The 52,684-nt window shown below is 45.1% G+C and overlaps 3 protein-coding genes and 1 long non-coding RNA gene across 9 annotated transcripts; 3 read left to right on the top strand and 1 right to left on the bottom strand.

Moving 5' to 3' along the window:
• Positions 1 to 10,180: 10,180 nt before the first annotated feature.
• On the top strand, positions 10,181 to 20,953 carry MED4 (mediator complex subunit 4). Of its 2 annotated transcripts, XM_006261778.4 has the most exons (7): positions 10,181 to 10,328; positions 13,728 to 13,794; positions 14,814 to 14,984; positions 15,717 to 15,774; positions 17,031 to 17,117; positions 17,960 to 18,091; positions 20,180 to 20,953. In XM_006261778.4, exons 1-7 carry the CDS (start codon positions 10,246 to 10,248, stop codon positions 20,350 to 20,352), a joined length of 771 nt encoding a protein of 256 aa, XP_006261840.1. In that variant the 5' UTR covers positions 10,181 to 10,245; the 3' UTR covers positions 20,353 to 20,953. The 2 variants fall into 2 exon arrangements, with proteins under 2 accessions (XP_006261840.1, XP_019356061.1); XM_019500516.2 differs by lacking the exons at positions 10,181 to 10,328; positions 13,728 to 13,794 and adding an exon at positions 14,350 to 14,593.
• A 2,747-nt stretch (positions 20,954 to 23,700) lies between these two features.
• On the bottom strand, positions 23,701 to 25,447 carry NUDT15 (nudix hydrolase 15). Of its 2 annotated transcripts, none has more exons than XM_006261776.4 (3): positions 25,203 to 25,405; positions 24,893 to 25,083; positions 23,701 to 24,421 (listed from the first exon to the last, which is right to left on the bottom strand). In XM_006261776.4, exons 1-3 carry the CDS (start codon positions 25,367 to 25,369, stop codon positions 24,273 to 24,275), a joined length of 507 nt encoding a protein of 168 aa, XP_006261838.1. In that variant the 5' UTR covers positions 25,370 to 25,405; the 3' UTR covers positions 23,701 to 24,272. The 2 variants fall into 2 exon arrangements, with proteins under 2 accessions (XP_006261838.1, XP_019356062.1); XM_019500517.2 differs by having other exon boundaries at positions 24,328 to 24,555; positions 25,203 to 25,447.
• On the top strand, positions 25,088 to 32,922 carry LOC132250913 (uncharacterized). Its single transcript, XR_009462620.1, has 2 exons — positions 25,088 to 25,231; positions 32,398 to 32,922. It is a non-coding gene; the product is annotated as an uncharacterized LOC132250913 (long non-coding RNA).
• Positions 32,923 to 34,659: 1,737 nt separating this feature from the next.
• LOC132250831 (syncytin-A-like) lies at positions 34,660 to 50,175 on the top strand. Of its 4 annotated transcripts, none has more exons than XM_059728576.1 (3): positions 34,660 to 34,847; positions 38,719 to 38,860; positions 44,603 to 50,175. In XM_059728576.1, the coding sequence occupies exon 3, from the start codon at positions 45,211 to 45,213 to the stop codon at positions 46,693 to 46,695; it is 1,485 nt and encodes a 494-aa protein (XP_059584559.1). In that variant the 5' UTR covers positions 34,660 to 34,847; positions 38,719 to 38,860; positions 44,603 to 45,210; the 3' UTR covers positions 46,696 to 50,175. The 4 variants fall into 4 exon arrangements, with proteins under 4 accessions (XP_059584559.1, XP_059584581.1, XP_059584613.1 ...); XM_059728598.1 differs by having other exon boundaries at positions 44,587 to 50,175; XM_059728630.1 differs by lacking the exon at positions 38,719 to 38,860 and having other exon boundaries at positions 44,766 to 50,175.
• The last annotated feature ends 2,509 nt before the right edge of the window (positions 50,176 to 52,684 follow it).

The following is a 52,684-nucleotide window of genomic DNA, read 5'->3' as shown; positions in this document are numbered from 1 at the left end:
CTGTTCTCTTGGATATCCTGCTGCCTTTTTGTTTGTAATGTTTATTTATTATCCTGTGGCCAATGCCCAGGGGCCTTAGGTATCTTACTGTGTCAGTATTTTCTATTATTACTTTAAAAATATACTGTCAAAGAACTCTTAGACTGAATTCTTGATGCCAAGAAGCTATAACTTGAAATAGGTAGACTTGTGGAGAGCCCCACAGCCTGGAAGGGGTACAAACTAAAATTAAACTTGAAATCTGTTCTGGAATCATTGCATGAAGCTCTCTGTAGATGAATCTCTAAGGGGAGAATTTTGTTGTCCTGTGTGACAAAATTGACATTTTTAGCTGGGTATCTGGGCATTTTTGGCCCTTATCACTGCACTGTGGATTCACAGGTATACACATTTTGACTGAGCATGTACAGCAGGCTTCATACTAGTCAGGCACATGTGTATATCTGAGTCTAAGTCCAAAAACAAGTAGTTGGGGGGAGGACCATGCCATGTTTTAGCTCCAATAGCTGAGTGGTTACGGCACTTGCCCAGAAAGTAGGAAAGCCAGGCTCCTGGCCCACCGTCACTCAGCAGAGTTTGGAACCAGTATATCTGACTTCCTAGTGTGGTACTTTAACCATCACACCATAGGTTAGGCATTTTCTAGTCCTTCCTCCAGCACTCTTTTTTAACCTAAGCCACTGCACCAAGCATTTACTAGGTACTGGAAAAACTAGACAGCAAGGGGCAAGAAGGGAGGGAGTTTCTAGGCAAGGTCTAAGCTAGAACCCAGGGCCCTTCCCACATAAACAGCATCTATTTCACTGACCCAAATGCCTTTCAACTTGTATTTTTCCTCCTGGCCACAGAAATCTCCCTCTCTCAGCTACTCAGCAAGTCTGTTTTAAAGGCAGCACTGCCTAATACCTAACCTGTGGCATGGTGGCTGCTGCACTGTACTAGCAAGTGGGGATGGCATAGAACCTGGGTCTCCTGTTTGCTGGGTGAGTGCCTTAGCCAATCTGCTACGGCACTGAAGGTAAAATATGGGTAGGTCTTTCTCCATTGTCTAACACCTGTGTTTCTGGCCAGCTGTGTTTTTGGATGCATGTATCCCTCCAGAATGAGCATACATACATAGCCTACTGCATATGCTCAGTTTATGTGCAGATGCTTACATGTCCGCAGTGCAGGGGAAATGGAATCATACCCTGCATGCAAGTGTCCAAAGTGCCACTTAAACAGCTAGAACACTGCCATTTGGGCACACAAACAGAAACTAAATTCTGCCCTTCATTTTTGAGTCTTTAACTTATGCATAGATAGGGTAATAATTCTCCCCAAATTGTAGCATCTCCCAGTTCATAGCTGACTTTATAGGAAAATGATTGACATAAGTTGTGTGCACGTAGTAGGAAGTTCATAAGCTCTGCTTGTGTCACTTTCATCATGTGCCCCTTGTAGTCAAGATGATGGTAAGAAGGTGCAAACCAAATGCAGCAGGTATACAAGGAGTGGGAAGACCAATGTGTGACTCTCAGCCTCTTCCACAAATCTTACATTTCTTGTCTGCTGACAAACTGTAAGCTGCCGCCATCATTTCTTTATTCCTTTTGCTTATGATCTTCTTAGCTCATTGAAAAAATATACCTTTGCATCTCTGCCCATGATAGCCTGGTGAAAAAATATTACACATGCTGAATCTTCGGAGCTTAGTCTGTTCAGCAGAATAACATACAAGGTTCAACACCATAGCCTATTCTGAAGGAAAGAGAATAATTAATTGGATGGTATGAAACATGACATTTTAAATGTGATAATTAGAGATCCTAGTAACTTTGCTAACATTGTCCATTTGGAGGACAACTGGAAATCAAACAGACATTGAGGTATACATTTACATTAGATTTAATGGTATATTCATGACTGTATGACTATGGAAAATGTTCTCAAAATATGGAAGAGTTTGCTTGCTTATTCAAAAGGGTAATGTCTCTTCAGGAGTATGAATTAGACCCAGGTTAAATCCAGACTGTTCAGACTGAATAATGGGTTTATCCAAGAGGAAAGTAGAGACTGAACACTGTACAATATTTGATGAGACAAGGGCTCCATTATATTGTACTGATAAATGATTCTATATAGTTACAGAAACTTTTCATAACCTTTTCAAAGGCTCATCTACCAAATCTTAAACCATAAACCTTAGTAGCTACATACTATTAGGCTGGATTCACTTAAAATTTTGGAAGTATTTTAAGTATAAATTATAGCCATTAATGTTGGAAATGGTTGTGGTGGAGGAAGAAGCAGTTAATATAAAAATGGGATTGTTTGTCTATATCTGCTCCTGTCTCTTTATGCACCCTGACACACTGTTGCAAGTTAATGACTTCCAGACATAATATATAGGACTTCACTGAATGTGCATCTTCCTTTTAAATAAGTCTGAGGAATATTATATGATACTTAAAAATAAAGCTGTTAAAGAGCTGTTAAAGTTGTTAAAGGGCAGAACCTTAACTACAGTTCACAGGATTTTATCTAGTACATAATTTCTCAAATTATCCAGCAATTCTGAAATTTGAGCAACATATTCTAAATGCATTTTAAGTGACACATTTGTCCCATACTCGGTGGCACATTTGTCCTATACTCAGTGTCGCTAATTGCAACAATATTATTGCATGTCTCACAATAATATATGGTGTTTTTCTTAAGCTGCAGTTCATGGAGCCTTTTGATTAAGCAAGAATCTTACTTTCATTTTTTTTTTAAACAGGAACTTTCCAAAAGCCACACAGCAAATGTGCAAGTTGTAAAGAAATACTGAATAACTGCCAATCCACTGAAGGAGGCTGGGCTCCTCTGGAAAAAAAATCATAAATGCTCTTGCAATTAAAGACCATATCATTATATAGGTCATAGAATCATAGAAAAGTAGTGACTTCAAGAGGTTGTCTAGTCCAGCTCCTTGTCTAGACAGGATCATCCTTGTCTAAACCATCCCACAAAAATATCTGTCTAACCTGCTCTTTAAAAACGTCCAATGATGGGGATTTCACAACCTCTGTGGGTAGCCTGTTGCAATGTTGACCACCTTCAGAGGGAGAAAGTTCTTCCTAATCTCCAATTTCAGTTTCCCTTGCTGTAATTTAAGACTCTTGCTCCTTGTCTTGTCCTCTGTGGACACAGAAAATAGTCTAACACAGTCTTTATAATCATATTTCATGTATTTGAAGTATAAGTGTAATGACTCAGCTGGGTGCCCAGGTCAGCTGTCATGCACAGGGGCAGCAGCGACTTGGTTGCCACTGCATCACCAATGTGATTGTGTGACTGTGGCAGAACTACAACCGGGCAGCCTCACCTCAATTCCTGGAAAAATCATAGAGGAGGTCCTCAAGGAATCTATTTCTAAGAACCTGGAGGACAAGAAGGTGATTAGGAACAGCCAGTCTGGATTCACCAAAGGCAAGTCATGCCTGACCCACCCGATTGTCTTCTATGATGTGATGACAGGCTCTGTTGATGTAGGTAGATCAGTGGGCATGATATACCTTGACTTTAGCAAGGCAAGATTCTTTGAGTAGATATGATATTTTCTATTAGACCAACTAAGTAGCTGGAAAAAAGGTTCTTGGCAAGCTTTCGGGCACAGTCATCCTTCTTCAGACATGGGGAGTCTCTGCTGTTCTGAGATTCCAGGAAATGAAAGAAGCTGAAAGTGTGGCAGGCTGTCAGTGAAAATGTAAATAAGTAGAATTAGAAAGACAAAAGGTGAGGCAGAGAGGTGAAGTAGATGGGGGAGGGGAAGAGATCAGGGAAAAAAAGGCTGAAGGGAGACAGTGCAGTGATAGAGTACAAGGTATTGACTTTAGCAAGGCTTTTGATATGGTCTTTCGCAACATTCTTGCAAGGAAGCTAAGGAAGTATGGTCTGGAAGATGAACAGAAAACTGGTGGAGCATCAGGTTCAAAGTGTAGTAATAAATGGCTCAATGTCTAGTTGGCAGTTGGATCAAGTGGAGTGTTCCAGGAATTGGTCCTGGGGCTGGTTATGTTCAATATTTTCATCAATGACCTGTAAGATGGGATGAAGTGCACCCTTAGCAAGTTTGCAGATGACACCAAACTGGAGGGAGTAGTAGATACACTGGAGGGAAGGGCTAAGATTCAGAGAGACCCTGACAAATTGGAGGACTGGACCAAAAGAAATCTCATGACATTCAATAAGGATAAGCACAAAGTCCTGGACTTAGGATGGAACATTCCTATGCATTGCTATTAAATCCCCTCCCCTTCTCTTCTCTGTTATATAAGGCCAGTTCCCACAGCCTCTCCTCAGAAGTCATGTGCCCCAGCCCCTCACCATTTTTGTTCCCTCCACTGGACTCTCTCCAATTTGTCCACATCATTTCTGTAGTGGGGAGCCCAAAACTGGACACAGTACTCCAGATGTGGACTCACCAGGACTGAAAAGAGGGGAATAATCACTTCCCTTGATCTGCTGGCAACACTCCTACTCATGTAGCCCAGTATGCTGTTAGCCTTCCTCATAATAAGGGCACATTGTTGGCTCATATTTAGCTTATTGTCCACTGTAACCCCCAGGTCCTTTTCTGCAGAGCTGCTGTTTAGCCAGTCAATCCACAGTAGATGTGATATACTTTGATTTAATAGCACCCTCAACTACCTGAAGGGTGGTTCCAAAGAGGATGGAGCTGGACTGCTCTCAGTGGTGGCAGATGATAGAACAAGGAGCAATGGTCTCAAGTTGCAGCAAGGGAAGTTTAAGTTGGATATTAGGAAAACTTTCTCACTAGAAGGGTAGTAAAACACTGGAACAGGTTACCCAGGGAGGTTATAGAATTTCTTTCCTTGGAGGTTTTTAAGATCTGGCTAGACAAAGCCTTAGCTGGGATGATCTAGCTGGGGACGGTCCTGCTTTGAGCAGGGGTTGGACTGGATGACCTCCTGAGATCCCTTCCAACCCTAATTTTCTATGATTCTGTGATTCTAAATCAGCTAAATCAGTTCCAAATTCTGTCAGCTGAGCAGAGCTCAATTGTTCAAGTCTGTGTGGGACTACCACCAGCAAGTACCCTACATCCCAGACTCTTCAGCCTTAGCCTTCTGACACACCCAAATCTATGGCAGGTATCCTACATGCAAACCCCAAGCCCAGAGGCCTTGGAGTTCAGATACCCTCTAGTCTTACTTCCCCTAGCAAAAAGGCTGAAGGAGCAAGCTGTAGGGAAAGCCTGAGAGCCAGCCCCCATCACCATAACTTGTGTAGCTGAACTACACGTGATATTTGACCAAAATCAAGAGGCTCATGATTTACCATACAGTTCATTGGGCTGGGCTCCACCAGAGTCAACAGAATTTAACTCGTCTGGGAGTTGCTGGTCCAGCAGCTCATCTGGTGCTTGCCTCCTTGTGCGGTGACTTCTGCCGCTGCTCTTGCTGTTCGTTCGGGATTGCATGGGGGGCAGGGGGGCATGAGCCACCAGATCTGCGCAGGGAGGGCTGGGGCCAGGGCTGTGCCAAGCTCTTCCTGGAGGGGCAGGGCTGCACTGGGAAAGGGGCTATAGGGTCGGGCTGCAGCCACAAATTCACTGTAGCCTCTTCCCAGCGCAGCCCCGCCCTGCCGGAAAGAGCTTGGCGCAACCCTGGCCCCAGCCTGCCCTGGCCTGCCCTGTGCAGAACCTGGGGCACATGCCCCCCTCCTCGCAGATGAGCAGCAGGAGCAGCAGCGGGAGCTGCTGAACAAGTAGGTGAGTGCTGGATGAGCCAGAACCCCCCCACCTCCCGGACTAACCGTGACTTTGTCCTGCACCTGCCCTGCCCCAGCTGGGCAGTGCTTGCCCCAGCCCCACGCCTCCCTCACCACGGGGACTTGATCTGCCCCCCCATGCCCCTCCCCCTGCTTCCACCACACCAGACTTACCATCTAGAGGCAGCTCTCCACGCTACCAGGCTAGGTATCGTAAATCGGATCAGTATCAGCCCATACAATTCCTTAAAAATCGGCTATCAGTATCAGTCCTAAAATTCTCTATCAGTGCAACCCTGCCTCCAAGGACTCTTCCTAATCCTGGACTCTTCCCCACCCCCACAACCCTATCTCCAAGGACTCTTCCTAATCCTTGACTCTTCACCCCCCCCACCCCACAATTGTATCCTGCATGTTATTTGTAACTGTATCTTTTCTAAACCATTTCCCTATTACAATGCAGTATTGTTGTGCAAGATCTCCTGTATATTCTCTGATTTATAAGCATCATGCACCCTCCATTCCTTTTCCCCTTCCCACACCCAGGCTTAGTTGGTTGCATGTTTCAAATGTAATTTAGTTGCATTAGTTGCATTTCCACCCCTATGTAGCCCCCAACTCAGGTAGTTCTATATTTCCTTGTGCTTTGAACATTGTTATTAGAACTTAAACATTTTCTAATAAATTACATTTTTTTGGCATCAAGGGGAGGGTGTAGGTCTGGCTCTGGTCCTCCTGGTCCTGGTCTGGCATTGCAGTACTTCCAGGCTCAGTGCCAGTACCTGTGGAGGGAACACCTGACCATGTTTTTAACAGCCACACACACAGAGCTCCCATTAGCATGTTTGCCCAATGTGGGCCACGTGCTTTATAGTCATGCTCAGTTTTAACTGCATTTAATCAACTTCATAGTTGTTTTTTATTGCACAGGTGCATGATGCAGTTATTGTAATGGGAATGAGAATGGTTTAACTGTAAAGGTGTTGTTTGGGCTGTTGAGTGAACCATATTGGTCACAAGACAGATTTGTAGAGATGGGGGGGTATATATATAATCATAGAATCATAGAACCAGAAGGGACCTGTAAGATCACCAAGCCCGGTCCCCTGCCACGTGCAGGAAGTTACTGGGCTCACACAGGCTCGTGTGTGTGTGTGTGTACACATATATATATATAAATCAGAATGCTTGCCCAGTGTGGGTCATGTGTTTTATAGTCATGCTTAGCATTGGCTGAATTCAATCAGCTTCATAGCTGGTTTCCATTACTGAGTATATGCTGCTTTGAGCAGAAGTTTAATGATAGACAATGTATTTAAGGAGGTTTCCTTCTATGTGAATATAAGCCAAGGGACATTTTTCCCCATGCTGATTGTGGGGGATGGGAGAAGGAACCTCATCTTATATTTAAGTAAATATGGTAATCCAAGTTCTTTCAGCCTTTCCTTATAAGTCATGCTTCTGCAGTCCTGTAATCAGTAGCATAACTAGGGTGGGGCAACTGGCACCACCTTGGGTTGGGGAACTGCTGCTGACAGCCATGTAATCGTGCTAGCAACAATGCAGCAGCTGGAAGTCACGGCAATCCCCAGGTGTTGCAGCTGCCCCAGGTGCTCAGCTGCATTGTTATGCCTCTGCCTGTAATCAATTTTGTCACTCTCTGCTGGACTCTTTCTTATTTGTCCGCACCTTTCTTGAAGTGCAGAGCCCAAAGCTAGACCAAGTACTCCAGGTAAGGCCTCACCTGTGCTGATTTAAGTGGCAGAATCGCTTCCCTTGAATACATAAAGACATCTACTTAAGGTTATACAAGAAACCTTAATATTAATATTCTCAAAGTTAGTGTGTTTGACTTGACCACCATAATAATGTTCTTAATGTATATTTTGTAAAAAGTAGTTCAAGTTTTTTTCTTTCTTTCTTTTTTTAAAAAAAGAACCCTTTCCTCCTCCCAACTCTTCATCCCATCATGGGAAACCATATGGACCCACAATATGGTGGGGGAGGTATGAGGCGGAGGCATCAACAGAGTTGAGGAACCTATATAGATCCATAGCATGGACCCACTTGAACTTGAATAATAGCAGTAATAGGATATCTTTTCCTCTATGTGGACTTGTCACAAGAATAAGGACAAGAAGTGCATTTTGTTAGCCATTTTCACACCTGTTTACTAGCAGAGGAGGAGTTAAATGGGATTCCTGCATTCAATTCCTGTTTTTATAGGTGATTGTATCTAGTGGTTACAGACCCTTCTGCCCCTGCACTTCTGGCCTGTTTTTGTCCATCTCTGCTCCTATCCTGTATTACCCTGACTTCTACCTGTAGCTATGCCTATTAATAAATCCCCTTGTCTTCACTTAGGCTCCACAAAGGCAAAGCCAGTTTTCTATATGAGAATACAAGGCAATTGCCTGCACTGTGGGAGATCCCCCAAGCTAAATTACCAATGCAAGTCATCCAATATGAGTAAAGCCAGCTCTGCACAGAGGCTCAGGGGTTTGTTTAGAGTTAGACCATCTAAAAAAATGAAGGTCTCAAAATAAAAACAAATTGTCTGCAGGGGCTATGATTTGTATCTACTAATTACCTTCCAATCTGATCTCTGTAAGGCAGACTTCTGCACTTGCGTGAAGTCCTGCTGACTTCAGCTAGGTTCAGGAAAACGGCAAGAGTCCACCATGCAACAATTTGCAGGACAGGGTCTATAACAGGGTTGGGCAAAATGTGGCCCGGGGGCCGGATGTGGCCCATCAGGCCATTCTATTCGGCCTGCGGGGCCCCTAAAAAATTTGGAAAATTAGTATTTATCTGCCCTGGGCTGCCTGTCATGCGGCTCTCAATGGCTTGCCAAAACTAATTGCCCGCCCTGATCTATAACTATATATCTGTTTCCTCTTTGTTATTGCCCAACTCAATTGCTTACACACTATCAACTCAAAAGGAAATCACTGCAAACTTTTAATTAAAGCAAATATTAAGTTAAAAGCAGATTCAGGCACTGCTCAGTCTAATATAGTTTTAAAATCACAGTTTAAACACTGCTTACTCCCAATGTTTAAAAGCCTTTAATTAGCCCTCCAAAACTAGGAGGTTGGGTTCTAAATCATGAAATTAAAGAATGTGCCTTCTGGTTTTCTTGTAGTACATCTGAATTGCCTTTTCAAGCTTTTCTCTGCAAATATGCTGGCTAGAATCATGCTGCTTTGAAAAATGAAATCTGAAATTTGCATGTCATAACTTGACTCCAGGAGCTGGATTTTTTAAAAAGATATTCTGAGACTTTCAATAAAATTCCAAGCATTTCTAATGTTGACTTTTTATTGTTTTTCTTCCCCTAGCCTAGTGTGAAAAGTACTTGGGAAAACAGGGGGGCTGCTGGCTATCCCAGGGAGCCAGCCTCACTGACCACACCATAGAAGGCATTATGCTGGTTCCTTTATTCCTGCTTTACAATCCTTGCCTCTGGTCCCCTTGCACATTTTTTTTCTTTTCTTAACCTGTTTAAGTATCTTTGGGTTCCTGTAATTTTTCCCATTAATGGAGGTATCTCAGGATTTTTCATTTTTGTTTCTTAAGCTTCCTAACAGTTTAGAGGGTTGCTTTAAAAAAAACAAAAAAAGTTCAGAGTTGCCACATGATGTTGCTGCCTCCCGAATCTGTGGTGCAAGTCCTCACTCCTAGCAGGAGCAGCCCAGGACTCATGTGTGGCACCTCCCACCAGGCTTGCAGAGCCAGCGCTGCATTCTGCTTCAGACAGCTCTGAAGAAAGCAAAATGCATTTGCTAAGGGGCAGAAAATAAAGAATGTGTATTTTGTGGGTTTAACCATCGTTTTCATTGTGAAAAGAGCTCCAAGGTTTCCTTCCTACTTTGATAATTTGAACAGTGTTTCTGGAGGGTTTTGAGGCCGCCCAAAAGTATGGCCGAGAAAACCAGTGAGAGCTCTGCTCTATCTTCCCCCCATCCCCTTGCTCTCCTGCTCCCTTCCACATGCAGTCATGTATCATCAGCAGGGAGCCTGGTTTTCTTTGATTAAAAAACAAAATCCCCAATTTTCAGATGAAAAAAGGTAACCCCAAATCCTCATTTTTCCATGATTAAAATGTAACACCATTAATATAGCTATCTATATCTATCTATACAGGGATAGTCGTGGATTTTGGGTTACTATTTTTAATCTGAAAATTGGAGATGTTTTTGTTTTGTTTTTACTCAAGAGAAAACCAAAGTCCCTAATCATCACGGTTTTCTCTTGAGAAAAAACAAAACACACGCACCCACGTTACCAGACCCGCCCCCAAATGGAGCTGCCTAGGCAAGGGCCGCTATGCCCTAGTGCGCATGCGCAGCTGGGGCAGCCTACCCACGCCCTGCTCCTCACGCCCTCCCGCCAACAGGGGCCGCTGTGGCCGTCCGCTGCGCCCAGGCCCACCCGGGCTGCGCCGCAGCCTGGCTGCGCCTCTCGCTGCTGCCGGCGGCGGGCGTGATGGCGGCAGCGGCGGGCGGGGAGCGGAGCAGCACCCGGGATCGGCTGCTGGCGGCGCTGGAGGACCTGGAGCTGCTGGCCAGGTACTGGTCGGGTGCTGCCAGCGGGCCGAGCGGGTCCGCCCCGCCCCCCTCCCCGGCAATCCGAAGCGCTTGCGCCGTGCGCTGACCCGCTGCTCGGGGCGCTGCGGGCGGATTGTCCCAGGCGGGGGAGAGCGAAGGGGGCTCCGCGCATGCGCTCTCCAGACCAAGGGGGGGGGGGGCTGTGTGCGCGCATGCGTCAAGCTGAGCGCGGGACCGGGGGCCCAGGGGTCGCGTGGCTCGGGCTGCGGCTCGAGGCCCGGTGTGGGGGGACACGCATTAGGGGCTGTGAGTTACACGGCCCGCGGGGGGGCGTCGGGTGGGATCGGGAATTGAAGTGGCGATTGGAAATGCATATGTATGTTTATACGTGTGTGTATACATATAAATGCATGTGCACGTGTATATAATGTACATGTGTACATCGTGTATAAATACATGCATATAAATACGTGTGTGTACGTCATGTGTAGCGTGCACACGCATGTGTATATATAAAAAGGAATTGGGCGCGCAGCTGTGCCCACTGCCTGGCTTCAGATGGACATGGCTTCAGCTGCCGCTCTGCTGGGGAATCAGACAGGTTTTGCTGCAGCAGTGACAAAGTCTGCGGGCTTGGAAATATGCTGAACAAGTTGGGTTAAAGATCTGGTGGCCATTCAGCTCTGTTAGAGTGCGGTGCTAATAACCCCAAAGTGCGAGGTTCAAGTCTCAGGCCGGGGGTTGGACTAGATCAGCGTTTCTCAACCCATGGGTAGTGACCCAAAAGTGGGTTACAAGAATATACCAAAAGGTCTTGAATAAACTTTAAAAGTAGATCAACACACTTTTAAAAAATGGATTCTCCTTTAAAGGAGAAAACCAGATGAAACCAGGGCTTTTCCCTTGCAGGCTGGCAATGCTCCAGCCTGTAGAGGGCTGCTGAGTGCCCTGCTGCCCTACACACCCACCTCCTGCCTCATATGGTAGGGGCAGAGGGCAGCAGATCAGGAGTGAGGGGCACTGGGTCAGGACTGGCCATCGATATTTACAAATGGGTCCTGGTACTAGATGACATCTCAAGGTCCCTTCTGGTCCTACTTCTATATGATTCTATCTCCCAGGCTGAGCTCTGTGCTGCTATGGTCAGGATGCTGCTGAAACAGGAAGGAGTTAGGTTACAGTTAGCTCGAATAGATCCATACCAGGGGTGTCAAAGTGGTGGCCTATGGGGCCCTGTCATCTGGCCATCAGTGCTGCCTGTGGGTCACAGACCAGTGCATGCTGTATGCAGCACACTGGTCCCAGCCCATCTGCCACAGACTGCATTTGGCACAGGGGCTGGAGCTGGTGTATACGCTGTGTGCAACATGGAGGGCCAGTGTGGGGTATGTGTTGCTTTCAGTGCCTGTTTCAAACCAGCTATGCACTGGACCTGGGGTTTGTGCACTTCAGGCCCAGGCCCACAGACTGGCTGTGCGTGCCAGACCTAGTGTGCAGGGCCGGTATGGCATGGGTACCAAATACAGTATGCACCCTGGATTGGCCTTGTGCGCTGTGTGCCACATGGGGCAGGGTTTAGCACATGCTGCACATGGCCTATGGAGACAGTCTGGGGCACGTGCTGAGTGCTATGCCTGTGTCAGACCTGCCCTACATGTTGGGTCCAGGTCCAGTTTGGATTGGGCCCACAGATTGACTCTCTGTGTCAGATCCAGCACACAAGGATGGTCTGGCATGGGCTTCACATGCAGTGCACACCCCAGGCTCTCTCTGTGTGTGCCATGTGTAGTGCATCTCCTAGACCAGCCCCACATGCCACATCTACTAAAACCCCAATCCTGTAATCTGCTTTTTGGGAAGTAGAGCCCATATCCATATGAAGTCCTTCGTTTGTGACTAAAGGTCTGTTTGTATGGATTAAACTGAGAATCCACAGTGTTCCTGTAATATTGCTGAAAAAAATAACATAACTTTTTGTTGTCATAGTATTGAAAAAATAAAGTATACTTAACATTACCTTTATGAAAAGATATACCAGATACCAAAAAATGGTTCTATAATGATTCTTCCAAACTTCATAAAGCATATATGAGCATTCGTATAAAATGTGACACAGATGTAATCTACTTGTTAAGAAATATTCAAGTTATGATTCATTTTATTTGGTTTATAGCTCAGACGTAAATTGATTCATGAAAACAGTGCAGTCAGCTAAGGATTGATCCAATGAATTTGCAGCTTGTGTGTAAGGTAGCTGCTTCTCCAAGTAACACAGTAAGATAATTACACTTTTCTGACAGTGGGAGCTTGAGGTATTTTAAGTGTCCATTACTTTATAGATAACTGATTTGACATTATTCCTTTTAACTGTCAGCATCCTACAATCTGTCTGGTATAGATTACACTTAATACATTTTTGGGTATTAGTTTAAATGGATTGTTTATGACACTGATCAGTTGCTTCACTTTCACTTGTATATATCCTCATGATATAAAAATAGCCATTATGACTGAGTCCAGAATAACCTGGACATTTGGTTTCCTGGGGACAAGTAGCAGGTGTGCTTCTGCTACTTGTATGTGCTGCTGTTACTTGTGCCTGGGGAACACCTGTGCCACACATGCTCTGGCGCACGGCAGGTTACCCTGGGTGGGATACAGGAGGCTGGGGCCAGCAACTGTGCTGGCCCCAGCAGCCTTACCAGGGGGCCGGGAAAGCTGCAGCCACGGTGCTTCTGTAGCTGGGAGCCTGGTCAGCCACCAGAGTATGGCTCTAGCAGGCCAGGTTCTGGTTTTGGGTGGTGCGCACTGCTACCACATGCACCACCCCAGTTTTTTTTCTGCACAGGTTTTTTTTTGACCCTGGCATTCCTGGGGTCAACTCCTCCACCCCCCTCACTGCAAGATAGCAGTGCAGAAAACACCTGAACGTGTGGTGTGTGGCACCACAGATGGGTCAGCTATGCTCATCTGGACATGGCCTATGACATTCTTTTTGCTGTCACCCTCCAGTCTCACAGATAGGTTTTCATAGTCAGAATTCTTAAGAGGGGATGGAGACGATGATGTCTCTGTGAACTCTTCCTTGTTTCTTTCTTATGCTGAAAAGTTGTTGATCTGGCCCTTTTAGTAATCAAAAATGTTACTTGAAATGTGGAAATCGTTTTATAACTAGCAAATCTTTTTCTGCTAAATTGAAGGGCTGTTGCCATAGATGTTATATGCCAAGTCGGATCTATATTCTCATATGCTTGTAAAATCTAATTTTTCTTTTAACTGCAGAAAGCGACACTTATGTACTTTCACGCTTTTTCAAGGGTTGTGAAATATTTTAGAGATTATAAAAATCCAGCAATGTTGGATGAAATACATGTTCTAATGACTTTTAAAAACTGTGTAAAAATGTAGATTTTATTTTAGGGAACTGATTGAAATTTTGGCAATTTCAAGAAACCAGAAGCTCCCACAGCCAGGAGAGGAGAGCCAGGTAAAGGAACTTTATTTATTAAATATAGGTGTAACTTCTTAACCTCTACTCAGCCTTTCTTGTGCTATCTAGTATTCAGGCTAATTGCTGTATGAAGATTACAGCATCACTAAGACTAAGGACAGATGTTACACATTAACCAGTATAAATGATCAAAAAACGGTTCAAATTTGTAACACAACAGAAGTTCACTGCATACAAACTACTTTCAAAATGGTTGAAACCAGTTAAAGATAAACCTAGATGGATATAGCATCAGACTTAACTGATTTAAGTTAAATCAGTTCTTTGAACTTCTATCACAGATCTTCTCCAGATTCAGTTTAGCTCACAGTCCCCCAGCATCCTAAGATGCTTTGCATTTCCCCTTCTAAATCCCCTACCCCCACTGAAAAGAGCGAAGTTTTTCACATTCCCGAAACACAGCCTTTAAGAACAACACCAGAAATCATGAGTTGGCAATACTGAGCTAAGTGGCAGTGAGCTCAGTTGATTTTGTGGTGAGCCCACCCCTTGCCACTGATTGGCTGGGGGGCCCAGGGGCCCCATCTCTGGCCGCTGGCTTACCAAGAGAATTGTGCAGTTCCTTCTCCTTGCTGCTGATTGGCTGAGAGAACCTCTCCTCTGCACCCAGGGCTGTGGGGCTAGGCCGTAGCAACCATGAAGACCGTCAGATTCCACTGGGGAGCCAGCATTTTATTTTTAGTTAGGCTTTTCTATATTTTGGGGATTTTTGTGGACAATGTCCACTTTTGCAGACAATGCCTGATTTCATGGTTTCTGTGAAATTATGAATGAAGTAGGTCCCTAGCTATCTGCATTGTGGGTTGTTTTCTCAAGAAGAGAATCCAGACAATTTTATTTTAAATGCAGGTTTTTGTTGTATACAACAAAGTTGATTGAAATGTCTCAAGTCCAATTTATGCTATCCCCTTTGCCACGGTGTGCCTTTTTATAGTGCAAATGTGAATTTGCTCTTAACCTAGTTAATGAGTTACTTAACATTTGTTATCTGACAGATTCTGGAGTTGCTGATCCAGAGAGATGGAGAGTTTCAAGAATTAATGAAACTTGCACTTGATCAGGGAAAAATCCATCATGAGATGCAACTGTTAGAAAAAGTAGTAGAAAAAAGGGATAGTGATATTCAGCAGCTGCAAAAACAGCTGAAAGAAGCAGAGCACATACTGGTGAGTCAGCCTTTGTATTTGAGAGTTTCTGGCTGGGGGGAAGGAAGGGATTATTATTTTTTTTTTTAACATCACCAGCCATGGAGAAAACAACATTGTATTAGATAAAGGAGATTAAATGTTTAAACTGCTCATGAGAGCTTAGAAGTTACTTTTCAGTAATTGGGGTTGATTTAAGTTACCACAGTATTTTTGTGTGGCTTTTTGGAAAAGCCGTAATGGTAATTTTCCTCAAACCTCTTGTTACCTAAAAAAATCTTACATTCTACCTACCATATTTTCAGTATTTGAAAGATTTATGGTGGAAAGAACATTTAATTTTCTATATGTAACTAATTTACAGTGAACAATTGAAAACAAGTGATGTCTAAAGAAAGAAAACATAAACAAGAATATGTTGCACTTTGCATTTTGGCCTGGTCCATAGGAAAAAATAGAAAACCTTTTGCTTTTACTAATTCCAGTGTCTCAAAGGGAAATTTGCTAGATATAACTGTGGCATCAAAGCTGGTAGATAAGGTAGCTAATTGGATCTTTTGACATACTAGAGTCAGTACTGTTATGTGCTCAGATAAGAAGAGACCTTAATTAAACATTCATTGTGTAATGTCAATTTTCAGCTCTTGTAAAGGTAGTTCTTACTAGGGTAAATGGATTCACAGGGCCTCTTTTACTGAGCCTAAAATAGCAAATTAAGGAAACATTGAGAATTTTTCTTCTTTCACAAACTAGGCAACAGCTGTTTATCAAGCAAAGGAAAAACTCAAATCAATAGAAAAAGCAAGAAAGGGTGAGTAGTCTTGAGTTTATTATATCATTCTAAGCCTTTAAAATTCCATGTAATTTGCTAATTTGATGTTCTGTGTATTTTTGTTAGTTAATTGTGAATTGTGTCCCACCACAGACTCTAAATCTTAATCTGATTAAAATGTTGCAAGTGTGTAATGTGCTTTCTATTTAATTTGAAGCCTCTAAATCTCTTAAAGGTCTTTGTAGAGCTAGGGCTGTGAGATTTTTCGAGGGAGAGGGTATTACATTTTTGTAAGTTCTTGTTCTAAATATTTCCCCTAGATATTAATTTTTCTTTAGATATTGTTTCACTAGCAAAATGTATGATTAGCTTAGTCTGATACCAAAAATACACTTTTCTTAATGAGCCTGTCTGCAGTTTGTAAATAATTCTTTGAAGAGCAAGTGGGAGGAAGGATAGAGGGGTGAGAGTTTGTATTGAAGGGGAATCAACAGTACTACAGTAAAAGCTCTGTTATCCGGCACCCCCTGGGAATGGGGGATGCCGGTTAATCAAATATTCCAGTTAATCAGATGTGTACCGTCTGGTGCACTCCCCAGCATCAGTGTGCCAGGGGATAGGGAGGGGGGCCCTGCGCAGGCTGCTTTGCCCCATGCAGGCTGCTTTGCTGTGGGCCAAGGAAGTAGCAAGAACTCTGCTCGTGATGGCGACGAAACCCGGAAGTAGTACTTCCAGTTTCGCTTTTGCCACATCCCTTGGATGCCGGTAAATAGAGTTTTCTGGCTAATGAAGTGCTGGTTAACACAGCTTTTGCTGTACTTACTAAAAGCTCTTACTGTTTGACTTGCAGGCAGTATTGTGGTGTATCTAGTAAAGCTGATTACTGAACTTGCAGTGCCAAGCTAGTCATTTTTACTAGATGGGTGGGGAGGTGTTTTGCCTTTATCCAAAATCATACATTTCCTGAAATGTAGTTACTTATGGAATGGAGAGTGGCTGCCATCTGGCATGTGCAACCTATACACAGAGTAGAAAAGAAGGGAAGGGAAGTTTTGGCTAAATACTCAGGGCAAATTCCTGCTGTTACAAAAAATGCAATGGAATCTTTAATATGCACAAACTTATTTGTGTAGTGGTAAGATATCTGCTGTGCAATGCCTTTTATATTGTGATTACCTAGGTGTTTAGCAAAGTATTACAATGCATAGCTCCATTTGGTAGCTGAAAACCATGAAATGATGTGATCTCCTGAAAGTACATTAACCAAATGTTAAATATCTTACTGTCTCTCATAGGCGCCATTTCATCTGAAGAAATAATTAAATATTCCCATAGGATTAGTGCCAGCAATGCTGTTTGTGCTCCTTTAACATGGGTACCAGGTACATTTTGTATTTCAAGAATAATCTGTATAAATTTGTCGTGCTTTCATTGATGACTTCACAATTGCCCTTTTATTATAATATAAAGTAGATATTAACTGTTTTACAAACCTGCTTAATGAAAATTGTTGTTTCCCTTGGACTGGATTAGAGATGTGTGTGTGTGTGTGTATATATATATATATATATATATATATATATATACACAAAATTTAGTATAATTTTTTCCTGAGGGATGCTCATGCAGTTTTTCCTGACAAATTCATAAAGTTTTTACTCATAATCCTTTGATATTGCCATACTCATCAGTGACAGGGGCATTAGAAATTATTGAGAGTGGCAGGCAAAGACTTCTCAGTGCTTGGGTCTTAAGTGTTTCAAGAACCACCCTCCTGGTACAGTTTGGAAGGTTTTCTTTGCTAAAAAGCAAAGCCAAAAATTAAAGACTTTCTAACTGAGAGAACACAGATATACCTTCTAAAGCAGAGAGGTTCAATCTTTTTGGTATGCATATCACAAAGCACACCCTGCACTTTCCCTGAGTGCCACTCTGATTCCATTCCTCTGCTCAATCTGTTGCTGTGCTTTCTGCTCCCTGTCTGATCTGTAGCTCTGCTTTCTGCCTGATCTGCTGCATGCCACACACACAGGCTGCCTGTGCCACTTGTTGCATACTTGCTAGGGGTTGGCCACCCCAGTTCTCAAGTGAGTTTTTGAGTACTTTTTGGCCCCACTTGAATTAACAAGGGCAGTCTAGAGAATATATTTTGGTTTTATGACTTTCAGAATAGGTGTACTTCTCCTTGCAGATGAGAACAATCTGTGTGTTATTTATTTTTAAGGGGACCCACGTAGGCCATATCCTACAGACTTGGAAATGAGGAGTGGCTGGTTGGGTCAGATGAACAACCCATCCACTAATGGAGTAAATGGACACTTACCAGGGGATGCACTGGCAGCTGGCAGATTACCAGGTAATGAAAGAATTTGGATGTCTCTTTGGTGAATGAGAAATGCAGTAACCAGAGAATGTATGACTCTAACCCATCACCCAAATGTCCTTTAGATAATGAAGTGGAATTAAAACTGCTAAGATTCTGGCCAGTGTTGTTCCTTGGCATAAGGGGCTATGAACAAAATAGTTTGAAATGACATGTTGATACAGAGGAGTGCAAGAAAATAATTCTACTTTATTTGTCCTGTTGCTAAATTGAATTGAGATGATAGGATAACTAGTAAACTGTTAAAAAATATGGAAGGAGAGATATAGAGGCAGTCAAGCTTGTCTCAAGGCCCAATTCATTTATTTTTCATTTTTAGTTTGATTATTTAAAATTGCACATTTAAAGATGGAAAAACTTTCAGAACAAATGTTTACTTTCTTAGCAGTGAAAACAAATCTGGTACCTAGAATACAAGCCCACGGTTCTAATCATTGCAATATGGTCTCCAGAAAGTTGCTGAGGGCTAGATCCGGTAAGGGATTGTTTATTCCATTAGCAATATCTTTGAGCCTTGTAATATTCAACTTTTGATCTTGTAGCCATCTGAGTGAAATCCAGAGCTCAGTCTCAGCTGCTTAGGATTTCTGTACAGTGTGTGGACACAGGGAGGGGGTCTCAGAATGGGACCCAAAACAGGGAACACCCTGGGTAGGAAGCTGGTGAAGTCAGCATGCCTAGAGAACAGCTGTCTAGAGCTAGCCAACAGGTACAATGGAGTCCTAAATGTGACTCCTCACATACCTTACATGGTGCCATGGGGGGCTATTTCCAGTTTCCACCCACCTGGGATCTTCCTTCTGATGGGTAGGTGTTTGTATCTTTTCTTTCAAAGAAGTGAGCAAGGGTATTTCTGGTCTCTCAAAATATGACCTGAGGACAAAGTAGTGAGTCGTGTTGCCTCTCCCTTATGTAGTAGCTTGGGTGGCTAGAACACTCGCCTAGCATGCGGGGAAAATGGGATTTATTTACTACTTCTGCCTGGGGGGATTCAAACTCGCATCACTTATTTCTCAGGTGAATGCCCTCACAGCTTAGCTATAGGCTGTGCTGGGTAGGGGCACTGCCCTGGATGTTGGAGGTCTGAGTTAGAATCCCTCGACAGCAGACAAAGTTGAACAAAGGTTTCCCCCATCTTGGGTGGGTGTGAGTGTTATAGTTAGCAGCCTATCCATCACCACCATCTTTTGTAGCTGCACTTGAAAAGAGTATTGGTCGTCACCAGAGACGACCCGAGCAGGGTTGGCCCTGGTCGCCACTATGTTCTGTGGAAGGAGCTGCATTCTGTTGCCATATTGGGTAAATTCTGTGAATGCCTTCAATATCAAGCCTCTGATAAAGGCTTATGTAAAGGAATGTTTAGTGTTTGTAACTTGATTGGGTTTAAATGTGAGCAGTGTGCTAAGCTTTGTAGCTCTGTCAAGACAGAGGCTCTTTGGAGCATGTCTAAAAACAGAACCTACAAGTGCCTGCGAAATTTTAAGAACAAAAGCTGGTGACCATGGAGTTGAGTTGCCTCAAAGTTTAGGCAGCAACTGATCAAGGTTTTCAGGATTACAGTATTAAACTTTGGCATGCACTTCCGCTGAATTCTTTTTTTAGGAGCCTAAATCCTCTTTTGGATCTTGGGATTTACTACTTTCCCATCAGTGAATCTGAGGCAATAGTATTCACTCTTTTCTCGATGGTGTTATAAAGGTTAGTTACTTTGTATAGGACCCTGAAGATAAAAGCCACTGTACGAGTATTGCTATTTTGATATGCTTAATAATCTGATCTTTAGGCTAGAGTAGGGTAGATCCTCTTCTTTCAAAGGCCTGATGGAACAGGCGTCTTCAGTAAATAAATGGCTTTTACAAGAAACTTTTCAGCTGCCATTTGAACTGGTTGAGCTTGTTTGTCTAACATGTGCTATTGAGGATTTGTCTTCCACTGAAGAGAGAACTTTCTTTTTCAAAAATCACGTTTAACAATGTACAGATCTATGCTCGTGGAACTTCTGTTAAAAACGTACTTGTCTACTGATGTTGTTATCAAAGCATTGTTGTATTTGTTTTCCAGATGTGCTTGCCCCTCAGTATCCCTGGCAGTCAAGTGATATGTCAATTAACATGCTGCCTCCTAATCATAGCAGTGACTTTATGTTGGAACCACCAGGGCACAATAAGGAGAATGAAGATGACGTAGAAGTTATGTCAACAGACTCTTCAAGCAGTAGTAGTGATTCAGATTAGGTACTGGAAGGAGACAACATTCAAACCAGACTTAATTTCTCTTGCAAACACCACTTGGACACTGTTCATCAAAACTTGCAGTACCAGCCCCAAATGTTGACTCCACAGTGAGAAGATAAAGATGGTGTACAACTCAAATGGCAATTTGTTTTCGTGAGCTCTTTGGCCTAGACCTTATCCATAAGACACTATAAAAATGAGCAAAAATTGCTGGTAATTTTTTGCTTGAGGAAGCTTCATCAAATTTCCAGTGAATCATTTCTGTAAACTGTGTGTACATCTGTGTTTTTTTTACTGCACATTAGACAGTATATTAAATTCCTGGGAAAGAAGTTGTAAGGGGAATCCCCTTGGATGTTAGTAACTTGCTCTTTTGATAATAACCATTTAAGGCACAGAAAAGATGTAAAAATGTGTAGATTTTAACAGCTGGGTTTTTTGTTACTTACTGCCAGAACTCAAGTTCTTGATCATCATGTGCTTCAAGAACTAAAATGTAAAGTGGCAATAAGCTTTATACAAGAAAGTTTGTAATTATTGTAATATACAGTGAATGGTATTCTTATAAATAAATTCAACTTTAATGTTGTTTACTTTCCAATTTGCAGAATTTAATATTAATTTTATTGTGGTATTGGATAACATCTCTAATCAGCATCTCCAGAGTATGGAATCCCCATGTAATAGAAATGAGAAATTGTAGTTCAGCAGTTTCCATTTCCTACCTAAGAAACCTAGTTAAAGTTAAGATCAAAGCTGCTCTGTGTTTTCTTTTTTCATTGCTCACTCCAACATGTATGCATCTCAAAATATTTTAGCCAGAAGACTACTGAGGTGCCACATAGCCTTTTTTGAATCATGTAAATATGAATGTAGGAGTGGAAGGTACTTTCTAGGTCATAAAATCCAATCCTGTTAGCATGGGCAACCACCTCATAATCCCTTTAATAGTTTGATCAAGCTCCACTTTAAAACTGGTTGAGGGCTTTATCTGCCTACTAATCCCCTTGGAAGGCTGTTCAGAACCTAATTTACCACCTATATTTATTTCTGACTAAATTTTATACCACTTTCTTATGTGTCACTTGTCATTTAGTTGTGTAGTTCTCACTCCTTGTTGTTTCAATATGTTTATAGAAAGCACTCGTAATTCTCTCACAGCCTTCCTTTGGGTGGGCTAAACAAGTTTAGCTCTTTTTAAGTCTCTTTTAAGTAAGAGCTGTTCCTGCATCATCCTAGCAGTTCCTTTTATGTCTGTTGTAGTTTGTATTCATCTTTCATGAATAAGAATGACCACACTTCCCATGCAGCATTCCAGATCAGCTTGTTCTCAACACGCCCTATACAATTATGCTAATCCAATTGTATCTCTCTTAAAAATACTGCACCTAATAATCTCTGAAGTGGCCTTTTTCATAGCTGCTAATTAGCATTCTATGATAGACCGGGGGTTGTCAACTGGGGGGTACATGTACCCCTGGAGGTACTTGGGAAGCCCCCAGGGGGGGTACGCAGCACTTCTGGTTTTGCTGTGAGGGACCCCACTCATTGATTGGCTGGGGGACTCCTTGTTTCTGGACTGGCCACCGGGGGTACAGCAACCAAAAAAGGTTGAAAAACCCTGCGACAGACTAATAAATCCAGGTCTTTATCTCTAGCCATTTCAGCTGAATAGCTCCCAGTTACTAGGCAAAATTCATGTTACCAGTTCTAAGTGCATGATCTTTCTTTTTATTTTTCGTTACCCATGTGCTATGAACAAAAAAAAAGGACCACTCTATATTGTTTTCTTATGTTTGTGGAAAGTATGTAAGTTACTGACGCGCACAGGAGGCAGCAAAAAGGAGCCAGAAATGGAAAACTGAAGGTAAGCGTTCTAATATCATGACGTCTCTATGTTCAAACTGTGACTTTACATGACAGATGCAACTAAATGAACTGCCAGTGGAGGAAAAACTGAACCCTACCCACTTCCTTCTAGGTTTCTTCAAAGGATAAAGGGATCCTAAAATATCTTTGTTCCAAATTCACTTTGTTCTTAACTCTAGCAGTCTAAAGGCTTATTTGTATTATCTAGCACACTGAAGATCTGAAGCAGGATCTTTTCATGTTTCAGATAAAAATACAACTACCCTTTTAAAGTTCTTTAGTCCTAAATTGAATAAGTGTTCACAAAAGCAAAGGTTTTTAAAATAGCGTGACTAAAATATCCGTCCCCTCAGCCGCTCTGGGTTCATTGGTTCTTCGGAGGTTATAATTCTAACATTTTCCCACAATTCTCCATGGAAAACTGTGGGGACAAAATCTGAAAGGAGTTGCTTGAAGAGGCAAGTTTTAGAAGGAAATGGGACAGAGCCCTACAAGTAACAAAAACAGTTTGATAGATGATGGGAGCATGGAAGGGACACGTGAGAAAAATGTTAAGGCTCCTGGCCTCATCTAATATGACTTTGTTTTGCTGACTGACAGCAGCCCACACTCCAAGGAACATAACTTCATGTGCTTCTGGCAGCTCATCATAGCTCCCATGCAGCATCTGTGCTGAAGGCACCAGCTCCTGCAGGGGCTGTAAAAGCTTGCAGAAAGCACAGAAGCATCTACACATGCCTTGTACCACCTACCAGCAGAAGCCTGCCAGCAGAAAGAGGTATTCTGTTACCCTAGAGGTACTTTGAACAGAGTTGCTCACTTTGCTGGTGGAACACTGTAGTAGCATAGACTAGACTATAAGTAACAATGGCAAAGGAGATGGAACCAAAGAGACACGGTAAGACCAGGAAGGCCTTTGGGCTAGCAACAGCAATATGGACTTGATATATAGTACTGCATGCAACACAGATACCACTGTTTAATACTGAACACTTAAGAGTGTGTTGACAAGAATAAGCCCAGAAACAATCACTAAAAGTTTCCTCCACACCATTTAACAACAGGCAGATGGAGGTTCTGGAGTAATACTACTGAGTATTATTTTCAAGTTTCTCTTCAGCGTTGACCTCACTCTTTACAGGCTGTGAGGGTCAGAATCCTGTGAGAAACAGAAAACTCCTGATGGGATTGGTGCTAGAGAATTTAGTTTAATCACTGGGGCAGTTAACTAAGACTTCTCTTGGCCACATAGTGCATCTGCCCAAATTCAACTAGGCTAGGCAAAAGAACATAGGGAAAATGTATAAATGTACATCATTGGGTGGGAACAGCTGAATGGGCTGCTGTATAAGCCACTACTTTGGAAATTCAATGTTAGAGCAACAAACAACATCAAAAACATGAGATCCTAACATACACTGAACACTTCCGTTTTTGATTCACTGGCTACATCACAGGATTAGGCAATGTGACCAAAACTAGGTATACAGAAATCATTTATTTGGTAGAGTGAAAGTTGGCAAGAACAAAAAAAAAGGAACCTAAATGCAGCCCCTGTATCCTTGTTTTCTCATTGGCACTCCAGTCTATGCACTTTAAAATTAAGGCCTCTGCTTAATGCAGGATCAATAAAAAAATAATTGAAACGGATTCACACCACATGGTCCCGTTTCCTGTTTGTGCTTCTGCAGTATTTTTTTCCTTTTTGTTCCCAACTTCACTTAGAACCTTTCCCAGTCTTCACTTTGTCATACTCATACAACTGGCTTATGTATAGACAACTGCAGCCATCATGTTCTCTCACACGGCTATTTTATTTTGCGGATACAGCCATCGCCATGACTTGATGTATGATACTCCTACAAGGACCATGCAGCCACCCAGCTACCAAAGGTACAACCAGAGGTTGACTTCTCTAGGATTCCTATGCCTAGCACCGTTTTGGCTTTGTCAACGGGGAAATATGGAGGAGAACAGGGCTGTGCAATACATCTCTGTAGATACCATGTACGAAAACAGTCTCTCTGAAGCGAGGTCTTTATCACATGTTCCTAGGCCATCTCCTGGTGCCTTCCAGTGTATCCCTTGAGGTGATGAAGCTCTTCTGTGAAGGGGTCGTACTCTTGCTCTCTCAAGCAGCGCAAGGCCCAGAACAGCTGCTCGGCCGGAGGGAATTTGTCCCATGGGACCCACTCCCAACCTGCGCAGAAGGCAGCAAAGGAAGAAGCCTGGCATGAAGGGAACCCCCCAGAGGCCACCATCTTCCTGCACACTAGTGTTGCCAGGTCTTAAATATGAAGTTTTCATATTGGAAGCTCATATTTATAACGTACACTAAAAAAAAATACGCAAATAAGTCTTATTTACTTTATATTGCTTGCTGCAAGTGAGTTAGTGAGATCTGGGTCAAAGTTGAAACATCTTCATTTTAAGGCAAGGAGCCAAGGGCTGAAGCAAACCCCAAAGTTAGTTCAGATTCCCTGAGAACGACATGCGTTTTGCCTATGCCACATCGATGAGCTGCCTCCAAAACTACCGTGTAAGGGTTGAAATGATTATACAAACAGGATCATTATCGTGCACCTGGCAACACTGAGGGGGCTGCGCCCTCCACCCGCAGTCCCTATGATGTCCTTCACGCCAGCCCCGTCCCGCGGTCCCCGCCCCTCACCCTCGTTCTTGTGGGGCTCCAAGTTCCGCGGCTCGTGGCCCGCCTCCACCTCTCCCTTCATGAGCACGGTGACGTAGTGGTAGCGCTCTGCCACGCATACCGCGTTCACCGCTGACGCAAAGCGCACGTTTCGCAGGGACAGCGCCGCCTCCTCCAGCACCTCCCGCTCCGCGCATGCGCCGAGGCTTTCTCTGCCGGGGGAAGGACAACACGTGTCCGTTACGCGTGAGCTCAATGGCTCCAGCCTCGGGGGAGGAGCCCTCGCCGGCCCCGCCCACCGCGGGGGGCGGGGCACGCAGGCAGCGCCTACCCGAACTCCAAGTGGCCTCCAGGCAGCTGGTAGGTGCCGCCGCCGAGGAGCCCCTTGCGCTTGCCCAGCAGGACGCAGTTGGGGTGTGCGGCGCTGGTGATCACCACCCCCACGCCCACGCCGGGCCGCGGCGGCTGAGCGCGCCCGTCTCCCCGCGTCCCGTCCATGCCGTCGTCAGGCCGTGATGTCAGCGCGACTCCACCCCCATTTCCCTGCGCCTCATTTTGGCCGCCAGGGGCCGCTCCGCGGTGGAGCTGCGCATGCGCATACGACCCCGCGCTCAAGGTCGCGGCTAGGCTTTAGTGGGAGAGCGGGGGTGGTGTGCGCATGCGCGGTGGTGCAAGGTGGTGGCCCGCGGATCTGCGGGGGGGGCGCGCAGAGTCCTAGAGCAGCGGGGCGGGGAGGGGCCTCCAGGGCACATCTTGTCCAGCTTCTCCCTGAGGCAGGGTCATGCCCATCCAAACCTGCCGCTACAGTCGTTCCTTCCTTGGATTTACTGCTCCTTTCCCTCCCCCTCCGGTCTGCCTCAGCTATAGCCCTCTGGAGATTGCCCTCGCCCTCTTCCTCTGGCTTCTCTGCACCCTTTGCTGCCAGCCCAACGTCAGGGAAGCCTGTGCATTGCTTTGCTGTCCTGCTGGGAGGTGGCCACATGCCCAGATCTCTCACTTGAAGCAGTCAATCATCTGAAGACCCCTCCTGCCACCCTGCCGTTACTAGCATCTGAGCTGCACTGCAGCCAATTCAGATTTTATGCTACTGCTGTGGGTCTGCTCTCAGAGCAGCGTAAGGAGGGAAGGGGCAGTCCACCTAATGGGAGAGAAGCAGGGCTGGAAGAGGACCTCCAGAGGTCACCTAGTTCAACGGCTGGATTGCACCTATCCAAAACATCCCATACAAACCATTGCATAACCCAGGGGTGCTTAGCATCTGGCCTGTGGGCCAGAGTCAGTCTCAACCCCATGTCATTGGGTGCACAGGTCTGTGGGGGGCCCCAGACCCTGATCCTTGCACAATGAGCAGAGGCCTGATCCTGGGATCTGCAGCCATATGGAGGTGGCGCAGGGCTCCAGGGCCCAACCCGGGTGGGCAGAGGTTACACAAGGCCATGGAGCCCAGTCCTGGCACACACAGTCTAATCAAACCCATGGACAGGTGACACCAAGCTGGGGGGAGTAATAGATACACTGAAGGTAGGGCTAGGATTCAGTGACCTAGGCAAATTGGAGGATTGGGCCAAAAGGAATCTCATGAGATTCAACAAGGACAAGTGCAAAGTCCTGCACTTAGGACCAAAGAATCCCATGCACCAGTACAGGCTGGGAGGCTGACTGGATGGGGAGCAGCTCTGCAAAAAAGGACCTGGGGGTTAGAGTGGACAATAAGCTGAATATGAGCCAGCAGTGTGTCCTTGTTGCCAAGGAGGCTAATGGCATACAGGTTTCTCTTGCTTTATGCTGTACATACATTCATGGAATACAGTGTATAACTCACATTTGCATAAAAGGAACCCACTTTAGAATGTCACAAATAGGGATACATTCCAAGATGTCGACTGTACTGACCCCCAGACCCATTTTCACCACTTTTACAAGACAATTCTGGTACTCACCAACAGGAGGCAGTACGCACAAGCACAGGGCACTGTCATAATGGGGATGGCATCTACAGTAACACACGTTGCAGACAATGAGTGAGGAGCACAGAACCACACAGGACACTATATTTGGTGCATGTCACTTCCACAATGCATCACACAAAGCAGCTGACTGTGGGCTTCCACCACACTGATCGCATAAGTGTGAATTTACCTTGCATATAACAAATTTTGGGCATAAAAAGGCTCATCACATAAGAGTGAATTCACACATACAGAACTCGCATAAAGTGAGGGAATCCTGTACTGGGCTGCATTGGTAGGTGTGTTGCCAGTAGGTCAAGGGAAGTAATTATTCCCCTCTGTTCAGAACTGGTGAGGTCACATCTGGAGTACTGTGTCCAGTTTTGGGCCCCCTCACTACAGAAAGGATGTGGACAAATTGGATCTTGTCTGGTGGAGGGTGACAAAAATGATGAGTGGGCTATGGCACATGATCTGACTATTACAAGTTCCAAGCCTACAAGGAGGACAATTATGAAGGTGACAATGAACTGAATGGAAGATAAATAGATAAGACACACACACTCGGGCCCTTCGCTAGATTGCTTCCGTCGGACCCTTCCCTAAACGTATATGAAATAGGCAACATTTGCCAGTCTTTAAAAAAGGGCTTTCATCTTCAAGAGGGTCCATATAAATGTCAACCAAGAGGAAATTCTTGGTTTCCCCTAGCTCGGGGTGGACAAAATGGCAGATCTGGCTGGCAGCCGGACTCCATTTCTCTGCAGCCCCTGCCCATAGCATGTGGGCAGTGGATTGCAGCTCTGCCCCAGTTCCAGACCATGCTGTCACCACCACAAGATCCCAACCCTGGAGCAGCTCTCTGACCAGCTGTGCACCCTGCCAGCACTGCTAGGGTCGGTCTCCATGGATACCCTACTCCTGCGCTGTTATGGCCCCGCTGCTGCATGGAAACCGGCTGCAGTGATGCAGGCAGGGGCTGCTGGGAAATAGAGTTCAGCTGCCAGCCAGATCTGCCATTTTGCCCACCCAGGCATTTGCTCATCTGGTCCATGGGCCAAACTTTGCTGGCCCCTGCCTTAGCAGGAAGGTATGTAGAATTCTACCTCCCCTGCTGCACTAAGTCATATTTCCTTATCTTTAAGACCCTTATCTTCTTTTCAGTTTACGAGTAACTGGCTTGGTAAAAAGTTTTGTGGTCATGGCTGATGTATGTTGATAAACATTATTTTATTGGGTGAATCTGTTCTTTCACCTTCATTTTTTTCTACAGTTTTTTTGTGCCGAGCTTTGTGACACAGTTTCATTACATTTTGTCCATATTGGCTTAATGTTTGTGTAAACCAAAATACCTGAATAAGAAGCAGAATAAAGAGAACAGATGAGAATTGGTCAAGAATAGGAAAATAAAAATTAATCTTATGCTGAATGGGAAGATAGGAAAGCCTGTGAAACTCAGTGCTAATGTCTTGCATCATTGTGTACTGACATACTTCATAAGAAAAGCCCTACTGTGAATCTTTACTAACTTACTGTCTAAAGTAAATTAGCTGTTACCAAATTGCAATTAGGTAACAGCTAATTTACTTTAGACAGTACAAATATATGAAAAACAGTAAAAGAAAAAAAATAATTATGGAAATGACAACTTTCTATGAGCAAAAAACATCTTTATGGTGACGAAAATGTTGTGTATTCTGGGATTCTCTAATTGCAGATTTGCCATGGGACTGATTCCAGTCAGAATTGTGATTCAGAATTTAAGCTGTTTATAACTTAGACTAAAACCTCATTATAACAACCCCCTACTTTTAACAGTCTTGATAGCAAGAATTTATTTTTTTAATTATAAAAACACAAGTTGACTAACCCTGTTATATAACCCTAGCAGGTATCATAGGAATTCATTATAATGGGGTTGTATTGCATGTAACAATGTGAACTGAATGTTAAACCAATGTCATACTTTCTTCCTAAATCTGCTGAAATCCTAAAACAGTAGCTATTGAAAATATGTAGACTCCCACTATTCAAGCTCATCTGGCTGTCAGCTTTAAAAACTAATACTCAAGCCAAGGTAGTTAACTATCTTTTATAATTTTAACACATATTTAGATGTGTTCATATCACTGTCCCCAAAACTTGTATTTACTCACTTACCAAATACTCCAGCATCTCCCTGAACAACTTCCTTACAATGGAGAATAAATAGACAAGCCACATAAACTCCATATTTTTATATGACATATAGCACATTTAAGGGAAAAATGGGCAAAATACAATCAATTCAATGTAAAAAAAATACGAGGGATAATATTGTTTGTTCTTTTTCATGTTTAATTTTTAATGTCCTTTTTCTAATTCACCTGAAGCTGTTACAGACTTCGTAGTCTGCTGTAACAGGATGCTATAAAGAGTAAGGGGTTTTGTTGGCAGGGTTTGGGCCCTATTTACTACAGAGTACACAGAAGCTTAATAATATGCCACATTTGCATGTGTACTGGTATCCATCTTCCCTGTTTCTCTTTAAAGGGGTGGAGACTCATTCTTTTTGTGGATCCTGACTAAAAAGCCCATGTTTTAGAGCTCCTGCCAGCTGCTTATGGGGGCAAGTAAATTCCTCTCCCCAATGTATTATTGGTTGAGGAGTTTTTTTTAATATTTGAACCATCTTTCAATGGAACACAGTCAAAGTTGAGAATGTGACCCAAGGCCGGATTAATGCATAGGCGAAGTAGGCACATGTCTAGGGCCCTGAGCTGTGTGGGGGCCCTGGTCCTTCCCTCCTCTGTGGCCGTGTGAATGACCCTATCTACCTTCCTTCCCTTCCCCTCCCCTCTGCTGGCCTCACCGCTAAAGTGGCTGCTTCCTAGTGGCAGGTCTGGGCCCCACTCCTTGTGGGTGGCAGCGCCAGAGTGGGGGGGAGGGGGGTGTCTCAACTGGCCCAGGTCCCATGAGTTTGTTTGCCTAGGGCCCCACTAAAGGGTTAATCTGGCCCTGATTTGACCCCTTCCAGGCCTCTCTTCAAGCAGAATATGGGACAGAGGAAAACAGTAAAGCATTGTTTTAAAATAGGTCAGTTCAAAGTAAAACTTCTATGGAAATAAAGTTATTATATTAAAGTCGAGGTTTGACAAACTTATGTAAAAATAACAAAAATTAGTTGTCATATCATCATATTTGAAGTGAAATGTAAAACCAAAGTCTGTTTGCTTTTGAACATTAAATTCCTATTGGACCTCTGGAAGAGAGAATGTATACTGTCACGGCAGGGTCCTCTCGGAGGGCTGTGATCTCCTTGAGGTCCCTCGCTCCGTGTCAGGCCGGCCCAAGGCACCCTCTAATTCTCGCCCGCCACGTCTTGTTGGAACATATGTATATAATTGGGAGGCTGCCTATGACTCCCTGGGCACGGCTACTCAGGACCTCTGTCCCCGCGGTTCTTCTGGACCCCTTGGGGTCTCCCGATAAGGTGGGTGTTCCCCGGACACCCTAGCCTTATGGGCTATGCGTGGCTCCAACCTCCCCCGATACCACGCCCCAAGCCTCGCAGATGTAATGGATGTTGTTAGGTCTGCACGCTCGCTTCCCGGGCCGCCTCTATAGTGTAGCCTACTCTGGGCTCTCTCTTGCACCCAGCCTCTCACTGGGACTCTTGTCCACTCTGGGACTTCCCTGCCGGTGCGGTCCCACTCAGGGACTCTCTAGCGGGCCTCAGCCCTTCCCTGGCCAACCGCACGGATACCCTCTCTGACCCCGGCTCACCGCGCTGCTACTCCCTGTCTTCTCGGGGCAACCGCAGTGCCCTGCCTCGGTCTGAGGAGTGTTGCCGCACTAGCCTGCGGCCAGGCTTGCTATGCCCGTCTCAGGCTCCTCGATATGGCCCCTCTAGGGCTCCTCAGTAAATCGCCCCGCTCTAGGGCTCCTCAGTAAATCGCCCCTCCCTGGGGCTGGGGTCAATGCTCCCCCACCAGTGATGCCCTTGCTAGCATCTGCTGCGCCTGTCCTGGGCTCCCTGATCTGGCGCTCCCCTTCCTCGGGGCTCGCCGTGCCTGCACTGGGCTTCTCAATAAAACCGCCCCTTTTCCTGGGGCCGGGGTCTATGTCCCCCGCACGCGATCTGGGGTCTACGTCCCCCATCTGCAACCTACCGGTTGCGCCCGCAACCTACTGGTCGCGCTCTTTGCCGCCAGTCGCTCCAGCACTGGCGTGCGAGCTGCGCCTTCACCGGCGCTGTAAAATTAATGCGCCCTCTTGGCGCTAGCTAGTGCCCTCACTGGCGCTAGGGCACCCCACACTCTCTGGGGCCCCTATGACTGAGGTCAACACTCCTCTCTGAGCTCAACTGAGCCCACGACTCTGCCCTGTAAATCTCAGGGCCTAGCGCGCCCTCACTGGCGCCGGGGTCTCATACTCCCCTGTAAGTCCCCAATGAGGCCTCCTCCAACCCCTACAGCCTCACCCAAACCTCCGGGTGTAATAACAAAGTCAAACAAACTCAAGCCTCCTGGCTGTAACACAAACATAAAGCCCCCTGGCTAAACCCTAGTGCCCATCCTCTCAGGGCTATCATGAGCTGTACTTGCAAGTCATGCTCCTTTCCATATCTTGGTTGAGGGAACTCCTGCCTCTCCAACTGCTGGCAGAGAACTGCCAGCTTGGCTTCGGCCCTGGGCTTTATAAGGGCCAGGCCCTGCCCCCTTCTGGCCAGCTGGCTCCCCTTAGTTGCTCCGGCAACCCGCAGCTGCGCTCAGTTGGCTCTGCCAGGGTTCTCCCCCTGGCAGTTTCTCCTCTCTAGGAGCAGGGGCACTGGGGTGCCCTGCGACATATACCTTTGCTATCCTAGCTACATACCAACTGAAGCCAGTCATCACTGACAGTCCCTCAATTTGAGGATGATCTCTACCACAGTTCATTAATGGGTCTTGAGGTGACTTAACAGTCCAGGTCTTGAGCCACAGCTCTGTCTGCACAAGTTGCAAGTCTTTCCTAAGGAGAATAGGCTGTAGGCTGGAATTACTCCCCTTTTCCTTCCTCTGGTCTGTCTTCTCTTCTTTGAGGGCAAGATGTTTTATCTTGAAATTGATTGCTGCTTGGTTGAGATTGCGGTGCCGTTGGAGTTGGGTAGTGTCATATCGAATTAAATAGTTTGAATGTTTGTAATAGTTGCCCATTAGCCAGTTTCAGGAAGAAGAAAAGATTTATCTCCTAATCTAGGTCATTGTTTTGATCTATGTGCAGAAGGTCCTGATTTTGCTCAAAGTCTTAACTCTTGAATTTTATCTTTAGAGGCCTTTAACAAAGAGAACCTAAAAATGACCCTTAAGCAAATATCCCGAGTTCCGAGAGATCAAACCCTAGGGCCTTTTGACAAGATTGGAAAGAAAAGGTCACTTGCAGTGGTATGGAAGTTCCCCAAAGTAATTAAAATGATCAACAAAAGAAACTAATTACTAAGCAGAAGAATCTGTTGAGTAAGATCCGAGTCCAAATTTGGGGGTAGTGACAGGTTTGGGTAGGCGTGGCCCAAGACGGCAACTCACTCAATAAAAACTGTAACCTACTCTTCCAATTTAGAGGTAAACTTCACTTGCAGAACAATGAAGGAAGAATCGTAAGTGTAGACCGGATCAGACGGATCACCTGAACCACCCTCTCCGTGAACACGAACCTCTTAGTTCAAGCTGAAGCTGCAGAGCGCCCGAAAGGGACTGAAGGAAGGGGACTTAGTCCTATCACTGCTGAGGCCAGCCCATTGAACCGTATTGCTGAGGCGAGCCCATTGAACCGTATTACTGAGGCCAACCCATTAAATTGTACTACTGAGGAATTAAACCATATTTACATGTATGGCTTCTCGGAATTCTAGGATTGTAAGTATATTATGAAAATAATAGTATTGATTCAAATGTAACTTTTAGTTGTAATTGTAGTTGTTTTTGTAGTACTAATTCTTATAGCATTGTTTGGGAAGGAAGTGCATTCGGAGCATTGTTTCTGATATATGTAATTATTGTGTTCTTAATGTTTGTGGTATTTCTTAAAGCTAAGCAGTGTTATATGCGTAGCAAAGAATTTTAAAATAAAATTGTGTTGTATGAATTAAGAGTGTAATCATTGTGAAATCGTGCAATCAGCTAACTACTCCCCCAGCCAGTGCATCAAAATGAATCAGTAAATTGTGTGGGATTTTCTCTATTCCATAACCCACTAGAGACAGGTAGCATCTAGCTCCTCCCAACTTTTGATGTTGGTATCTGTTTTCTTGAGATAGGCCTTCAATATATTGTTGTAGCACTTCCTTCAGCTACAAGTAGATACACTGAAACCATTATATTTACTTGTATTAACTCTTCTCGCTGCAGTGTAAATTGGATCAAATATGCTTCTCTGCCGGCTGTAAAGTACTGTGAAGTGTTACTGTGCAGTAGTAGAGCCAGTGCCAGAGTTTTCTTGAATTAGATGCATGTTTAGGTCCTTGAAGGATTGCCTTGTTTTATGCTGTCGGTATTTGGGTTGGACAAGTGATTCCTACAGTTACTAAGCTCTCATAAATAATGCTAATTATTGTGGCGTACATTGATACATAGATAATAAATATAGGGCACATCTACACATAGTTGTCACTGTGCAGTCATTTAGTACTTGCTAAAGTAGTACTAAGTAGATTTTAAGTCATGTAGTACTACATGATTTTAAACATATGCAGCAGACATGTAGAATTGTATCTGAAAATTTTAAAGTGGCCTGCTCAGGTGATTTGCTTTAGTGGTTCTAACAGTTTTTTTCCTGAGGTATCATCCTACGTACCTTAATGAGTATGTAAAGCTTGTTCCTGTTTGTCTTCATCATACTCAGAATCTTGCATCAAATCTGTGATTGTGCCTTCTAATTGGGTGTGGTGCAGAAGGAGTGCTTTAGAAATTTTAGAGAAAAAAAAAGTTCTTTACTTATGAATAAATTCCTACTGGGGCAGAACAATCACTTTGAGAGTTCTCAAACCCTTGCAAGGTATTTTTGCAAAGAAATGCTTTTTATGATGACCTGTATAAAGCGTCACCCAGTGAGTGGCAGGAGTAGTTATTTCCTACTTGCTAGCTTGCCATACAGTTTGTTCAGCTCAGATCCATTGTTCTTTGCAGGTAGTTATTGCCCTTTTATCCCCAATTCCCCTCTTTTCTTTTTTCTTATGTACATGAGAGATAATGCATACAGTAATGATTAAAAACATTTAACAGCACAGCTGTTCTTTTACTTTTCCAATAATCTTGAGTTTTATTTAATTGCTTTGCTCTTGGTCATGTGCAATTACACTGCGGTAATATTAATTGCTTGTCAAATCTTGTATCTTTTTTTTCAGTTCACAATTAACTTGATATTTTGAAACCATGTGATATTATTTGGGCCACCTGCTATAATTAGAGTTTATGAAATGTGTACATTTGGGCTAAATGGACCATTGGTATGACCCAGTATGGCTCGTCTTATGTTTTTTGTGGTGATAAAGAAATATGATGAAGAGAAAACAACAGAAACAGATTTTGTTTCAGCTGTTTCAAGAAACATAAAACACAATTGTAGCAGCCTTTAAAAAATGGACCCACCTGAACAGAATGGGAAGGGCTGCCTGGCAGAGAGACAGAGGTTGTCCCAGAGGGGACACTGTAGGCTTTGAGGGCAAGTGAAGCTGTTTGGAAGCAGCCCTGTTGGAAGTGGGAGGGGTGATGTAACCCCAGCTAAGTTTTGAAAGAGAGCAGCCCGGGAAGGGCTCTGAGCTGGGATTGGCTAAGAGGCGTGGATAAAAGGGGAAGCAGTTTTTCTGGGGTGGGGGGGGGACAACAGAGAGAGGGGGTTGAGGGACAGGCTGGAGATCGGATTCAGAGTTTCAGCACAGTGGCCCCTTGGAGAGCCCCTGAGAGAGATCTGCAGGAGCAGCAGTGAAGAAGCTGCGGCGGCAGGATCAGGCAGGGACTGCTAGTGTGGAGAATCCAAGTCTGGAGGGACCTGACTGCAGCTGGTGTGGCTGGGTGAGCACAGCAGAGCCGGGGTGGGGACTGCCGGAGTCTGCCCTAGTTTCCCTGATGGGTGAGGGGCCCCAGGGGCAGGCAAAGCCCAGGGAGGGGCTGCATTTGCCAGGGCTATGAGGCTGTGTGGGGCTGCTATGAGGCTGTCTGGGCTGCTATAGCCTGCAGCCCAGACACTGCTCACAGCAGAACCAGGGAAAGGGTCAAAGGCAGGGGAAGGCTGTCTTGCAGGAACTGCAGAGGAGCTGCTGCTTGGTGCCCAGAGACCCCAGGAACACAGAGACGGGCACCAGCGCCAGGGAGCATCCACAGACCACGTGCAGGGACACAGACAGTCCCGCTTCCTGAGATACCCCGCCAGGGCAGTGCACACGGGATCCCCAGAACACCGTGTGCAAGTGAGAGACTGTGTAAATAAGTTTGTCACAGGGCACCTCGGTGCCCCTGCTCCTAGAAAGGAGAAACTGCCAGGGAGCGAGTGAGTGCACCCCGGCCTGACATAACGAGCCCAGCTGAGGCTTGCTCAGGTAATGAGCGCAGCTGCAGGTTGCCGGAGCAACCAAGGGGAGCCAGCTGGCCAGAAGGGGGCAGGGCCTGCCCCTTATAAAGCCCAGGGCCGAAGCCAGGCTGGCAGTTCTCTGCCAGCAGCCTGGGAGGCAGGAGCTCTGGGAGTGAAGATGTGGAAAGGAGCAGGACGTGCAAGTACAGCTCATGATAGCCCTGAGAGGATGGGCACTAGAGTTTAGCCATGCGGCTTGTGGTTATGTTACAGCCTAGGGGCTTGTGGTTTTGCTTTGTGTTTGTGCTATTACACCCAGAGGCTTGGGCGAGGCTGTAGGGGTTGGAGGAGGCCTCAATTATAGGGACCCCAGAGAGTGTGGGGTGCCCTAGCGCCAAGAGGGCGCATTATTTGCATAGCGCCAGGGAAGGCGCAGCTCACACGCCAATGCGTGAGCAACTGGCGGCGAGGAGCGCAGCCAGTGGGTCGCAGGCGCAACCCGTAGATTGCGGATGGGGACCTAGACCCCGGATTGCGTGTGGGGGAACATAGACCCCGGCTCCAGGAAAGGGGCGGTATTATTGAGTAGCCCAGTGTGGGCACGGCGAGCCCCAAAGAGGGGGAGCGCCATACTGAGCAGCCCTAGAGAGAGGGGCAATTACTGAGGAGCCCGAGACGGGCATAGCGAGCCCGGCCGCAGGCTAGTGTGGTAACACCCCTCAGACTGAGGCAGGGCGCTGCGGTTGCCCTGAGAAGACAGTAGCAGCGCGGTGAGCCAGGGTCAGAGAAGGTGCCCGTGCGGTTGGCCCATAGGACTGGAGGCCCGCTAGAGAGTCCTTGAGCGGAACCACACCGGCAGGGGAGGCCCAGAGTGGGCTGGACAAGAGTCCCAGCCAGAGGCTGGGCATGAGAGAGGGAGCCCAGAGTGGGCCACATTAGAGAGGAGGCCCGGGAAGCGGGCGTACAGACCGGACAACGTCTATTACATCTGCGAGGCTTGGGGCGTGGTATTAGGGGCAGGTAGGAGCCACGCATAGCCCATAAGGCTGGGGTGCTTGGGTAGCGCCCATTGTACGGGGAGACCCACGAGGGGTCCAGGAGCTTACGTGCCCGAGGAAACACAAGGCAGCCTCCCTATTACATATTCCATCAAGACGTGGCGGGCGAGAATGGAGGGTGCCCTCGGGCCGAAGTAGCGTGGTGAGAGGGCCTCAAGGAGATCACGGCCCTCCGTGAGGACCCCGCCGTGACAAAGTTCTTGAGGGTTTATTAGTCGGTATATCCATGTGCTTATTTAATGATTATTTGTTATGTTGTAAATAATTAAATCTTGTAAATAGTTTGAGAACTGTCTGCAAGGGTGCTTGATTGTAAGGGGAGGCTCTCCGCTTGGGGGCACTGCAGCAGCTTCCCAGGGGGGCTGGGCAGGGCTACTGGCTACCGGGTACCCCAGGATCCCATTATTCAGGTGAGGGCACATGTAGTGTTGCATCCAGGGTTACACACTGTTCAACGTATATTTATTTATAAGGTGTATATGCCATCCTTCAAGCTTTATAATTTTGCTGTGTCTTGTTAAGATTTTATGCCTGTTTCCAAGAGGTGATCAAAATTTTATGTACCACGAGATACAACCAATTAAGAGTTGGGCCTGCACTGTGCAATTTAGATTTTAGCGTCCCCAAAGCTCAGATGGGGTTTAGATGTGAGAGTGTGCCTCAGTGCATTTTAGTAATAGGGGCCAATTTCAAAATGTGGGGATGCATCCAATATTTCTCCTTTACTAAAGGAGATGAGGTGGTGAACTTTGTTTGGGTAACTGAATTTAACCTGAAGAAGTAGTGTCACCTACTGGAAGGGCCCTACTGGAACTTCAAGTGATGTAGGTACAATTCCAGATTGTGCCACTGGGGTGCCAGGTGACCTTGAGCAATCAGTTCTTCCCGTTGTCTCAAATTTCCACGTTTGTAAAATGGGATGATGTTATTGATGTCCTTTGTAAGGAGCTTGGAAATCCATGGATTTTAAGGTGGGAGTCGGGTCTAGAGGTAACAGTGGTCATTCCTAAATGAAAAGGAATCTAAAGCTGTTTACAAAGAACAAATCATCTATTCTTTTGGTGTGGTATGGTATGTTGATACACAGATTACAGGGAGCATCAGAAAAATAAAAAAGACTGGCTGACTGCAACAGAAACACAGAAAATTTCATGTAGGAATTGTTTAGATTTCCAGAAGAGTTTCCAAAGAAGAAAAAAGAAACTTTGCAAAAGTTAACCTAGTTATTTTACCTTTGCCTGTGTTCCACATTTAGTTTTATTACAAGTTTAGGTACTACATAATTCCTGCAATCCTTGTTTCATATGAAGAAGTGCGAGCAATCATTTTTCATATCCTTTTGCACCATAAACAGTCTAACAGCCTTAATAAATTATATACATCCTGAGTATCGAAAAACCTTTCTTTTAATATGGTAATTTGCAAAAGGCCGTGTTCAGTAATAAAAAAAAAAAAAAAAAAAAGAGAGACCTCTATAATCTTCACTGATTGTCACAAAATCCAGTCCTCTTCTAAGGATCAGAATAATTTTCTTTTGTATTGCAGACAGAGTTTGTATTTCCACCTCTGATTACATTTTCAGAACTGCTTTGCATCAAGATGTCCTTTGACTACAAACATGATCTGTCTTGATGATTATTTCTGGAGGATATGAACTGCGCACAAAATGGAAAGTTTTTTAGACACTGACTGATAGCACCACTTCATGTACACTGTGTTAAAGAGTGATCTTTTACAGTGACTGGGCTCACCTACACGAGACTGTGCAGTGTAAATACAAGTACTGACCTGCTGCAGAGCTTTTTCATGTGCAACAACACACATGTAGATGCTGAGCCGGCTGGCTGGGGCATGTGGAATCAGAAAAAATATATGCCTTAAACTTTGATTATTTTAGTTATAAGATGACATAACCGCTTTGTGTAGAATTGCTGGCTCGGTACAGTAGAACAGATAAGGGCAAGTGTTTGTTCTTTGTAACTCTTCTGCAAATGCTTCGCTCACCGCGGCCTTGAAGGTAGAAAAAAAAAAAAAAAAAGTATGTACAAAGTAGATTTCCAGGTGCAAGAAGGAGGTTTGTGAACTAACCCTATCTCCCCCATAATTCCCATCCTGATAACAGCAAAGAAATAATGAAGTAATATTATAGCCGCTTTTCATGCTAATTTCACTATATGATCACGTGAGTTGTAAGCGACTGTTAAAAAGTATATAAGCCTCCTGATTTTGCTCTTGGGGGGGGACCCCTTCCAAGTGCTTGGGAAATCCATGTCACTTTAGAACTCCCCCTACAGCTGTAATTTCTTTTGAATAAAAGCTTCTGCTGACCTGACCCAAAAGTACTCTGTGTGTGTTTCCACAACAATTCCTGGTGCCGTGACTCGGATCCAGAACACAGGCTGAGGAAGGAGGACCGCAGGCTACCCCCCCCCCGAACCCTGAGGCGCCAAACTTGAGAGGTAAGAGACCTAATTCAAAATCTCTATTGGGGTTTCGGAGGAGGACTGCCTGTAGGCTCCCAACTTGGCCGTGGTAACTGGATCTGAACCTTGTTAAAACAGGTCAGTCTGAACCTTACTGCCGGCTAAAATTTTCTGTCTGGTAAAGGATCCCATTTTGTGTCTGGTAACGTACGTTTTAGGGAGAAACTGTTTGAGGCACCTTCATCCAACAGCACATCGGGCTTGCAGTTAATTAACTAAGGCGGTGTGGGGTAGGAGGTCTGGCTGACTGAATAAATGTGCATGTGTGTGTGTGTATTTAGAAATATGAGCCACTGACCAGGACTGAGACTACGGTTGGGCTCAGCCGCCCCAATTCTGCCTGACAGGGCAGTTTTGAAAGCAAGGGGGCCCAACTGGAACCTCGTGACCCAGTGGACAGGGCTTATTGAATGAATGTGTGTGTGTATTTAGAAATATGAGCCACTGACCAGGACTGAGACTACGGTTAGGTTCAGCCGCCCCAATTCTGCCTGACAGGGCAGTTTTGAAAGCAAGGGGACCCAACTGGAACCTCGTGACCCAGTGGACAGGGCGTCTGAGTGATTTTGTCTTTTCCAAACCCCTCGTCCCAGTAGCTTCTGCCGAAAGCAGGAGTGAAAGGATCCCTCTAGTGTTTCCCTCCCCATTTCCATTTTATGAGCCGGTGTCGGGTCAGAAGCCTTTTGTCTGGGCAGTGAAAAACTGCGGGGCAAGGCACTGAGCGGCCCGGACATCCTAAATAAGCCTCTCCTACGTCTCCCTGTGTGACTGAAAATGGGAACAAGTCAGTCTAAACAGGTTCCTGTCCCCCCTAAGGGGACTCCGGCGTACTTTATGTACACACGCTATTCTCCCGAGACTTGCAAGTACCTGGATAAGTGGAACTGGTATACTAGGGATGATCCTGTGAAACATTTTCCACAGGAAGGAACATTTGATCAGGATAAAATAGTGCACTTGAGAGGGGCGTTAGAGTCCCGTGGATCCAAAACACCACAAAACCAGTGGGACGCGTTCTTTTATTGGTATGATGAGATGTCCAAAAGGCGGACAGAATCTCAAACTAGGAGCCTAAAAGACTCTCAAGAAAAATTAAAACAGCAGTTAAAAGCTGTTCGGGAGAAATTGGCTGCTCCCCCAAATTACACGCTGGCCACCGCTCCAATGTATCCAGCATTGCCCGGGGCGCCCCCACCACCGGAGCCAGCAGAGGATATCCTTGACCTTTGTTCGAACCCCGCTCTCCTGGGACTCCCACATCAGCAACAACCGGTTCAACATCAGGCTGCAGCCCAGGCTAGTGACCCATTAGCTGAAGCTCCTTCAGTAAATCCATCCACGGAGCTTAATAGTCCGGACTCATCCACCATATCTGCCACTCAATCATCACCAGTGTGGCAATTTACTCCTGGGTCACAACCCACCACAGGTGTATTTAGAAGGATGGGAATAGGCATGGAAAGATCTCCCATCAATCTGAGATCCCGAACTGCACAAGTTTACCCCCTAAGACAAATGCCAGGCATTGGCACCGATGGACAAAATATAGTAACTGTGCATGCACCCTGGACTCCAGGTGATCTCTACAATTTAACTCAAAAGTTCCCAAAAATCAGGGAAGACCCAGAAAAATTTCAGGAAGAATTGCAGACTGTTATAAATTGTTATAATCCAACATGGGCTGACATTAATCAGCTCATGCGATCCATTTTGCCCAAGGAGACTATGCTACGTCTGTACGCTGCCTGTACTTGGCCAGATCAAAACCCAGGGATTGGCCAAGACTTTATTGACAAGAGAAATGCTTTGGTTCAGGCAGTTCTCACAATTTGCCCAAAAAAGGCAGACTGGACCAAAATAAATACCTGTAAACAAAACAAAAATGAACACCCCAGTGACTATTTAGAACGCCTCAAAGAGGCATTTGAACGATACTCAGGAATGGATAACCCAGTCGGAAATGCTAAACAAGCAATAGTGGCAGCATTCGTCCAGGGACTTAACCCTAAAATTGCTGAGAAAATTCAAACAGTAATTATTGGCTGGGAAACTAAAGATTTGACCGAAGTCCTTGCTGCGGCTAACCATTTTCATAACAAATTGGAACGGTCTAAAGACAGTGCCGAGTTTAAGTTAATGGCCTTACAGATTTCTCAGTTGCAGGGTCCAGGTAGAGGAAGGGGACGAGGACGGGGAAGGGGAGGCCCGGGTAGATTCAGGGGAAGAGATAGATCCTTGAGCCCACAAAACCCAGGCTATGGGAACCAATGTCATTATTGCAAGCAAGAAGGACATTGGAAATCAGAATGCCCCAACCGCCCCGGCCAAGGACCCAGACCCCAGCCCCCACCTCCACTTCCTGTCAATTTTCTCAGTGTTGAATAGGACAGCCTGAGGGACAGTGACATCATTGCTCCTTTGCTTGCTACTGACCAATCTGATCCGTTTGTTGAATGCCTTATTTCTGGTAAACCTGTCTCCTGTCTTGTCGACACAGGAGCGTCCCGCTCCACGCTAAAGGCTGCTGAGTTTCCTTTTCTACCTTATTCTCCTGAAACTGTAAATGCTGTTGGTATAGGCGGACAACCTATCCCACATCCCGTCTCTGAACCTGTCTCCATCTCTATTGGCCCTTTGTCTGAAAATCATGCCTTTCTTCTTAGCCCCTGTGCACCTGTCAACCTTCTTGGTAAGGACTTGCTGTGTAAACTGGGATGCGTGATTTATTGTAGCCCAGATGGTGTTTACCTTGAGGTACCGGAACAGAGGGAAACCGAGCTTGTGGCTTTGCTAACCCAGGAGTACTCTGATTCTGACACTTCCTTCTTGCAAGAGGAACTGTTGGCACGAGTACCTCCACAGCTGTGGTCCACCCATGCGAATGAAGTGGGGCACATGCTGAGTGCTGAACCAGTGCGTATCATCCTGAACCCTGCCAAGCCACTTCCTCGTGTCCCACAGTACCCCATCTCAAAGGAAGCTGAGGAAGGGATCAAGCCTGTCGTTTCCTCACTCCTTGAGCAAGGGATTATTGTCCCAATACGCTCCCCTTGCAACACACCTATCCTACCTGTCAAAAAACCTGGTAAAGATACGTATCGCTTTGTGCAAGATCTTCGAGCTGTAAATGCCGCTGTGTTACCCGCTTTCCCCGTGGTCCCTAACCCTGCCACTATTCTTTCCTGTATCCCTTCAGATGCTACATATTTCACAGTAGTGGATCTTTGTTCTGCTTTTTTCTCTATCCCCGTTCATAAGGATAGCCAGTATCTGTTTGCATTTACTTATCAGGGATTTCAATATACCTGGACAAGACTCCCTCAGGGATATACAGAGTCCCCAACCCTGTTTTCCCAGATCCTAAAAAAAGATTTGGATCCTATCACGTTCAAAGGGGGGTCCACCCTTGTTCAGTACGTTGATGATCTATTGTTAGCCTCACCCACTTTAGAGGCCTGTGAGCAAGATACTTTGACACTCCTCACAGCTTTAGCTCAGAAAGGCCACAAGGCCTCAAAATCTAAATTGCAGCTCTGCAAGTCTAAGGTACATTATTTAGGGCATGATATCTCAGCAGGAGAACGACACCTTTCCCCTAGTAGAGTTGAAGCTATCCTCAACATTCCCAAACCTATGACTAGAAAACAGATGAGGGGATTCTTAGGTGCAACGGGTTATTGTAGACAGTGGATCCTGGGTTATGCTGCTTTCGCAAAACCCTTGCAAGCATTCACTCATGATACCACCCCGGAACCCCTCCCTTGGACTCCTGAAGCCGAACAAGCATTTGTGGTCCTTAAGCAAGCCCTCACTCTTGCTCCTGCTCTTGGACTTCCTAATTATAAGAAACCCTTTACCTTGTTTTGTCATGAACGGGAAGGAATCGCTTTAGGAGTACTCACTCAGCTGCATGGTGAAAAGCATCGCCCAATTGCATATTACAGCTCTGCCCTTGATCCCGTAGCTGCGGGACTTCCTCCTTGCCTCCGTTCAGTTGCAGCTGCTGCCTTGTTGGTTGAAAAGGCAGATTCTCTAGTTTTGGGACACTCTTTAACCGTTGCAGTTCCACATGCTGTGATGGCCCTTCTGCTCAAGGGCAAAACTCAGCACATTTCCAATTCCCGTCTTACTAAATATGAGAAACTTCTACTGTCAGCTGCAAATGTAACCTTAAATCGCTGTTCAATTCTGAATCCTGCGTCACTTCTGCCTATTGCCTCTGATGGTGAGCCTCATGATTGCCTGTCTATCACAACTCAATTGTTAACCCCTCGAACTGACCTCAAGGACATTCCTATCCCGAACTCTGACCTTGTTTTGTTTGTTGATGGTTCCTGTCTTAGAAATGATGCAGGCAAATTAGTTGCGGGATATGCAGTATGCACTCAGTATGCTGTTTTGGAAGCCTATTCTTTACCCCAAGCTCGTTCTGCTCAAGTTGCTGAACTCATTGCTTTAACACGTGCTTGCATTCTTGCAAAAAATCAAACCACAACCATTTATACTGACTCTAAGTATGCTTTTGGTGTTGTTCATGATTTTGGACAAATCTGGAAACAAAGAGGGTTCCTCACTTCATCAGGGACCCAAATCAGTCATGGTTGTTATGTAAAAGCGCTCTTAGAAGCTGTTCAATTGCCTCTTGCTATTGCTATTGTTAAATGTAAAGCTCATGAGAAACCCTTTGATGATGTCACACGAGGAAATGATCTGGCAGACTGTTCTGCCAGAAATGCGGCCCTTTCTGGCCCACAGGCTCCTAACTCTGTTTTTGTGTGTTTTTCAGCAGACCAGTCTCCTTTGGCTAGCCTTTCAAGTCTGGCCCTTCTTCAAAATCAGGCCCCAAAAAAGGAAATAAATGACTGGCTGCGTGCAGGATGTTCACTGCACCCCGACTCTCTCTGGCACGGCCGTCTGGTGGCGCCTAGAGAGCTTTTGCCACATCTTGCTCGTTTAACCCACTCTGTGGCCCATACGAGCAAAGGAGGAATGATTGCTACAGTACAAAGAAATTGGTTTGCCCCAAATTTTCCTTCCATGGCACAACAGTACTGTAGCTCCTGTCCCATCTGCTTAGCTCACAACATTGGGCAACGGGTAAAAACGACACCCGCAGCCCATCCCCCTCCATGGGGACCGTTTGTAAATCTGCAAATTGATTTTGTGCAGCTACCTAAGTGCTGTTCTTATGAGTACATTCTTGTTATTATTGATGTGTTCTCTGGATGGGTGGAAGCCTACCCATGCGTACGTGCTGATTCCATCACTGTAGCAAAGAAATTGCTCAAAGAATTCATCCCTAGATTTGGATTGCCTCTCACAATAGATAGTGACCGTGGCACCCATTTCACAGGACAGATAGTAAAAAACATCTGCCAAGCACTCAACATACAGCAACACCTACACTGTAGTTATCATCCACAGTCAAGTGGTGCTGTAGAACGTAAAAACTCTGATTTAAAAACGCGCATTTCGAAGATTTGTGCTGAAACAGGCCTCAAATGGCCTGATGCACTGCCCATTGCTCTTATGCACATTAGAAACACTGTTAACAGAAAACATGGCCTAACCCCTTATGAAATACTCATGGCACGACCCATGAGGATGCCAGCTACACCACCTGTTGCCCCTCACCAAACAGACCTACAATTAACTGATGAAACTGTACTAAATTATTGCAAGGCATTAATGAAGTATGCCAGGTCTGTTCATTCACAGGTCCAAGAAGCCTTACCTCAACCACCGGATGTTCCCTGTCACAACCTCGAACCAGGGGATTGGATCTACGTAAAGGTCTATCAATGGAAAAACGCACTTCAACCCAGATGGAAAGGACCTTTCCAGGTACTTCTAACCACTAATTCTGCTGTTCGTTGCCAAGGTCACCAAACGTGGACTCACGCCTCGCACTGCAAGAAGGTATCACCTCCATTGGACCCCGAAGCAGCTGTATTCCAACCAAGGTTGGGATCTTTCCCTGAGGCCAAGGACAAAGACCCTCAGGACCTCACTCAGGCAAGTGAGGAGCATCAGGGTGCAAGTGCTAGTAACCTCTCCCCTGCACCCAACACCTCAGCCCAGCCGGATTCATCAGTTGAAGAACGAAGATATCATCTTCGGCCTCGAAGAAAGTGAATGCTCCCATTCGGAAGATCACCACCTCGATCAAGACCAAGAGCCGACATTATCAGTCCTTTAGGTAACTTGAGCCCAGAGGACGAAGAAAGACTTTGGCTGCCATCCTGGGTTTGGCTGGTAGTGTTCTTTTTCTTACTGGTGCTGGTTATGTTTGTTGTTAAGATTCTTTGTCCCTCCTGTATCTAAAAATGGCACTGATATCCTTATATATCACACTTGGGTATCTCAGTATCACCCAAGGGGGGTGGGAGAAAAATTTGTATTTGCAGATCTCCCATGCAGTGGCTCAAGCTGGAAATAAAAGTGACTGCTGGATATGCTCTCACAGCCCAGCACACCTACACCAAGGAATCCCAATGATCGGAGTACCAATATCCCTCCAGCAATGGGGAACAATAAACGGCGGCTTCGTTAGACACTACTCGTTAGCTGCCCATCGGTCCGCTCCTAAAGAATGGAGGGCCGCCCCTGCTAACTGGATAATCTCCCCAAGAGTAGAGGCGCCTTTCTGTTACAGATCCAACAACACCGGAGCTTATAATAAAGCCACACCTGTAGGACACTACCCTCATTGCCTAACTACTCTAGATTATAGCCCTAGTAGCACCAGTGGAATCCTGTTGGGTAACGTACCCTCTCTCAATTGTACAGGATTCATGGTCTACAACTTTTCTAAGGAACCTCATGTTGCTCTCATTGCAAACAGATCAGAATTTTACATTCACTCCAATTTTACTTCTTGTAATATATCTCGGTCCAGCAGAATAACAGCTGAACGTGGACCGTCCTATACGATGCATATCAATCGAAAGTGCCGGATAGGGCACAACAACTGTCGAGATTTGAGTACCCTTTCTGCCCCAGGCCTTTACTGGCTCTGCGGAAACAGGGCTCATAAAATCTTGCCCTGGAATTGGGTGGGGGCATGCACTCTTGGACGTGTTATCCCTGGTTTCGAAATGCATAGTGCAATGTATGTGGAACAAGTAAAAAATGTCAACCATCACATGAAAAGGGCGGTTAACCCCTTAGCTACCAGAAACACAGGGTTCCATCGATTTGTGAGAACCTTCATACCATGGCTTGGAGTAAGAGAATTGGAACTAGCCATAATTAACATTTCAGCCACAATGGAAGCTATGGGAAATGCCACTGCGGATGCAATTCAGGCTCTGCAAAAAGAGATCTCCCAGATCTCACAAGTAACTATACAACACCGCATAGCCCTAGATTACCTATTGGTATCCCAGGGAGGAGTATGTGCCTTAGTAAACTCCACCTGTTGTGTCTATGTCAATCAGGACATGCGAATCGAAACTGACATTCACAAAATCCGAAATCAGTTAAGGGTCCTACATCAAGTGGCCTCAGAAAATACTGACTGGGGTCTAGAAGAAATGTGGTCTTGGCTAATCTCCTGGCTCCCAGATTTCGGGGCCCTTGGCAAGAAAATCCTGTATGGAATATTGTTTGTCTTGATAGTTCTGATAATGTTCTATGTCTTAGAGCAACTGATCCTCTGCTGCGTGAAAGCCAGCAGGGGAAGCTTTAGCAAGGCAAGAAAACCCACAGCAGAGTCTAGAATAATGGTGTTACAAAAGTGTGAGCAGATTGAAAGAAAACATGAAAGGCTGCATGATGAAATAGAGAGGCTCATGAGAATGGAAATTTAAGGCTAAAGTGAGACTAAATAGTCTCAAAGGGGGGGGCTGTGGAATCAGAAAAAATATATGCCTTAAACTTTGATTATTTTAGTTATAAGATGACATAACCGCTTTGTGTAGAATTGCTGGCTCGGTACAGTAGAACAGATAAGGGCAAGTGTTTGTTCTTTGTAACTCTTCTGCAAATGCTTCGCTCACCGCGGCCTTGAAGGTAGAAAAAAAAAAAAAAAAAGTATGTACAAAGTAGATTTCCAGGTGCAAGAAGGAGGTTTGTGAACTAACCCTATCTCCCCCATAATTCCCATCCTGATAACAGCAAAGAAATAATGAAGTAATATTATAGCCGCTTTTCATGCTAATTTCACTATATGATCACGTGAGTTGTAAGCGACTGTTAAAAAGTATATAAGCCTCCTGATTTTGCTCTTGGGGGGGGACCCCTTCCAAGTGCTTGGGAAATCCATGTCACTTTAGAACTCCCCCTACAGCTGTAGTTTCTTTTGAATAAAAGCTTCTGCTGACCTGACCCAAAAGTACTCTGTGTGTGTTTCCACGACAGGCACAAGGGTACTTCAGTGCAGGGGCTGCCTGCCAGCTATCCCCACACTGGAGCACCCTCATGCCCTGGCCAGCCCCTCCGCAGCACATTGAGCCAGATCAGAGCAGTCCCGGGGTGGCAGGCTGACCCCCTGGATCCCCTACCAGCCAGGGCTGCTCCTACCTGGCTCAATGTACTGCGGTCCTTGGTGCATGTTCAAACCTGGCTACCAGGAACAATAAACTCTGGCACGATATGCACCACAGTTTATTGCTATGCATTAACAGCATGTATAGATGCATTCACTGTCAGTTACTTCCTTGTTTTGGACAGGGGAAGATGAAGTTTGGTAGTCACGTGGCTAAAGCCAGAGTGGGAGATAAAAAACAGTTCTATTTCCAGCTTTGCCAATTACTTACTGTCTGATGCTGCAAGTCACATGCAGTATGAGGTATGTTGAATTCTGCCTGCTGGACATGCACCACACTTGCTGTGAGGGATTCCATATACTGAATGCCATGTGCTGTTAGTTTTCTGGAGCCAGGAAGAGTTTAGGCCCAGTTTATGTCTTTCAGCCTATAGGCCCTTAAGTACCTATTTCAGGTAGAAACCAGCAGCACAGACAGAAATGCAGCTGCCGGTTTAACTCATGGCGCCTCATAGAAAGCACCATGGGTTAGACTGACCCCTTGACCCAACAGATATTAGCTGTTGGGTTGGGAGAGTAGGGAACTGAACTTCAATTTGGGGCTGATCCAGTGAGATAGGCTATCTGTCTGCAGCCTCCTCCCCTAGCCCTGTCCCCTTGTCCCTCCCTGGTGATGTCTCAGGATGGGAAGGAAAAAAGGCAAGGGAGGGAAGTCTCTTCTGGGGTTTGCCCAGCTGTCCTGGAGGGTTGCGGGGTGAATTGAAGCCCCACACCTCAGGGAGTTGGGGGGGGGGGGGAGGGCTCCAATCCACCTGTGCCCTGCCCCAACCCAAGCTGGGCAAACCCCAGAATGAACCACCCTTCCCTGCTTTCGCCCCATCCCATCCTGAGACAGCACTGGAGATGCGACTTGGCTGCTTCAGCCCAGCTGTTGGAGCAGACAGAAGTTAATGAAGGCACTCTGCTTTGGAGTGCTTTCACTAGAACCTTCATATAATGAGGGTTAATTTGTTGCGTGATTGGAGCACTCTGCAGCCATGCAGTTCTGTTTGGGAATGGCTGTGGAGCGCTTTCAAGGGGATGACTGTGCTACAAATGTAATTTCTGTCTGCGCTTCTGGTTCTGATAAACTTGTCAATGGGAATTCTGCTGCATGCAGATATACCTTAGAAGCAGGTTGAACACTTATTAATATAAAGATAACTAGCAAGTGTTGATTTATTTCCGTGCTTTGATTTCCTTATGTTGGAGCATTTGGGGAACTTTCATGCTGATCCTTTGGCTGTTTAACAGCCTTCATATCAAGGATCTTCATATCAAGGATCTTTTTTCCCCTCTGCACAAAATGAATTTTCTCTGAGCTTGGCTGATCTAGCAGCTAAACCTATGTCCACAGAACCATGCCAATGCTTTGTCTCCCTACTCTGAAACCACACCCCCTCTTCTTTTCTCTTTCTCCTGTTAACAGCTTCCATAAAATTTCTTCTCTTTGTTCTTCTTCTGAGTCTCCCTTAAACCTGTTTTGTCACCTTTATCCCATTGTCTTCCTGAAAATTTTCCACTCTCCAAAATCCCTGCATTCTGATGAGGACCTTGTCAGACTGGTTTCCTTGTTCAGACAATCTCCTTAGCATATGCATTATTTGGAGTTGTTTTTACCTTGAATGCCTAATGAGGTTTAATGACTTATACTGTTTCTGGTCTGGGAAGGATGGGGCATTATGCTGACAATATGTGGTGGATCTCCTATCTACACAGAGGCATTTTATAATATAGTAGTTTCATAACTATTTCTTAACATCAAACAGAATTTGTAAGTTGTACATATATGCCCACATCATCATGCATTCAAAGACAGGCAAAGGCCTTCCCTTTGGAAACTCTGCAGAAGATTTTGCCAGTCATTTTTGGGTGCTCAATAATGAAGACTGTTCAAAGGAGAATATGAGCAGTGGTTGTTCTTTAAAGATATGCTTTTAATACTGCATTCCCAGGAAATCTGAGTACTCAGGCTTCCGCCTCTGGCTTCTACAGATTTTCAAATCTTCACAGCTGTTTAAAACTCCATAGTTCTGGTGCTGCAATGTGAAGGAGAATAATTAAGGCATCTTGCTGGGGTCCAGAGGTGTGAATTAATGTTTTCCTTAGGCTTAGGGTTCCTGTGAGAGATTCATGATCATTCACAGTTTCTCAAGCAGAGTGACTGGGCAGCCCAGGCACTTCTACACCATCAATTTTGTTCACAGAATTTCTAGTTTTTACTGTAGCCTCATAGTTGGAGTTTGTCTAAATTAGGGGGCAGCTGCCACCCTAACTATGGTGGCAGAGCTATGTCAGCAGATCCCCCTAATAGGGATGAAGCATGTGGTGGCAAAAGGCAGTTTCTGCTGGTGTAGCTATATCACCTTTCTTATCTCTTGGAACTAGCCACCTTCTGTCAGCAAAGCTATATAGCCAGTTGTGTGTTTTTGCCAGCATAACTATACAGCCAACATAACTAGGCTTGCAAAACTTTGTGTTGTATGTCCAGATTTTAGACTGGGACTTTTGTCCCTGTGGAAAAGATTTTAACTCTTTTTGCCTTCTGCAACTACAGTCAGACAGCTCTTTTTAAAGCAAGAGGGTATAAGGTTAGGCTCTACATTCCTGATCTTTTGGGAAGATTAGATTCTTATCCTAGAAAAATCCTGATTTTCTTTCCTAGAATGAGATATATTGAACACTACTCATGATACAACCTGGACTTGGTACTGATCTTTGTTATATGTATGTATCAGAATTAAATTAATTGAAGTCACTTGGACTTGCTGTGTAACTGAAATAATTATCTGGTCTCATTTCACATCAGTTGTGTATTGCTTTTCCACAAATTCAACATGACTGTTCTGTATGTCTGTCAAGGAAGAAGAGGAAGGCTGAATTCAATGCTATCAGAATGACCTTTTGAGGTTTAGTTATATATACAATTCTATTCCATCATGGGTTTACACTCCTACCTGGGTGGTAGCACTGTTAATCATGTTGTACTTCTGAGAAAGCAAAAGGAAAGAGAAGATTGAGAATCTTCTGAATTTCTTCCAAATATGCCATTCCCCAAAGTTGACAAAAAAAAGGCAATAATACATCCAAATACTGAAAGCTTGAGATTAGAACCCCTCCATAACTATCTTGAATTTGGCAGGATCTCCAGCTGAGAACCACTGGAATGCTGCCTCTGCTTGCCACAATGGTTCTGAACCAGGGTGATGCCCCATGCTTCTGCCTGTGTCAAGGTTATCTGCCTAAACCAGGCAGGAGCATGATGAGTTTTGTACTCTGGGCAAAACTTGCCTGTGCCCCTGGGGCAGTGTGTGGAGGGGAAGGAGGGTGGTTTTACCTGTCCTGGGTGTCCCTATGCCCAGCTTCTCCAGCCAGGCACAGCAAAAGGCTGCTCCAGCACAGCAGGACTCTCTTGGCTGAGCAGTATAAAAGGCTGCTGTAGCCCAGCGTGACCCCTCCAGCTGGGCAGTGCAAAGAGCTGCAACTGGAATGCCAACTCTTGCCACAGGAGTATAGGTTTTAGCCATGTTGGTCTAAGGACATAGGTAGACAGTTGGTGTGCAGATGCTTTCTCTGCCTGACAAAGGGTATTTATACCCAAAAGCTTGCTAAGAAGAATTTTTCCAACTATTTGAGTTGGTCTAATAAAAGATATCAGATATACTCAAAGAACTCTTGACACAGCCCTTCCAGGTCTGGCCTTACATGCTTCTCCTGGAAGCAGAGGGGCGTGGGACAGTTCTACCTGCCTGGCTTCAGGAGGTGCATGTGGGGTCAAGATCAGGAAAGCCTCCAAGATCTCCAGGAAGAGAATGGGTTTCAGCCAGCTCCAGCCACAGCTGCTTCTCAATTTGTCTCCGCAGGAAGTGCCTGGGGTATTTTATCTTGGCTGTGGCTGCATCCAAGTAGCAACACCCCTGGAAGACTCTCACAGCACCCTAAAGTACCAGATCACCCCAGTTGAGAACCACTGCCCTAGAGGTTCTACAGTGAGACTTCTTAAAGTTGAAAGGAACATCTTTTTAATAGGGGGAGCAAGCAGGGTGATTTATAAGTACCTCCACATAATGCTGGAGACAGGAAGTATGGGGCATTGAAAAGGCTGGCAATAGACAGGGACAGATCCACAGATTCGGTGTGGGGTGTAGGGTGGTCGGCAGGGTGGATTCAAGGGGTGTGCAGTAGTACAGTTGCACCTCCCACTTTTGCCTCTGGCTTACTGCTGAGAGCTCTTTGTGGACACGGAACATGTGCAATGGTTTTTCCATCACACTTCCCTTTTTGCCAACCTGGATCCACAACAGATGGTTAGTCCATGTTCCTTAGTGCTGCATCTGTGCTGTACAGCAGCATATCTAAGCACAGTGTACCCTAGTGCACCCCAGAACCTCTCCCTGTATTTACACTTGGTGGTAGGTTTAGCAGGATTGATAGACTTCAGTAGCAAAAGAATATGGAACATTTTGCCACGAGGAAGTTCTATATCATCAAGACAATGGCTCAGAGTATTGCCAACTATGGTGGAAAATTTCTGGGGGTTCCTTGTTCAATCTGAATGCATGTTACTAAATTACAAGTAACACATCTTCATTCTGTAAGCTTCTGAGTGTATCCTGTACTTTGTGCCATTCCACTGAGTTCAGTGAAATGACAATGGATGGATATAGTGGAGGACCTGCAGCAGAACAGTTGAGCAGTGGTTACAGTGTTTCCTGTGGTGCTTGCTAAGGTGAAAACTATTTCAGCATACACTAGATTTCCTTATGGCAGAAATGTGAACCTAGCTAGTTATTTTACTTCTGTGCAATTTCAGTTGCCTTGCAATCAAAAGGCATGACAGCCCTTAGTACTGTTTTTCTTCCATTTAGGTCCAACACTAAGATATATAATTTATGGAAACAAGTGCATTTTTCCCATGTTGCCCAGTGTTTGATGAAAGCTCTCCTCGTACCAGGTCCCTAAGCCACTGCCCCTTCTTAAGATTCTCTTTAAAAAAACAGAAAACCTCTTTTCCTATATAACTAACAAATTATCATTACCTGTATTTCCCAGGGCATTTTGTTTTCTAGACCATTTGTTTGGTAGGTCCTAGATAAATATCTCAGTAATGCCAACTAAGTACATAAAGCTGAGCACATGCACACAGATTTGGAGGATTAGATGCTTAGATTCAAGCTCACTGAGGCAGAGACTGCTGTTATATTTGTTGAAGTCAAACACATTTTTTAAAAAAATGCTGGCCCATGAGTTGACATTTGGGTTGCCAACTCTGA

The sequence above is a fragment of the Alligator mississippiensis genome, chromosome 1 (genome assembly GCF_030867095.1).
Source record: "Alligator mississippiensis isolate rAllMis1 chromosome 1, rAllMis1, whole genome shotgun sequence".
Taxonomy (NCBI): Eukaryota; Metazoa; Chordata; order Crocodylia; family Alligatoridae; genus Alligator; species Alligator mississippiensis.
This window is presented reverse-complemented; position numbering and strand designations above follow the sequence as displayed.

Coding starts and splice junctions, on each gene's coding strand:
- MED4 (XM_006261778.4), top strand. CDS start 10,246: ATGGCGGCAGCGGCGGGCGGGGAGCGGAGCAGCACCCGGGATCGGCTG. Junction 14,985..15,716: donor AAGAAGCAGAGCACATACTG/GTGAGTCAGCCT, acceptor TTCACAAACTAG/GCAACAGCTGTTTATCAAGC. Junction 18,092..20,179: donor GGCAGCTGGCAGATTACCAG/GTAATGAAAGAA, acceptor TTTGTTTTCCAG/ATGTGCTTGCCCCTCAGTAT.
- NUDT15 (XM_006261776.4), bottom strand. CDS start 25,369: ATGGACGGGACGCGGGGAGACGGGCGCGCTCAGCCGCCGCGGCCCGGC. Junction 25,084..25,202: donor GGAGGCCACTTGGAGTTCGG/GTAGGCGCTGCC, acceptor TTCCCCCGGCAG/AGAAAGCCTCGGCGCATGCG. Junction 24,422..24,892: donor GGAGCCCCACAAGAACGAGG/GTGAGGGGCGGG, acceptor CCTTCTGCGCAG/GTTGGGAGTGGGTCCCATGG.
- LOC132250831 (XM_059728630.1), top strand. CDS start 45,211: ATGGCACTGATATCCTTATATATCACACTTGGGTATCTCAGTATCACC.